Source organism: Gymnoscopelus microlampas (assembly GCF_963454915.1).
Source record: "Gymnoscopelus microlampas genome assembly, chromosome: 9".
In the NCBI taxonomy this organism is placed as follows: Eukaryota; Metazoa; Chordata; class Actinopteri; order Myctophiformes; family Myctophidae; genus Gymnoscopelus; species Gymnoscopelus microlampas.
In genome coordinates this window covers 27,402,745-27,474,833 of record NC_139946.1, presented here as the reverse complement: position 1 = coordinate 27,474,833, position 72,089 = coordinate 27,402,745, and the positions used below count along the sequence as shown (strand labels likewise).

The window sequence follows — 72,089 nt, the reverse complement described above, 5'->3', positions numbered from 1 at the left end:
ATTTTGTGGATGGAGAACGGCTTTATTTATTTTAAAGGCATACATTCTATGGCAGTGCCATGAGTTCACCTCGGATGAAGTCTGGCACTCAGAGTGTTTGTCTGTTTACCTCACAGAGGTTGTTCTCTCCCCTATTCTCTGCTTTCAGGGCAGTCCACCTGAGGGTGCTGGAGCAGCTCTGTGCGTGTGTGTGTGCACGTGTGTGTGTGTGTGTGTGTGTGTGTGTGTGTGTGTGTGTGTGTGTGTGTGTGTGTGTGTGTGTGTGCGTGCGTGCGCGTGCGTGCGTGCACTCGCTGTCATTTGGCTGGGACTGGGGCGGCGAAAGGTCTGGTGTTCAGAGCTGAACGGATGGGGCAGGGCTGACTGGGAGCAATCGCTGTCTTTTGGATTACATAGGGAAGTTGACTACAAAACTATTCGTCACATTTTCCACTGTTTTTTTTACTCTCACAAGAGAATTAGAGGGTGGCCAAATTGAAAACCCGTACACTCAAATCCAACAGCACATATTGTGGCTACATTTAGAACGACATTGAAATGCATCGTCTCTGCATACGTTGCAACTGAAGTTACCCATCAAACCAACATAATTTGTCATCGCCGCTTCAATGTGTTCCTCCCAAACTCTCTGGCTGACTTCCCTCAGAGGGACGTGGCTCTGACTTCCTTGGGGATCACTTACCCCGAGTTGTGTATGAGTGATTGTCAGGATAGTGAGTGTTTGAAATGTTCCTGTGACTTGCAAGTCGTCCTAGGGGTTCAGGAGTGGTGGTCTGGGGGGAGGGGGGTGGTTCTTCAGGAGTCTGGGAGGATCCACAGTTGCCTCGGGGCTCAACAAACCTGTCCTGCAACCTTCTCTGCCAGCCGAGTCTGCCGATTTGTTTTTCAGCCCTGTTATTTTCTGACTTGTTCAACGTCGATTTCTGCTTTGCCAAACAAACAATGGCAGTAGGACCAACACCCTGAGCGTTGTTTTTGTAACCAATCACAGATGTTATGACCAGAAAAGGCTTATTCAGAATATTATCAGAATATTATCAGAGTCCCTATTTTGGGCATGTCATAGTAAGCAAACATCCTGTAAAAATAGCAGATGTACAAGCTTATAACACGCTTGTGAGCTTGTAGATTGGCTATTTTTGGCAAAGAGATCTGGCATAAAGGGGGGGAAAGGAGCAGGCCAAGTACAGACCCCCGGCGTCTGAAAAGCTTGCTTTTTTTGGGTCTAATTTCCAAAAATCCTCAATGTTTTGATGCATGTAGGAAGTGACCAGGAGGCCCAAACATGCATTGCAGCTTTTTTTTCTTTTCGATTGATTGAATACTTTCTGAACAGTTTGCAAAAGGTACAGAGGTACAGTTATACAATAATGCTAAACGGATGACACAAAAAGCCCTGAGGGCGTGTTTCCGTGTGTTTAATTCATCAAGACATTTAAAGACATACAATACTATACAATAAATCATCAATACTAGGAGCAATAAAAGTATATTTTGTTGTGTGCTACAGTATCTGGGCATCATATAAGTCCAAATATTATTGATCATCTGCATTTGTTGCTTCTGTGCCCCTTGAGCAAAGAATTGGAATGATGAACCAGGTCTGAAAATCACTGTGAAGACAAACAAAGCAGAGTCTGCCACTATACAGTATAGTAAAAAGGAGTAGGTGCCATGACTCATTTTATTTTATTTACTTTTATTTGTTTCTGTGCTAAAAGTCTGATTCTGAGACCAGTTTCGCCAAACAGTGGCATCATCAAATCTTTTTTTTCGAAAGGAAAGCACATGCACGGCTTCTGTCTTTTAAGTCTGCATTCCAGTTCTTTAATTGGAGAATAATCTGTGGGCTGAAGAACAAAGCAGGCCAGGGTAAGTGAAAGTCTAAAGCCGGTTTAACTTTGTTATACTCTGTGTTGCTCTGTGCCAGGTGTCAATCAGCCCCAGTTTGCAGAGTGACTCAGACTCCATTACTGAGAGGATGATGTGGAGTCAGAGGTGACGTGGACCACCACAGTTACCCACCTCCACTTATGGAGTTTCCACGGACCTATATGCACCTTATTCATCACCAGTGCTCTGAGAGCACACAACATCACCTATGTAGTATGTGCCACTCATCACCCATACCCTTTGGCGCCGCTTCATGTCCAATAGGTCATGCAGACGGTGCCAGATAGAGGGATCATTGCCGGCCACCGTTCTACAACAGCGTAAAAAGAGTCGGGCCGTGCCGCGTTGCCATTTACACTTCGCACAACACACCTACGCAGTGACACCTAAACAGATGCATACGTACAAGCATAAACCCTTCTCACCAGCTGCTGACCTGACTGATTGACAAGTGACGTCATGCTGTAGAAACCTGGCCTACCTGACACTGCTAATACCCGCCTGTGTCCCCATTCCCATGCTGTGTAGTCATAGCAATGTAAATTGTCTAAGTCTGGCCAATTAGAACAAGTTAATAACATTTTAATTAAGCATCACCCCTGTAGTATGTACAAAAGGGTCGATGAAATGAGTTCGATGAAAACGAAGAGACCGTTGTTGGACTCTTGAGCGTCATGCTTTTGTACCGACTGTGACTCATGATAGGAATTTAATAGTGAAATCAGCACCAATAAAACCAAGCCTTTCCCCTGCTGTTAAGCCCACCACATGTTCTTTCTAGTAGATTCAGATCAGCAGGTGTGGGCAACTTTATATAAAGCTTACATGAACACTCTCAGTATGTGTTAAATAGGTGACCCACTTTATCTGTACACAATGTAAAGATAAGGAATTACGAGTTATTGATTATGTACTATGTAGCAGGATGAATTCCTCATGTATTTGTTTTGTATTGCTATGTATTGTGGTCTTGGATGCACATTTGTCTATTCATCAGAGAGTCCAAGAAATGTTTCTGAAATATCTGCTTTCATTCAAGCATCCAAGCAGATCAACGGCATGTTTTATTTTTGAAGCGTATCCAGTGACAAAGGACACTTCAGCCCCTCACTTAGATTACATGTAGACGGGTGTTAGCTCATGGATAGCGGATAGTGTGTCTTTGGCCTGCCTCTAGACATCATTATACTACACATACATGCTTTTTAATAGGTTGAGAGGCCGACCAATCACCCTTGTCACTCTGTTGCCAGGATACCGGCGGTGTGGTTGCTAAACACCAGTCCACAACTTCTACATCATAGACTATATTTCTGAAAGTTCGAAGATGAAAGATTGTATTACCACACAGAAGTGCTGAAGCAGAAGACTGGAGCACCTGCTCTAACCGTGTACCATATCATCACCCCACACTCCTCTGCTCTCTCCACCACTTCTTCATCTGATGCTCCGAGCATTCCTGTTGAGAAGGTTGATTAGTGCCGGAGCACAATTAAGATCTAGGCTATATCAAATGCATACAAATCCTTCAACTATTAATGATTGCTTGTGCAAACAAACACGTGTGTTCATCAACTTGGGGCTATTTTGTTATAAGTTGAAGACTCATCATTGGCTCTTAGGGTGACTTCTCTGGTCGTCTCGTGTTATCTTATTAGTTGCCAGTAATTAGGAGTCAAGAGTCACCTGCTTTGTTTACACTTGGAGTGCAGGGTGATTAGTGGGTCCATGGCTAGATCAATTAATAAACTAATTATTGTGTTGTCTTGAGGGCATCTTCAAAACAGAATGTGCTCTTTGGGTTTTCAAGCCATTTCAGTTTGTTTCCCCACGGTGCATATGAAATTACATCGTTTAATGCCAACACCGTGTGCCATAAGCAATGTCGACTGACATCAAAAGACGCCAAAGATGGGTTTTAGAGTTGGCTTAGCCGTGATTGATGGTTTGTGGTTCACTGGATGTCTGTGTCTCAGATCTGAGACTGGTTGCTGGAAAGCTTTGATTATGTTTACCAAAAGTACTCTGCTCCAGTCCACAGGTAGGGATTCTGTGCCCTTGGGAAGAAAAACAAAGCAAACCAGTCATACTCGTTTGAACCAGAACAGGTTTTGATCCAAGGTTTTATGTGTATTTGTTTATTCTGCGATACTCCATGTCCTTTGGGTTAATCACACTTACACACTCAACACAACGGTTTGTTCAAGGAATCACCACCAACAGTGGTCTTGTCTTTGTGATCATTTGCATTAAGTAACTCAGAGAAAAGTTAGTGGAGTAGTTAGAAACAGCATGAATGATTATCAACAATTGCTCAGCATGAAACATTTTGTAATCTTTCAACGACACTGACAACCTCTTTTTCACACTTCCCAACTATGGACTTCTTTGGAAAAAACACTTAAACCATATACTTAGTTGATTGGGGTCCCCCGGGGCTTTTTACTTGGTAACCTCATTTTTTCCCCCCTGTACAACAAATCTCTTTGTCAAAAATGTCAGCTCCACAAGCTCAAAATGTGACAGTTACATCTGCCATTTTTGCCAAATGTTTGCTCCTGATAGAGACGCTAGGATTCATGCTATAATTTATGCTATTTTTTACTAATACCTTATTTCTTACCTTTAGAGCCACCTTAAAAAATCCCTTGCCACCTTGATCCAACAAACAAATCTGGTTCCCACTGGAGCTTGTCATACAGGATGGTTTATTTCAACTCTGGCCCATTGCCTTTTTGTTCGCCTCTGGCAACAGGAGCTTTCCCATGGTGACACGTCTGATCTCAGGTGTAGAAGAGACTGTGACAAAAGGCAAAAAGAAAAAAATAAGTGTTGAATCACAGCGTGGGAAAGCATGCTTAATTGTCTTAGATTGACTGAATATCCCACAAAAATAATCATGCGGTTTATGGACAGACAGGTTATTCCGGTCACAATGTGAAAAAAGCTCAGCCTGGTTTATGACATTTCAAGATTCACGATTGTACGTCTTATGTAAAGTAGGCTACACCAGTAAAAGAAGAAAAATGGTTTTGGTTTCTCAACATAGAGCAACAATAAGAAAAAAATATAATTATAGTGGAAAGAATGAATAAGAAAAAGGAAAAAAAAGAAAACAGCTACATTTGTACAGTAATCATAGCACACTTTTGACATGCATGACTGGTCACAATGTTTTTTTTTCTGACTGTTCACTTAAGAAATTGCAATAGACCAATTATTATTCCTGATATTCCAAATAATTTAAACCAATATTTTTGGGTTATTAGTTTATTTTCTTGTCCTGTGAACTTCAGTCCACATATTCAGTTTCAGGTTTCACTATAGGCATGTTATAATAAACAATGCCATGTTGCTGGGCAGTTTAGTGCATTCAGAGTGCCCCCACCCCCTCCATAGGCCATAAATTGTCACCTCGCAGACACTGCACCGGACACTGGTAGTTTTGACTCATCTGGATTTCCCCCACATTAGTCACCAACTGGAATACACATGCACACAAGCATTGCCCACGCACCCCACTCTGACTGGCCAGAGTGCAGTGCGTACTTTGACTGACACTGATCATACTTGTCCATGGACGCGGCCAGCGGGGCCTCGCTCATCATCAGCTGCCTCGCCAACTGCTCCGTGGCATCCCATAAGTAAACTCTAGACATTAATAGGCCTGTTTGAACGGGGGGCCCATGATGCACCCAGGAAAATGAATGCATAAAGACGAATTAAGGGGATGTACATCTAGGGTTACACAGGATGTGTCCCGCGACCTCTGTGTGCCGTGAACGGCTCAGACTGCTGGTACGATCACAGATTAAAGCCAGCTTAGCACTGTGGCAGAACACATCTGAGCCTTGTGAGAATAATAAGCACATTAGAGATACGTGCCCCCCTACTGATGGCAGTAACAGAGATGTGACTGACGTAACCGACATGCCATAAACACACACATGCATCTGAAATGAAGTAATGGGGGGGTCTGGTGACAGGTTCCCATTGCCCCAGCCTTAGTGCAATTAATGATGTAATGGTTTCATATGTCCTTGCAAATATCATATTTAATCACGTGGAGGTCAGTTTGTCCTTGCTGCGTTGAGGAGAGGACTTAACTAAAGCACAGCGTTAACTATTCCATTTTACTAGAAAGAACTACTCATGAATCTCATGAGAACATAATCACTTCGAGATTTTACGAGTTGACAGGAGTCCCCCCGGGGTCTATACTAGGCCCCCTTCTTTTTTCCCACAACACAAAATAATTTCAACGAATGTTCGCCCCTGAATAAGGACGCTAGGTTCATGTGGTTAAGTGAAGTTTCTAGAATACCTTCTCATTTACAGCGGTGCTGTGGTGTACAGTAGTTCCTGAGAGGGAGACAGGCATTCACACACTCCCAGCAGGGAGTAACCCAGCACAATCAGCCCTGTGCGCAGTTGATCTCTGAGCAGCTCTGTTGAAGCAGGTGAGAGTTCAGTGCATTGGGCATTGCTCAAGGGCACTTTAACATTTGCCGAGAGTGTCACTCATTCACTTCCACACCTGAATTCATCATCATCAGCAACCAACTTAATTTCACCTCGAGAAACCATTGATGAATGACCCTCATTAGAGGGCAACCAGACTATAGTAATAGATGAACTTTATTTCTTTATTATAGATAAACTTTATTTTGGAACGGATCTCCTCCCACAGTTTTTTTCCCCCCAATTTTGTGCTATATGTCAAAATGACCGGCTTCACCGGGAATCGTGCGCTTGTACTTTGCTAAGACATTGGTTACATAGTTTAATTGATTGATTTATTAGTGCATTAAATGTCCCCATCCACTTTAATGGGAAAATGAAAAAACTCCCATTCAAGTATTTTTTTCTCAGAAACCGTAAGCGCTAGAGTTACAAGACTTGGAGGGGAGGTTCATAATTTAGTGCGAAATTATTTAAAAGAGAATTACACCAGTCGGCCTCATGGTGGCGCTATAACAGCCCACTTTACGTTTTGGCCTATAACTCTTGAACCGTAAGTCGTAGAATCAAAAGAGTTTTCCCCTGGATTCCTTGAGTCATGACGCAACTCCCCACATAGGCCACGCCCATTTGCGTTTGGATAGATTTTCCGCCGTTTTGAACAGAAATCAGTACACATGATCTCTAAACCCATGCGATAAACATATCCAAGCGGCATGTTGATAGTACATACCGTTCGTCCGTAATTGGCTTCCAAAGTTAGTGGAAGGGGCCTGTTTTACAAAAAAGGCCAGAAATCATAAACAAAACGTCCGGTCAATCCCAAATTTAAATCACATGTCAAGGGTGGTTTACTCAACGAATCCCCAAAACATTTCCACTTTGATCCATAGGGGGTGCCAAAAATGCACAAAATGTAACCGTTTGATGCAAAAACATGATTTTGGGGGGATCAGTTCTCTCAAAAAGCAAGTGATCTCAGGAGTTACATGATGATGTCATTGGCCTGCTACATTTGTGGGAGGGGCCTGTTTCTTTAGTGGGAGGGGCCTATTTCCTCAAATCAAAACGGCACGTGTCACGAATGCGGGATCCGATCGCCACCGAATTCGAATCACACGTCGCACGGCCTCCGACGATATTCCTTCAGGCGTATTCCTCGAGTCCCGGCGGCCGCGACCCGTGACCAGCGGCGGCGCAACCACACTTTGCAATTTCCCAGAATTGCGACGCGTCTAGTTTACAATGGTATTCAGTTACAAACGTTTTTTAAATAAAAAAAGCTATTTAGTAATAAATAAATATTTATAATAGGGGTCAATTTAGTAATGTATTTTTCATTAGCTTTTATTTGTATTGTGTTTTTGTAGTTTTTGTTCAGTTTAGTTTCATTTAATTTCAAGAGTAGGTTTGCTCGTTTCAGTTTCGTTTTTATTGTTAAAAATGTTTAGTTTTTGATACATTTTTAGTAGTTTTAGTATTAGCTGTATTCTATTTCAATCATTATACTAATTTGGGGGGTATTTTATCAGGTGCAAGATTAAAGACGTTCAGAATATAGGTATTACACTACAAACACAACACTTTGTGAAGGCAATTGAACTCGGTCATGTAGACATCCCAGAATCAATTAATTAAAAAGTGTGTTTAGTGTGTGAAGTGTGAAAATCTAGGTGGAGTTTCAAAGAATTTGGATTGTACAATCTAGTTAATGGCTCATATATTCTTTGTAAGACACATTTTTAAGGCAATTACAGGCAAACAGTTGGTTTTGGAATATCAAAACCCTGTTTGATGGTCATTGTCACGTGACTCCTGAGAACTTTTGCGCCTAATTTGGTGGGGAAAATGAAGTTTTAGCAACAAACTGTCATTTGTAGAATTTGTGGTACCTCCTGGGTGGAATTGAAATTACTTTTGGCTCTGGCTTGTTTAGAGGTCTCAATGTGTGATTAACACATTTGGGGCAGATCGAATCAGTTCATGATTTTTAGTATCATTTGCTAAACGGGCCCCGCACGCAAACAGTGTGTGCAAATGCAAAATGGTGGAAAATCCAGTTATAAATGGGCGGGCTCTGTATGCAGAGTTGTGTCATGATCTAAAGAATCAAAGGGGAAACCAAAAGTCTTTAATTGTACAACCGCTCAACAGCTATACAGGCTAAAACCTGAAGCAACCTGTTATAGCGCCACTATGAGGCCAATTGGAATAAATGGGGGTGGTGGTTCTTCCATGGCCTACTGGGAGTGTGCATGCAAAGTTTCACGGAAATCAGATACTACATTATTGTCTCCGCCAGGCCGAAAGGCATGGCGAGAGAGTATGTTTTGCCCCCTGTCCGTCCGTCCGTGTGTCCGTCCGTCCGTCCGTCCGTCCGTGTGTGTCCGTCCTTCTGTCTGTGGACAGCTAATCTCCGCCACCGTTGGCCCGGTCGCTGTGAAACTGCGCATACACACTCCCTGGATGCCACAGCAGAACCTCTGCCCCTCATTCTTCATATATATCATAGCGCCACCATGAGGCCGACTTTTGCTAAACATTTTTTTAATATCACTCCTACAGATTTTGTCCAAAAAACACGCAAATCGGTACACAGTATCTCCATAGTCATGTGATCAAGACGGATGTGTCCGATATTTCATATTCCATCCTACTTGGCTAACATTGCCTTCCAAAGTTTGCAGGATAGGTTCGTTTTGAACAAAATTCCTCAAATCATGAACGCAGTGTGCAATTTCCGTGAAATTTTGCACGCACATTCCCACTAGGCCAAGGAAGAAATGTCACCCTTTTCACATTGGCCTGTTATAGCGCCACTAGCAGGTCTAATTTAGCAAACCACATTTTTGGAACAAAATGCCTCAAATCATGAATGCAGTGTCCGATTGCCGTGCAAGGCCTAAGAAGTTTTTCTAGTTTTGTTTTTGTTATAACCTTTTGTTTATATTTTTATAAGAGACGAAAAAGGGATACAGACAAGCATTAATTGCAAATTAAATACAAAACCAATAGATCTCTATACTCACAAGCTGCCACTCGCCCGAGCATGACATATGTGACACATCACCCGCGTATATGATCACATACACTGCACATCCAAGTACACATGAATAAATGTGTGTGTGTGTGTGTGTGTGTGTGTGTGTGTGTGTGTGTGTGTGTGTGTGTGCGCGCGTGTGTGTGTGTGTGCGTATATATAGCGTGTATACGTGTTCACAGATACTACACACATAGACAGATACCCTTAGCAACTGCAGGGATACATACCCACCTACCCGTGCTCACCCAGAACCATCGGGTCTGAGTGGCACACCCCCTTCAATGGCTCTTCCACGAAAGACAGCCCCAAACCCTGCACCCCCACAACAACCACTACAAAAAAGATGAAATAAATTATAAATATGGCAATACTACCACAATAATCACTATATGATAATTCAAATAAACGTAATCAAACAAAGACCAAATTAACCAGAAAAGAAATATGTATCAAATTAAAATAAAATCAATTAAAATGTTAATTAACCCCTCCCAACACACCCTCTCGTAGGCTTATGGAAAAACGGCAAACAACAACAAATCCTGTAATAAGCAAAAGATGGGCATTTTATATATAACACATGCTATTCATAATCATGCAGTGCAGGTCCTAACTTGATGTAATTCTGTCTATTGTCTGCTGATTAGCACCATTTAATCTTGTTTTAAAGTTCCATTAAAACATCAAGTAATTACTGTTTCCATTGGTTAAAAGGAGATCAAGTGCCAATCTTTTTTTTTGCAGCTGTGCTTCCTAGTCCTACCCAGTGGCGTATTCACTGTAGAGGCAAGGGTGGCAGCCGCCACCCCAAGTGTGATCTTGCCTACCCTAGAAAAACACTGAAAAAACATTGTAACATTGCATTGGCTCCTCGCTTGCCTCCCCAAATTGTAATTCCTGGAAACGCCACTGGTCCTACCAACCAGAAACATCTTTGGACTGTGCTTAAAGTCCAGAGTCCGGTGTAGGAGTAATAGCAAAGTCTGTTTTGAAGAAAACGCAAAATGGTGGAAAACGTTGACAGGCAGAAATGGACATGGCCTGTATGTGGAGTTGGGTCATGAGCCAAGGAATCCAGATCGCTATACAACCTACAGTTCAAGAGTTATAAACCAGAAGGTGAAGCAGCCTCTTATAGCGCCACCATGATGCAGATAAAAACAACAAACAAATTACATAAATGTCAATTGTGACTGGGATAACAGTCTGAAAACAGGGCGGTCCTTCGACCGCCCAGGTCGGTCGGGGAGCAACAGACAGACTCGGGCCAGCCACCGTTGGATGCACTATCGCCGATTTAAGCCGAAAAGCAGAGATCTACAAGCACCGGCCAGCGAAAGTCGCCTGTATCCACTCTGAGGAGCGCTGTGGCCTTGGGATGTTATCCCAGTCCAAAAATAGGGGTCTAGGTTCTTCCTTGGCCTTCTGGGAGTGTGCATGCAAAAGTTTCATGCCGATCGACCCAGCGCCGTGGTGCCTCAGATTAGTTGTTCACAGACAGACAAGACAGACAGATGGACAGGGGCAAAAACATAGAATCCGGCCTTCGGCCGTCCGGCCAGGCGGAGACAGTCAGTGCAACGTGGACCATAAGACTATTTCGCAAGCTAATACCAAGACCGTTATTGTTCTGGATTAAAACTGAAGAAAAGTGTAAACAATATTGGCTAACGCGTGTATATGCAACTATGCGTGCCTCGTGTGATTGTCTGCTTGCCTGTGTGTATGTATTTGTGTGTGTCTGGGTGGGTGTTGCATTTCTATTCAACTGAGCATTGTCTCAGAAAGAGTGAGGATTTCAGCTGTAGTCTTAGCTCACCAGGCTGGTATACACTCTGCTGACATCATCACTATGTCCTGTCCCTCATAGGCCCATTGTGACATTGTGGGTAGCCAAACAGGAGAGAGGCTGCCTGTCTTTATTAGAAGTACAAGATCCAGCTTAGAAGCTTGTGTTCCCTTGGATACACCACATCTATTTATTATCATTCCCCCCTCTGTGACCCTGCCTTTTATTTTAGCATGCTGATTCATCTGCTATTCATTTCTGAAAACCACCGAACACCTCTAAGTTTACAGTGTCATACTACTTGGGTGAGAGAGAGTGTCTGAATGGAGGTATGTGCTAGGATGTGGTGAGCTTTCTGTGTGTGCTTAAATAAGATCAGGTTATGTCGACTACTGTAAAGACATCTCAAGTCTGAGACTCCTTTGTCTGTTGTCTTGTTAATGAAGGTTCCTCTTGACTGAGAACTTCAAGTGGGCCAGCCACAGCCAGTCTCAACGGACGATTCTCCTCCACCTCGACATGAAGTCTCTCATGTTCTGAACGTCCTGTTTCACTTCCTTAATCGATTAAGGTGTTGTCTTTTATATCAGCTAGTGAAATAGGGAGGGATTCTCCATACAACTGTATGGCTGTACGAATGTGCAGGTTTTCTGCTGAATCGGCAGGTGATCAACCGACGTGGGCACACAGAGGGTATTTATGGCAAACATTCTACCATGCAGGGAGAAGTTCCGGGGGTACATATTGGGCGGTGTGATGCAAGAGAGCGAGACGTGCCTGCAAGCCTGCAAAACCACTAGGGAATCTGGGTGGAAATATCAGAACAGGATCGCGGAACAAATGGAGTGAGCCTTTCAGGACTCAATACTGTATGTTAGAAGGGAGTAGGCAGGTCAGACGGGTGAAGGGTGTTGCTTGATATCTATATCCTAGCAACTCAGTGTGAGGGGTATCTTGTACAACTGTGGCAGGGGATTGGTCAGTGAGCTGGCACAAGCCCCTCCTATGTACAGGGCAGCCTAAGAAGAAATACCTATATTCAAAACATCCCTCCAGCTTCTATCCACTCTCTGCACTTCAGCCTCCAGCACTTTAATCCAGAACTGTTTGTTTATTTATTTTATTTATATCGATTTTGTTTGTATTTATCCATGTGGTTTATGCACAGTCATTATTGATACATGTGCCTATGTGACCTGCTGATTAGCTTTGAAGAGTTCGGCAAAGCGAAGTGAAGTTTGGCCTGTGACCATGAATTCACCACACACAGCTGTGCAGTACTGTCCAGAGTTCCCCTTTCACCGGTAAGTACTGTACCTACTGCAAACCTGCTTGTGTCTCTGTAGACTTTTTATTACAATACAATTAATGACATCGACTGTTTTTCGCTCAAGTTTGATTTCAAAATCAAGAATCAAGATGGATTTATTTGTCACTCATACAGGCAGCAGTGAATGTTGCAATATATAATAAAATGTAATATTCCGCTGAATTAACACAGGTAGCATGGTTTGACATGTGGTAGGCCTACTGATAGGACAAACGTTGTATTAATTCCATACAAAAACACAAGTCACACAATGACTGACGTATGACTTGAATTAATATTCAGGGTGTCTCATCAGTCCTATATTAATTAATAATTGATAAGACTATCGGTCATACTGAGGCTGTCTGGAGGTCCAAAAAGACTACTGACCACTTGTGTCTGCCTGGATCCTCAGCTGCCAGCCTGCCTGATATTTATAAGTGTGGCATACTTATGGCAACAATGCGTGTGTAGAGGGCCATCAGGGCTGAAGTAGCAGACAGATACATGACACCCTCCTCTCACCGGATCAGACTGCCCCTCATCCTTACAGTATGGGACTTTTGGCATGTGAATTGCAAGGGCCTTAGCAAGGGAATTGGGTTCTTAGCAGAGTGCTGGGGGTACTAACTGTACACCTTCTAATCATTAGAGCAGTGGCTCCCAAACAGTGTGCCATGAGACAAGTCCAGGTGTGCCTTGGGATTTAATTGATTATTTTTTACTGACAAAAATGCATACATGAACCTATATTTGTGCATATCTGTCAAAAGGATAAAACACCAAAAAGCTCAAATGTATCAGTACTATATGCTCTGCTCACTCATGAGGCAAGGCTTACACCCTACACATTTAGGCAGACATTTTAAATACATTTAGTTTTTTATAAATAAATTACTCATTAAACACATTTTTTAAATAGTTATTTTCACTATTTAAGAAAAAGTTGTGAAAATAGCCGATCTACAAGCTCACAACGAGTTGCACCCTGAGTTTCTAGATAGCTTATTTTTGCTATAATACCAGGTGTGCTCCTGGGTTTCGACTTGCCCATTGGTGTGAGCACGAAAAACTAAAAACAACTGGTCAACAACAGTAACTGATTGAACGTTACACGCTAATGCAATGTTGTTTGAGCAAAACACCTGTATTTCCTCATATAAATTGTACTAAAGCATCCTGCTGAGATGCTTCTATAAGCCATAGTCTCAGACCCACGAGAGCCAGCCTGCATAATGGACAGACAAGACATACCAGCAATAAAGCTTCTGTTAAATCCTCTGCACTGGTGTTTCTATCCAAAGACTAGATGGATTAGTGCTATGGCATTCCCATTTGCATTATACCATAAGTGCTGACAGATTTACGTAGCTGTTTTACTGTATTGTTGCTACCACCATGCCACAGAATGTTTGGGACCTCCTGGTTATGATCAGCATTTTCATATTTCACAGGTTGACACGACAACTGTCTTCTTGACTGTGCGTACATCTTGAGTTTTGTGTCTTGGTACTGTGTATGCCTTGAAACCCTCATTTGTACACACAGACAGTGTGCTGTTTTGCACTATTCACTGTCACTGCTGACAGACAGTTTAGCACTTTGCAGTCCAAAGTGTTGTTGACGGTTCTACACCTCATCATCATGTTGTATATTTTTGTTGTTGGGTTGGTTCATATTAGGTTGTCTTCTTTGATTGACAGTAATTATTCTTCTGTTGGGTTGTTTTTTGCAGTTCCCTGAGTTCATAATTTGCGCCTGGCTTGTTGCTTGATTGAAATTACAATGACTTAGTGTGAGGGCTCAGTTTATTCATGCGAGGAGGTTAAAATGGGTTCTTTCTGTGGTTGTGATGTAGGCGAGACAAAATTATTATTCACTCCTCTTTTATCATGATGGATATTTTGTGATATGTATATTTATACATATATTTGTATAAATGTTTTGATTGCATCAGTTTCCTTAACATACTTTTATTTTCTTTCTTATGCAATATTTATTCAAAGCAAAATTCCCAGTAAAGTTAGCAATCAAAATCTTATTTCATCTCCTGGTACCTTGTTTTCTTTTCAACTATCCAACCCCCTAAGGTAGTTTGTTTTTATCTGTCCTTTCGCCCAGAGGAATTGACTTCAAAATGTTTCACTTCCAACACCAAGCGAGGGGACGGAGAGACGAGGAGAAACTTTTGGGGGCTTTCTTTTGTTTAGCAGTCATGTCCCTCTTCCAGCCAGGGCTGACAGATGAGAGGGAGAAGGGCTTAGGCCTTTGAACGGATGATTAATAAGGACACTGGAGAAGCCCCCCGATCGGCTGGGCTGTTTGTTTTGATTGCATTTTCATCGGTCGGTGTGCCCAACCTGCCAAGAGACAATAGCCATCCCTGTTTAGTGGTGACCTCTGGCCCGGTCTCGTCTGGAGGGGCCTGCTCTGTCCTTAAGTGGATGCTGAACAGCCTTCGCCTCGGGCTAACTAAATAACTCTCTGGGTAACCAGACACCCAATAGCAGGCTAACAACAGTCAGAAGTGGGTTCAACTCATTTGACTGAGGTTTGGTAAAAAAAAAAAATGCTGCCCGAGGGACATGTATAATTAATGTATGAATTAAGAATGCTGAGACCAGGACTTTTGAGAGTAGAGGTGAATTTATTTACTAAACCAAAAGGCAAAAGGAAATGTGTAACGATCAATTAGAATCTCAGTCATCTTCTACACACTAAGAGACCGTCCTCTTTTGGACTCCTCACTAATTCTTTATATCCTCAACAAAACCTCCCATCAAATACACAACAGGGAAGAACAGCAGTGACGACACTGCTGGTATTGCAGATGTACAGTAGGGCTCCAGGGGCTAGACGCCTCATCAGCATCATGGATCGATAAAATGATAACAAAGATTTACTTATGGTAAAGAATTATCATTTGGAAAGGATTGTCCAGAAATATTATTTTGTAATTATTTGGGACATTCATTATCATTATTATTTTTTTTTTTTAAATAATCATAGGCCATTACATTTTACATTACTCAGATGAATACATTTGGGTTTAATGTCTATAACTATAATTCATTTTATTAATCATGGAAACGTAATTTAGATATGATTTGCCACTCCAGTTATGTACATTAGTTTATGTAGTTTAGTTTAGTGTAATTAATTGACTTTAGATTTAACCCCCCCAAAAAAGCCATTTGGATCAAATGCACAAGTGGGGGGGGTGCCTCTAGGGGGCGGTCTGGCGCTTTATTGCCACCCAATATATCAGGAGCACACTGTTGTTACTGGTGTCATTCGTGCGACCCAAGGGGTCAGGGGTCAAAATACTACATGATGTGAAACTTTCCATGGTGCAAATGAAGAGAATACACGCATAAACGGTGCGTGTGAACATACAGCTTAATATGATTATTGTTATGATTTGATTTTAGTTGGGTAATACAATTATGATTGGTTGTTTGACTGCGTCTGCGTGAGAAGCAGTGACGTGTGTGCGTCATAGAGTTATCTATCAGGTGTGCGTGCGTCAGTGTTGCCATGTCTGGTTACTATAAGCGACCTTGGGCTTGTTTTTCTGTAAAGTTGCTTGTAAATATTGGTGGTTGTGGATTTTTTTTATTTAAACCACTGGTTGAAGGACCCCCAAATTGATATATATTTGTCTGCAGACCCCTATCTGAAAATATTTTATATATTTTTTTTTAAAAAGCTCACAAATACAATGCGTCGCATCGCGAGCATGTAGATCTGTAAATAGCTGATGCCTATGATTTTAGGTTTAAAGGGCTCATATGGCCTCTTTTGGGCTTGTTTTCATAGACTTGGTTGTTTATTTCTCTCACTAGCTCTGGCAACACTGGCGTTCGTGTGGGAAGGTCATTTGCAGAATTGCAACACGTGGATCCCATTAAGTTAATTAAAGTCATTATATTAATATCAAACTCCAAGGCTCAGGTGAGGAAAGATTTGTTAATGTGACAGTGCAGTTGTAAATGTTTGGACTAAACTTCATTTCCAATAGTCATGATTAATTATCTGATGTGTGAATTAAGGGCAAATGACGCAGCTGGTAAACATTGCAAAGCGACATTTACTCCAACTGTACATAAATAACAGCATAACATTCCAGATATATAACGTGGAATAACGTTATGATTATGGTTAAGAGACTTAACAGAAAGGGTTTAACCATATTATGTCTTGGCTATTTTGTAACATGAACAGATCAAATATGCTTTGTTGTTGTAGATTGTTTTCTACTCGGGGATTCCCCTGCAGCGGCCATTTGTTTTCCAAAACACAAAGTTGAACAGTGTAGTAGGCTACTAGCCTACATGTGGTCAAGTGAAATGGTTCCTTTTCCCAGCAGACATGTTGACACAATTGGTAAACACAATTGAAGAGATACAGTAGTTGTGGCGGTGTTTCATTTAGGTGTTTTCTGTGTGGCAGCATGACATTAACATTACTTTCTGTTGTGTTTACCTGTCATAGTGTCTGCTGTGAGAAGGCTCCAAGCCATTTCCCACCATTAGACAGCAAGTAGAATGAGTTTATGAACAAAGCTGCATAAATCATAATTTGGTGTTCAGTGGCAAAGGGAAAATGTGGATGGCATCATCGATGCATTGACAACCTGGCTGTGGTCATGTATATTCGGTGGTGCCCTTTTGCCATAGGACATACTATAGCAGTCTTTACAGTATAATTGCTTCAAAAGAACAATTTCGCTGTATATGTTCTTTACATGCATGGATTTTCTCCTATCTGCTGTTAAGTTTTCACACTACACTGTGTTGTGTGTGTTCCTGGGCTCAAAAAGTAAACAGTGGACTTGACTGTGGTGCTGAAGGGTTTGGGATCAGCTGTGCTTCTCAATAATTTAACATTATGGGGCCAGTTACATAACATTCAATGTTATCAATATTACTTATGACACCTCATTCGGATTATGCTAGACGCCAAAATTGACTAGGTTTCCAAGGACTGGAACACTTGATCAAAATACGACAGTACAGTACCAATCTTTTCCTTAATGTGTATATATATGTATATATATATATATATTTTTTTAACACCCACTCTTTTATACCTGGTGTATACTTGTGATGTAAAGTTGAAGTTGGAATTATCAAAATGTGACTGTGGCGCATTTATAAATATATATTTCAGGCACCTCTTTCTTCATACAAACTTCACATTTCCAACTTCATACAATATCGTATGACTTGGTTTTGTCTATTGCACATTTTACAGTAGATTTTCATGGTGTGTTATGACCAAAACTGTACAATTCAAAAATATTATGGCCCCACGAGGAGGGTCTATTGTCAGGAATTCTCCCTCCCTGAAGTCCTTTTGCATAGCATCAAAAATGGCTGAATTATAATGTGTAATATCACCAGCAATTTACATTTTCCAGTGCTGTGTAGATATATATCAACCTCCTCTCTGGTTGTGTATTACACTTTAACCTGGACTGGACTGATTCCACTCAACACCTCCTTAGGACATACTGGCTTATTATTACTCTCCGCCAGGAGAGTATTGTTATTACTCTCCGCCAGGAGAGTATTGTTATCACTGCGTTTTCACTTTCTAAACATGACACACCGATTGGTCAAGCCTCACGTGACACGTGAAATACTGTGATCTGATTGGCTAGTGACGCCACCGGGCCTATATATACATGGCATCACTCTGACAGTGTCTCCGCCACTGTCAGAGTGAGGTAAGACGGGATAGGACACTCACACAGACAGAACGGAAGAGGACACTTACCCAGACAGGTTGGATAGGACACTTACATATACAAGAGGGATACCGACCTATAAATACATGTGTCACTGTGATAAGCCAGATTCCAATACCGAAAATCCGGCCACTAGCTCACTCTCTGACCTTCGAACCGGAAGTAGTCAAGTAGTCGCGGTCCAATTGTTCCTATCTGTCTTATTGGACAGATAGGACAGATAGGACACTTATATAGACAGGAGGGATATGACACTTACATAGACAGGACGGATAGGACAGGAGGGATAGGACACTTACACAGAATGAACGGAAGAGGACACTTACCCAGACAGGATGGATAGGACACTTACATATACAAGAGGGATAGCGACCTTCGCGACCTTCGAACCAACACAAGTCTTCTGGCGGAGAGTTGTGCTCCGAGGAGCACTTTTTCTAGTCCTATTGTTGATGTTGTGCCAAAATGTAGCCTATATTGTGTATCACGATAGGCCAGACGTCCATCAGCAGCAGCTGTAGTCTACAACTCCATTGTGTGACAGCCACAGTCCTCAACCACCTCACCTCCACCCTCTCCTATATTCTACTGTCTGCTCTCTTGGATATGTTGATTGGGGTCTAAAATCCAAGAGACCACAGATTTTCTCCTTCCAGGGGCCTTTTCTCCCCAATGTAGGCTTTTTTATTATGCAATATCCTCTTCCTCAACCTCAGCAAAAATAGCCGATGTATAAGCTCACAACACGTCACAATGTGACTCCTTGTGAGCTTGCAGATCAGCTATCTTTGAGAAATGTTTGCCTATAATGACCTGCCCAAAATAGGTGCCAGGTTGAAAATTGGTTTAAAAAGAAACCCCACATATAATCACCTGGAAAAAGAGACGTGACTGATGATTAATATTATACTACTGCCACAAACTGTAGATTTGAGCTTCATAAATCTATTTTTTTGCACAGTTTGGTACATTGCCAAGTTGCTCTGTCAGCGTAAAGCAAGGCTTGTCTAGGAAGGTATGCCTCCAGTGCTCTTAATGAAATCACGGACACGGTTTCACAGCCTGTCATTAAATCTGTACGCAGGGAACACGGTAGGATCAGTGACATTACAAGCCATCTCATTCATTTTGTATCACACACTCAGATCTTTCTTCTTTTTCTTCTTTTCCAACATTTGGGGCAGAAGTCCCTGTTTTGAAACATCATCTTAGATTATTTGCCTCATTAGAAATGCCCGTGTTTGTTAGTCGGGTATTAATATCATTCACCACATGGTGCCGGGGAATTCCGAAGCCTTAAATAGTGCCAGCTTCAGATTATGCACCCCTCCTCTCCTTCCCACCTCTCCTCCCCCCCAAGCCCCTGTCCAGCTGCACACATACCAGAAGTTGCAGCAGTGCTATCATATAGACGGAGGGGGGAATTCCGCCCCTGTCTCAGACTGCAGCGTGCGCCACTTCAGCAGGAACAATAGGAGGCTCAGCCCTGAGCAGGTGTCCTGTTTCAGGGGAGCAGGTCAAAGTGCCTCCTTCTGAATGGCGCATAATCACCATTATGGTGTAGTACAAATATTCGGCCCTACGCAGGCTGGCTTCTTCACAATGGACATGTTCTTCATGAGTGGCTGTAGCAGGACTCCCTCCCTCCCTTCTCCCAGCCCCCCACGGGCGATGTAGTTGAAGCGGTTCGTGTTAACCCAGCGGACCACAGTCTCTGTTTTTATGAACCGCCAATCCCGTCCTTTATGTACTTCTATGTGATAGGAGGGTCCTTTTTTTTACACTTTAACCACCTTCAACCTGGCATCCCTATTTTGAGGGTTAGGGTTTCATATAGGCATTGTGACGTAGAGCGGCTATTTTTGCAATGTGTTGTTCGATGAACTATATAGGGTTCAAATGGTTATTGGTTGGGAGTCGGGACTACTGAAAATATGTTCATACTGAACCTTTTGATGAAAAGTTGAATTAACATGATCTTTGGTAATTATTTTCCCCTGCAGACTTAGAGACCCACCACGTTTATCCTGGACAGATAATTCTTTCTTCGCCTCCATGTCCCAGCCGTCATCTCAAACATCTCAAACATCTGACATCATCAGTCAAGATGTGTTCAACCAGCTGCTTGAGATGCTGGACCAGTAAGACCATGCAAAATCACACAATGAAAAATACATTACGTTTCTCTTTCACTAATTATATCGATGTTGACCATCTCATCTGGGTTCTAGAAATGGCGTCCACTCTGTCCAGCCCATTGAGCTCAACTTCACTGATGGTCCGTCAGATGGGCCTGCAGGCAACACCATTCAGATCAGCATGGACTGCATTACCATGCATAGCCCGGAGGAAGCACCTTCTGTAAGTACAGTTGGCTCAACAGTTATGCCATGAGCATATACTGTGTGCTCTGCACTGATGATATAGAACTGCTTAAATCCTATTATGCTTCGTTGACCGGTCCCCCCCCAGGGGTCTACACTTGGTCCCCTCCGATAGCAAATCTGCAAGCTCACAACGTGTTGCGAGCTTGTAGATGAGCTATTTTGGACAAATGTTCGCCTATATTGCAGAATATTTGCCTATTATGATTATAATGGTTTTGTTTTACCGTTATTGTGTAACGATAAGTTATCTGAAGCCAGCCATACGGTGGAAAATGAGTGACAAACACTGTAAAACACTTATACTTTCCTTAGATATCCAGCCAAATAACAATAAAACATTTCTGTAATAACTATTTAACAACATGAACCCTAGCATCCCTATTCTGGGAAAACATTTGGCAAAAACATCTACACACCCACACAATGTGTGGCAACGCAGCACGTTGTGATCTTGTAGATGGGCTATTTTCGCAATTTTACGTTCAACAAAGTATATAGACTTTAAGTGGTTCAAGTCTAGCCTTAATAACAATATTTCTAGATAAGATTAATTTCACTCTGGATGGGACTTTCAGTGGTAAATCCCATACATTATACAGTACAGCATGTCGCTAAATCTGGGTATTTTGGTGTCAACATTACGGAAATTCCCCTTTACGAGTTGCATGGAGGATATGGTGCACGCAACACAGCAGTCAGTAATGATTAGAGTTTGGCCAGGCTGTTCACTAGTTTATCTAGTGTCATCTTCGTAAGGTGATGATGTTATCAGGTTAAGTCGAAGCCGTGCTTGACCTGGGTGGCCCCGTCGCTGAGACAGGTAGCTCCCAGTCTGGAGATGCAATCACATATCTGTTGATGTGCTGTAGGTAAGGTGGTATGTGGTTACATACATGGTGGTTACATAATTTTTTTTATTTCAAGGAGGACAAAGATTACTCATGGTGCGAATAGCAGGCCTGAATATTTTGCATGGCATTGTACCGAAAACAGCACTGTGTTAGTTGAGCTATTGTTACTTTCACAGCAAAATCCCAATGTAAACGCTTTCAACCTGCCATCCCTATTTTGGCCATGTCATTATAGGCAGAAATTGTAAAAGAACTCCAAAAATAGCTTATAGCTCACAGCGCATTGCATTGTAAGCTAAATTGTAAATAGGTTATTTTTGCCATGAGACACCCTACAACGAAGTATGAAAGCGCTTGATAGTGTAAGGATTAATTTGCCCTCCCTGTGTAGTAAGTATGCGGCATGGTTTTGATGGAGGTGGAGGTATAAAGTCAGTAGTATGTCTGACCTGTACGTGAGGACACATGATCCCAGTCATCCCAGTCATAGCAGAAGTTACTGGGGAACAGAAAGTGGGCGCTCCACTCCCAGTCCTGGAATGCTGTTGTCCAGCCAGCATGAGGGGGGAAAAAACACACACAAATAAAACTAAAATCTGTCGAAGGCGCTGAGTAACGCCGCCCTGCACATCCCCCAAGGGGGCCTATGCTCTCTTGAACTGGTGATTAATGTCTCCACGCCCCCCCCCCCCCAACCCCACCCCACCCCATCTCATCACCCACACCACCCACCTTCCACTACCAGGGAGGGGCGTGGCATTCGGCATGCCATGGGTGTGTGTGAGGAGGGCTCTCTGCCATGGCTGCTTGCCAATCACCGAGCCCGATCATTTTATTACGCAGTCAGATTGCGTGTTCTGATGAAAGCGCCACAGTGGGCAAAGCCCCCCCCCCCCCCACCACCACCACCACGACATCCCACCCTCGTCGAGGTTCACTTCTTTCATGACTCATTAGAATGTGACTCGTTGTTTTGTGCCCGGGGGAACTTATTTGTATTGTGTAGGTTTTATGTTTAATTTGAAATTCCCTTTTTCTCCAGTTTTTCTTTTTTTCCCCTCCTTCTCTTTCCCATAGCCGCAGGGCAACAATTTAACGCAGCACCTGCCTCTCTTGCAGAGGTCTCCAGCTCATCTATCAGTACGTGTCTCATCTATGCAACAGCTAGCACGGGAGGGGGGGTGGCAGAGGTAAGAGAGAGAGAGAGAGAGGCCTAGGGTAGAATAACTCAAAGGAATGTAGCAGAAACAGTGGCAGGAGAAACGCTATATCCTACCCCAAACAGCTGATTTTACACCCAGATAACGCTCTGATCAGCTGTGCGTGGAAGACGCAGTGTTGAGTTGGGGGACAGAGGCACCTTTTCAGACACAGGATGGAGGTTGAAAAACAACTTGTGCAGGAGAGTAGCTCAGTCGACACAGCTCTGTGGCATCTAATTGCATGTTTGTGTTTGGTTGCTTACACCTCTGGGGTCTTAAGCCTGAATTATACTTAGATGCGCGGCGGTGTCGCTCACCAAAATTTGCTGATTTACAAGCTCACAAGGCACTGTGTAGCGACGCGCTGTGAGCTTATAGATCGGCTGTGTTTGGTGTGCAACACGGCGAGCAAACCAAGTATAAATCAGGCATTATAGTGTGATTTGCCGTTGCAGCCTGGTGACGTGCTCCCAGCAGCTAAACGGTGTGTTTCTACCATTCACAGTGTAATCTGAGTTCTCACATTTTGCCGTCATTATGAGGATGAAGTGAAACATGATCTGCCATCAGTGTTGCAATAATTTCCTTTAGTGATTGATGGGATGTTTGAGATGTTTCTGCTCTGTAATTTTCAATTCTTTTTAATTAACAAGTCATGACATGGAGCAGGAAAACTGTGCCCATTAGCTTCTTTTATAAAGACAATTAGACCTCAGTTCGTATAATTTCTCAGTTTAGGTGAAAATCTAAACTTTTTATTACCTATAACCTATTATACAATTGTATTTTGCATAGACTTTCTACAAACACTTTGTTGTTAATAGGATTTCTGCAGGTCCTTAAGAAGTCTTAAAAAAGTATAAAATCCCAAAATCAGAAGTTTAGGTGTTTGTATTTTGTATTGCATTAGTACTTTATTTCTAAATTCTATAGTGTTGCATTTACTTACTGTATGGGTTTGAGAAAATGTACAGGCTGCAAAGTTGTACCATTATTATGGTCTATGTTGAGTCCATGTAAAAAATGTAAAAGAAACATGATGCTGTACACCAGTGGTTCTCAACCTTTTTACAACAAGTACCACCTCAGATTTTATCTGTCATTCCAAGTACCATTACCGCCAAAGGTGCACGCGCGCTACGTTTGGCATCGTGCGCGCGCGAAGCGCGCGTGCGATATTTTGCGCGCGCGCGATTTTTTGGGCGGTTATTAGCGGTTATTGATGCTTTTTGGGCGGGTTTAGGATGGATTTAGGGCAGTGGTTTTCAACCTTTATCATGCCAAGGACCCCTAAATTGATAAACATTCGGCCGTGGACCCCCATTTGAAAATGTTTTGTGCCAGGGACCCCCAGAAGCAAAGATATCAGTTCATTTTCGCTTTAAAAAAATATATATATTCAAAGATATGCAACACTTTTTCAAGGTTTTTCCAAAAATAGCAGATCTACAAGCTCATAGCGCGGTGCCTGCTATTTTTGAATAGCCAAAGCTAAGTGGTTAAAAATGATTGTGACGCTATTAACTCATGTCCAACTTGACCATACTGTACAATACCAAGTACATTTTCAAAAAGCCAAAGTTTAAATGGGGCTGAAGCGGTTTATGTATGTTTTGTCATAATAATTAAAATCCACAAAGTTACTAGTAGTAACTAAAGTTTTCAAATAATTGAGGTGGAGTAAAAGTATAATATTTGCCTCTGAGATGTATTGGAATAGAAATAAAAATATTGCAAATTGGAAATACTCCAGTCAAGTAAAATTACCTTAAAATTATACTCAAGTACAGTATTTGAGTACATGTACTTAGTTACTTTCCACCACTGTCAGCATTAGATAAGATGAATTACTCACCTTCTGAAAAGATGAAAGAAAACACACTTTTGTTCCATAGCCCCACATTGTCTTGGTTTCAGAGATCATGGTTGTAAATATGAACTTTTGCCACAAAGTCTTTATATTCCATAATGTCCCATGACCCACGTCCGTGTTATTGACATTTTGACGATGCACGTTAGTCAAGTGGAGCTGTGTTCCGTGAGCAGAAAGCTGTCAAGTGGCCTCCAGAAAATAAATCTGGTTTCCTTTCAAAACGATGTGCATTTCAGAATAAGAGTTTTTTTAAAACTCTATCCTTGTAATGTTACAATTCAACACACGTTTTATTTTGAAATCATACTACTGGAAGTAGAAGTACACTACCCAGGTAGCCTAGTTGAAACTACTTAACTTCACGCGAAAGCAGCTGTTTATGCGGAACGGGGGGAGAAAAAAAAAGTCAGACAAACAGTGGGGGGAAATCACGGATCTGTGAGAGTGTCCCGTCGTCCCGTTTGACTTTTTCTTAACGGAACGGCGTTCCGCCACCGAATCTTTTACCGGAACGCCGTTCCGGACCGTGCCGGCCCACTTTCACCCCTGCCCTTCACCGTGTTTGTTTGATCGTGGCTACCAGTACCGGCGCATTCAAAGTAACAGCCAGGAAATGCGCTGTTCCCACGCTGACAAAGTGTTCAACAAAACCTTTTTTAAATTAAATTTGAGTGATATTATGGTAATGTTATTTCCATTCAAAGTAGTATTTCGATAGTTTTATTATGTTTTCATATATATATATATATATTTTTTTTTCATTTCCCCCCCACTTTTTTCATTTTTGGGAAGATTCTTCCGCGTACCACCAGGGGGGGGCTCAAGTACCACCGGTGGTACGCGTACCACAGGTTGAGAACCACTGCTGTACACGATACCTAAAAACGAAACCAACATGGAAACATGTTTTTCCCCCTGTCCGTCCGTGTGTGTGTTTCCGTCCGTCTGTGAACAGCTAATCTCCGGCACCGTTGGCCCGATCAACGTGAAACAGTGCACACACACTCCCTGGATGCCAGAGCAGAACCTTTGCCCAAAATGTTTCATAGTTTTTTTTATAGTGACAGCAGGAGGTTGATTTTTGCAAAACACATCGACACACAGTATTTCTATAGTCATGTTTAATATTCCGTCCTGATTGGCTAAGATTGGCTTCTTAAGTTTGCAGGAGTGGCTCATTTTGAACAAAATGCCTCAAATCATGAACGCAGAGTCCAATTGCTGTGAAACTTTGCATGCACATTCCCACTAGGCAGAGGAAGAAATTACACCCTTCTCACTGTTATAGCGCCACCAGGAGGCCGATTTTTGCTCACCTTTTTTTTTATTATACTCTTACAGATTTTGTCCAAACATCACACAAATCCGTACACATTATCTCTATAGCAATGTGATCAAGACGGATCTGTCAGATTTTTCATATTCTATCCTGATTGACTGATTGCCATCTAAAGTTTGCAGGAGAGGCTTGTTTTGAACGAAATGCCTCAAATCATGAATGCACCTTCCGATTGCCGTGAAACTTTGCCCGCACATCCCACAAATCTACGTATTGTGTGCAATAACTTCATCAACATTAACCTCACCTCTATAATGAATGAATTCCAAACATTGCTGGCCCACAATAACCTACCTGACCTGGCGGAGGCCTGTGCATTGAGGAGCACTTTTTCTAGTAATTTATGTTGCTTCCATCTGCTATTAAGAAATGCAAGTTTACTGAGATCCAGTTAGACAACAGTGTGTTTAGTTGGTTGAAACCATTTGGGCAAATTAAATGTCAAGCCCGCTGCACCTTGTGCACAAAAATGCTAAAAGGATATGCATTTAATGTTTAATCAAGAGCTGGAGGGACGGGGAGACGCCTGTTACTGAACAAACACTCTATCAAATGAGTACTATCAGAATATAAAGCAATTTAACACTTAGTTTAACAAAAGAATATAACTTACCCCTTTAATCAAAGATATTAGTCGACATGTTCATTGAATGCACAGACCTGATAATGTTTGTGTGTGCTAAGCCAAGCCCCACCAGTTGGCCTCCGGCGTATTAAGAACTGTTGTTAGGTGTAGGAAAACATAACATTTTTCATGGTCCGCTTGATTAAAACGGTTGGAGTAATCAACTCCATGCTTTTGTGCATGTGGTGAAGGCTTGTATCTCTCTTAGCTACAGCTTAGTCTTCCATTGACATCAGCCTGATTCAGGAAAAGAGTTGCAGTAGATCCTTTCAAAGACAGCATAAAATGCCTTTAAAATTGTCTTTATTTGTCTCCATCTTTTTTTCTTCTTTTTTTTTTTTTACTATACAGTATATAACAATCCAAAATGTGTAGAACAGATGTGACAAAGAAAGTGATCACTCTTCTTTTTGTGTTTGTGACCTCAATGTTGGTGTTGGCTTTTTAAATGGTCGTTTGACCAATGTGCAGTGGTGAAGATCTTAAAGGCTGTTGCCTTTAGGCAGTATGTAGTGTTGTTAATTCAAAGTATGTTGCCTTTAGGCAGTATGCAGAGTTGTTAAAAGTAATCAGTCTAACACTGTGCTCACAACACAATGTATTACAATGCAATATAGGGCAGAAATGAAGATCAAATTAAAACCAAACATGGAACAAGTTTCCGCATTATTGCAATGAAATTGGAATATTGATTCATTGGTTGTGGTTGGTTCTCTGACTATAACTGATATCACCTTCCTCATTGGAAATTAAGATCAAGTTGAAATAGACCAAGATGGAACAAGTTGTGAAAAATGATAATCAAATATACCATACATAAGGTGTGTACTAAAGGCAGAGTGTGAAAGCAATAGAGTGTATTCACAGTCTTACATAAAGTAAAAGTGCGAGTGTGCTGGCCTGTGTCTCCAGGTGTACATGGCCACTGGGCTAAGCACCTGAGTCTGATTCTACAAATCCATTCTAAATCCTAACAGTTTTCTGAAAAACGTATGTTGCTATATATCGTTGCTGTCCTGTCGGCCAGAAATCTCTTATCTTTATGCCCTACTTGATCATACTACAGCAGCGTCACACAAAAGTATCAAAAGTAGCAGATCTTCAAGCTTGAAACGTGGCGAGAAGCAATGCGTTTTGAGCTTGTCGATGTGCTACTTTTGCTATCCTGAAAGTAACAGTTTTGTTTTGGACTGTGGTTTCCACCCGACAGATGATATAGCTAAAATCTAAAATGATACGGTGCTTTAACGGTTTTAATGGGTTAAGCAGTTTGTTATTCAGCTTCAGAGCACATATTTTTACTGTAGTGGACACTATATATTTACTATCGTGAGTGAGGATATACTCAATTATATATTGTTACAAAAATGGCATATAAAGTTGGGATATTGGATCCCAGTGGGATTTAATCCTTCAATCTTACTTACCACTTGAGAAAGTACCGAATGTGTGCTCCTCCTTGACCGGGACACAGTAAAAGCGACTCTTGTAGCTAAGAAATTATATTTCAGTGGTTAAACAAATGTTAGTTTAATGGACAAACATCTCTTCTTGCTAACACTTTGTGGACATTTGGTGACAGGTGTCTGAGCTGAGGTGTTAGAAAGCATCACTCAAGGATGTGTCCTGTGTTTCTGTTGGTGTGGATGGACGCTCGCACTCTGCTCAGGGCAGGTGTCTGTGTGTTGGAAGCCACAGCACCCTGACACTTGATACTGAGCTAATCTAGCTGACTTAAAGAACAGGCTCTTAAAAGGGAAAAAAACTGAGCAAAGCCTCTTTTGTCTGAGCCCCTGGATCGTCATTGTTTGAGCTGCTGCCAGACTCCACTGGGATCTGCCATCCTTTTAGGTCTAAACGGGCCTAGATTTTCCATGAAACTCACAACACTGATGGAAACCGTGATGTGACTCTGGCAGGTAGAGCATATAGCTTCTGGTTTTGGGCTGAATGCTGAAGAGAATTGGTGCGAATCATGAGCTGCAGTCTTAAGCTATCTTTGTAGCCGATTAATGATTTTATGCTTCAAACAAGTGTCAGGTTAAGTCTGATTTTGGCTTATTAGCCCATAACCATCTCCGGCAAATGGAGATCGCAAGATTTCAGCCTCGTACAAGCCTGGTGTTACTCATGCATTACTAATAATGGATAGCAGGATGACATCCTGGAAAGGTTTTTGTTTCATTTTGTGATTATTGCACAGACAATATAGGCAAGAAGTGGCGCTAAAAACGGTCTTGTTTGTACTTGACATCATCTGTGTGCACTTATGCATTTTTTAGAGCAATACGCAGATGACATGACTTTTTTTCTCCACATTATATAATCTCTTCACATCAGAACAGTGGGAACAAAATAAGTGAAGTTTCCCTTGAATTCTTGATGGCTACTAGTTTGGCTGTACCATAGCCATTATAGTGTGTTCATGTTGATCTAACTTGACATGATGAAGGACTGAGACCGTCCAAAATGAAGTTCCCCATTGTTTGGAAGATACTCTTCTTTTTAGCTCATACACAACATGGAATAAAGAGTACATACTGTAACACTATATTGTACATGTTAGGGCTACAGAATTAATTGAAAGTAATTGAAAATTATGATTTATGCTTCACAATATTTGAATCATGAAACTGATTAATTAAGACATCTTATTTGGTCAGCTGTTGCACCTTGCCTTCGTCTCCTCATCATCACTATTATACAAGGATTAATAACCGACACATTGTATAATCCATCAGGCTCAGAGGAACTGTAAAATCACGGAGAACATTACATACAATTTGGCCAAGGATATGACACAGCACAATGAGCAACAAAGGTATTAAATATATTATAAAACCATACCTCAGCACCTGCACTTTTTTTCAAGAAGAAAAAGCGAGTGCCAGTTTCATCCTCTGCCATTAGGCTCTTTAACAAATATAACCAGACATCCTGATTTTTAACTTTCACTACCAAATTGTTATTTATATTTATATAATAATATTTAAAATATTAACACTTGTAATAATAATAATAATAATCCATTTTCTATTTCTATTGCACTTTACATTTGAAACAAATCTCAACGTGCTACAGTAAAGAAAAAAAACATTTGCATAAAAACATCTGGGGAAAATAAAAAAGTACAAAAAAACTAAAGAATTAAAAACATGGGGGCAAAAAATCCTAGGGGGTAAAACCAGAATAGCTAACCGAATACTTTATTAAAAAGTAAAATCTTTAGTCCTCACTTGAAAGCTTCAACAGACTGTGGAGCTCTTGGCTGGTATAGGTCTATCCTTTGTGATGCTTGTTTGAATAATGCACCAATATATTCTAATACTGTACGAGTTCACCATAACAATGAGTGCTCTAACTTCATTTCGACGTGGCTGCCAGTGTTGTTTTTGCATAATGAGAAGTTTGTTTAGGTCGTCTAATTAGCACTTATAAAAGTCTACGCTAGGTTTTGTGTGGGGTCTGGGTTTCTTGGGGGGTCGTTAGCATAGGCTTTTGAAAGTGTTTCTTGCTTTTGTGAGCGGGCTGGCCTGCAGGCCCATATAGCCTCTGGCCCTGGCCAGGGTGTGGTCAGTGATTGGAGACTTTGGGTCAGAATTGTGCTCAGTTTAGTAACGGCTTTAAAATAATTCTGACCATAAGACAAAAGTGCAGGGCTGAGTGTTGTGTTGATATCATTATCATTTTTTTTTGTTTGTTTTTTTTTGTTTGTTTTTTTGTATTATTATTTGTTTACACTTATACTTTGAACCTAACAGAGCATAAACATCCATGTTTTTGTCTATTTTGTGGGAAATGGGTGTTGCTCATGAAGTTCTACTAGGGGGAGTGGAATAACACACTTAAGCAGTAAAGAAAATCCTGTCATAATCAAATCCAGTGAACCACTTGGCGCGCACACACACACACACACACACACACACACACACACACACACACACACACACACACACACACACACACACACACACACACACACACACACACACACACACACACACACACAGTATATATATGAATTAACAAAAATCACTTGCATAACTGGCCTACTCTGTTCCAAAGAGCACTGTCTGCACCATTACAGTATCTGAGATTTAATGCATGTTTCCAAAACAGATCTACACCAGTCATCTCTGATAGATACAAGCTATCTACAGGAGTCACTTTGTGTTACTGGGGGCTATGCATTGTGGTGGCTAGGGGTCAATTCGTATGCTAACTAACCTGGCATAATAGTTGATACTTTCCCAGGCCAGGTAATGACACCAGAATTCTCATTTTGCTAGAGTTTTCTTTTTTAAGTTTCCTTAGTTAAGTTACGTTATCTTACATCAGTATTATCTACTTTAATTTTCGGCTGCAGGTTTATTTATTTTTTGCATTATCAATTCATTTATTATGAAGGACACATTCTGTATCTTTCTAGATTACTTAAATGACTGTAAATTATCTCCAGGCTGCAAATGAAACGAAGCAACATTGTCATTATGATGAAATTGCTCTGTTATTACATTGTAGTTCATCACACTTGGTGCAGGTGGAGAGAAGTATGTTAAAGGTAAAGTGCAGACACTGGGCAGATGCATGCAAATGTTTTAAGTCTGCATCAAGCATCCCTCGCTACTAGGTAGCACGATAACTTACTATTTGGGTTGGCTATGGTCATTAGACCTCTGAGAAGCCCTGCAGAACTTCAAAGGAAAGGCTAAGGAGAGGGTGCTTCTTCAGCAAGATGGGTGTGGACTCAGGTACAGCATTCAAGGTAGCTCCTCAGTCCCCTCCCCTCTCCTCTCATCCTGGTATATATTCATTCCCATTGAATCCTATAGAGGCTTCTGCTTTTCCACCTCACATCTGTAGTCCACATCACTCGTTTTGAGTGAGGGAAAAGAGTTGTGGAATCCTGGAGCCAGTGGAGCAAACAGCAGCAGCTCTGCTCAACCTCAGTGCCAACATGTTGTACCTGGAGACGGGGACCACGCCATCGTACAGTGAGGTAAGGCCCATGGACGAGCTTCTAACGGGACATCAAACCAGCTCATCCGTTGCCCAGTTGCCCCGTTGCCTCCCAAAGGTTCTACAAGACAGAACAAATACAGTAACAAAGAATAGTACAGATACAGTAGGCCTTGAACAGGAACGTACCTTTGGGAATTTGGCCTATTTGCCGAAGTCTGTCTTACACAGTTTTGGTACGCAATGTTTGGTTTGAAGACTTGTTCGATGTCTAATGCTGGCAGTTTGAACGTCAACACATCAGAGTATTTTCAGATAGGTGAATAAATATGTGAATAATCAGGATTGTAGAGAGAAATTTCAACTTAAGTAACTTATAATAGCGGACCTTGTAGAGTTAAGTTGTTTGTGTGGTATATTCCTTTTTGTTTCGATTCAGTGGTATTGTATGTGTGTGTTTGTGCATGTCTGCATGTGTGTATGTGTGTGTATAGAGCGTAAGGGAATGTAAACACCTGGAGTGTCTCCTGACTGAGTGGTTGTGTTTTATGAAATGGCTGCTGCTGTTGTTGATCTCTAGATGATTGCTCCTGCTGTAATTTTGTTTGAAATACTGCTTAGTTCATCCTGCTTGGACCATTTCTGACCAGAGAACCTTGACTGGAATAGACTAAAAACATATTTCTATCCAATTATTATATATATTTTTAATAATTATATACGGCTTATATGTTAATCTGACCTCCTTGGAGGCTATAGTGGATTTTAATGAAAATTATTCTGATGTGTGATATTGTAATCTTAGTTTTAGATTGATCAGAAATGTATTCAAATTAATTTATTAAGTCTCCAACATTTGCTTCAGAGATCTGCATGGCTCAGTTTTATAAAAAAAAAAAGTTCAGAGGTTTGTCAGTTCTTACAATATGAAAAAGGTAGATTTAGCGTACTCTTAGACCCTAGAGTTATCTCTTAATTGTTCTAAAGAAGTCCTGTTAAATCAAAACGGGCGAGAAGGGTTCTCCAATGCATTAATCTGCTAATACAATTTTTGTTTTTTTGGTTATAAAACCCAAATCTCAAAAGGCATCCATTTTACAATTTTCAGTGTGATGGAGTCACAATTTGCAAATTAGACTGTCATTGTCATTTTTTCACAACTGAGTTGAGAACACTGGCTGCCTTTTTAAGGGGAATTAACCATGTTATTTTCTTAGATTTGGATGAAAACTTTATGCATTTGATGTATGTATGACAGTGCCATACGCAACTTGCTTGACACCTTATTTCTTAAATATATATTGCTTCCATCAAAAGATGGAAGCAACTTTAATGTTTTTCCCCCCAAACTATTCTGTTTGTCAAACCTGCACAAATCAAATTAATTTATCCCATTTACTTACTCCGCTACTTGTCTTTGAGGAGATAAGTTTCTTGCTGTCACCTAGCTTAAGCGGGCAGTCCATAACTTTGACATTTCAGCTTGCTTTCAGAGGTCATAGGTCAAAATACTGTAGCTTTGCTTGAGTGTTCACCAAAAGGCCAACTGTTCTGCTGTCAGTCACAAAGTCGAGGTTGTCTGCTGCTGCGTTCACAGCTCAGTTCAGTTCTGGGTTTGGGCTTTAGTGATCATTATGAGCCAAGTCATCTTCATGTGAGACAGATTTTCCCTACATACAGTATGGGTGTTATAGGTCTATCTCTATTTAGTATTAATAACAGATTCATCGACTTGTATTCATGTCTTAACCACTTTCATCCTGGCATCCCTATTTTGGGCATGTCGTACACAGAAACAATTTGTGTTGTGTGACGGTAGATCAACTATTTCCGGTATATGTTGTATGACAAAGTGTATAGGACTTAAGTGGTTAATACACCCAGAACCCTGCATTGTGTGTGGTTATGCAGGCATCTCCCTGCCGTCCCTCTTATTTGTGCTGTTGTTACCACATACCAGATGCTGCATCGAAACACAGTGAACTATGACAGATTTCCCAGATTGCAGGTTGCAGATAGCAGGTGTGTCAGGTCACTGTCTTTTAAGTTGTTGAGCCAGGGGGGGTGCAAGGGGGGTATCTTTAAGTGGTGTCCACCTCAATCCCTGCAGTGTGTGAGGTATCAGGTTCCCCTGCGTACCCCCCCAGCGTTGCGGCAGTGGCAGTGGCCATTAGAATGCGGCTGTCCAGGCGTTGCTGTTTTAGTCCAGGGTCGTAATTGCTTTAATGGTGTGTTGACGTAGATGCAATCACCTGGTCTGCCCACCCCAGCAGGTATGAGGTGTAGATAGACCCCCACCCGGCCACACCTCAACCCCCATCCCAAGTAGGGTCTTTTAATGACTCCCTCCCCTGTGGTCACTCATCACAGCCCCCCACCCCCCCCACCACCATCACCTCCAGACGCTCTTACGCCGACCCAGGGTACATAGAGCAGGTCACCAGAGAGCTTGGAATGGGAGCAATTTCACCCCTTAGGCCAGGTCTTTCTCTGGTTCTTGTCATTTATTGCCAGTTCAAAGTGCGGGCATGATTAATTGGGCCTGTATTGCTAGCACAGGTAAAATAAATGTGTTATTTGGTCAAATAATGAATGAATAGTCTAATGAGTAATCTAGTATTGTGTTTTTCTTGGCATTCATTTGAAAGCTTAGTAGGGCAAGACTGTCAAATGGTCATTACATCAATAAATGTAAAGCAATGGAGAAAGTGTGTGAATATACTACTTGTGCCAGTGTTCCCTGTCAAAATGATTCAGCAGTATGATGGCAATATTAAGAATTCCCATTTAATTGGAGCGACTGTTTGCATTTCAAATATCTGTGACATGTATTCTGCATAATCAGGATTCCTTCATTGGAATCAGCAGGATATCACTCTGAAGGTCAGCAGTGTCCCTTTCCTGTGGGCCTGAAATGCTTACTCCAGCATGTGTCCCGGACAAAGAAACCTTGCAGGCCGCGAACAGACTGTGCAAACCTTTCACCAGCTTTATTAAAGGCTGTCGTGGATGTCAAGGCTGCTGATTTACTGTGGTTCTGTTTAGCAGCCTGACGTCCCAAAGGCCTAAGCACAGAGTTGTCTATAAACAGAAGGAATTTTTAAGAGCGACTAAAGGGGTTATTAAATGGCTGCTATATTATAGTGGAATAAGATCTGATTTAAAGAATCTGAGAGAAGTCCTGAATCTCCCACATAACACTCTTTGTAAAAAGTAAATAGCCAGCTTCCAGTCAATTAAACATTCAGACGCTTTTAGCTGTTCATCCTTCATCTTTGATCTCTAAATTCATGTTGAACACTTGAAGAATGGGCCATGGTCTTACATTGACAATCATGTCACGCATTCAATTTATCTTTTTTGTGCTTGACACTTTGATCCATGATTTGTGGTCCCAGGTCGGCATCAGCCTTTTCATTATTAGATTAATAATTTCACAATGATAATTAATGCCCCTGTCACATCCCCCTTCCAAAATGTCAGCATCAGGTAGTAGGCAGTGTCTGCTGTGATTGGCTGAGAAGCTACCGTTAAGCTTCTCAGCCAATCCAATAGACAGCAGGAAGATCTTGCGCCACACAGTCCATGAGATCAGTCGCTGATATCACTGCCGCTGACTCACCACATACGGGAAAATATTCTCCAACCAGGAAATTGTGTCACATTGTAGTTTTTCCCGGGAATAGCGATGATTTAGTGTTGCGTACCTGATGAAAAAAGATGCCACTAATTATTATTATTATAGGCATAGGTAAACATGAAGCACAAAACACACACGTTTCTGAACCAGGAGGACTTTACCAAGACTCTCTGTATTGAGATCAGACACAGAGGGCAACTCGATAGTCTGTCCAGTGTAAAGCTCTCTATTATTCCTGTCTGTAATTACCCCATTGTAAGGGAGCGTGTGTTTGTGAAAGCTTCTCCCTTCTAGAGGCCAGAGAGTTAACACTGAGTAGAGTTACGTGTGTGTGTGTGTGTGTGTGTGTGTGTGTGTGCGCGTGTGTGCGTGCGCGCGTGTGTGTGTGTGCGTGTTCCATTCACAGAGCACTTGTCTCCCAACACCTGCATGCCCAGTATATTGTTCTCCAGACAAGCTCTTATAAGCTCTGGTGGCATTGTTTCCGGGGAGGTTAAGCAGACTTGTGGCACACACACACAGTGACCCTTATCCAACAGCAACACAGAGTAACGATGCGCCCTGTGGCACTGTTGCAGAGGTATGCTGTGGTTGACTTGAATGACCTCTCTCAGGTGCTGTGTGTGTGTGTGTGGGTGTGTCTCTGTATGTGTGGATTTGTGCCTGCGTGCGTCTGTGTCAATGTATGTCTGATGAAGGGAGGATTAGCGTTTCACATTTTACCAACTTGGGTAATAGGCACGCATGTAGCCTGCCTCCTTGCGTAGCTGTGTGTATTTTGTTGGTCACCTGGCACACAAGCAACACCTGGCAGTGTGAATGGGTGTGAGCCGGGCAGCTGTGGTCGGCTGTGCCTGAAATAAACAAGAGGCCCTCAAGAGATTAATGACCGTCTAAAGAGCGAGAGCCATGGCACCTAGTCCAGGAATGTGCCATTTATAAATGGAATGGAATGAGTTGAATGGACCAGCACAGCAAGCAGGAAGCGGTTGGCTAAAGCTCAGGCGAACTCCGCATCCTGTTTAATGACATTTTAATTCCATTCCTCCCGTCTGTGTACTTCGATAGTTTGGGTTTTGGGAACAAGCGCTAAGCTAAGACGTGTTTATGTTTGTATTTTGGTTTTGCTCCAAAAAAACAAATGGATCTAGACTGGTGAGTGATGGGGATTGACTGTAAAGCAGGGAATTTGATATATCTGCACCTACTTGGTTGAAAAGCTGGTTCCTCAAGTTCAATGCACGATTAATATGCAGCTGGATAAATCAATGCAAATCAGGTTGATCTCAGCAGGGTAGACACGCTTGGTTCAGGGTTGGCACCATGCCACAAAGTCTCTGCCACTGCCGAAAATGTTTAATTAGTTTTGATTTACAGAAAACACATTTTTTAAATTTACATTTCACCCTATTTGATGGCTGTGATAAATGCATGTTCCACCTTTCATCTATTTGACATCAAGTTTTTCCCCTATAATTAGCTCCTCTCATTTTGAGTCAATTTATACCACATTCAACTTAACATGGAGATGTGTTATGTGGTGGTAACTAATCACCTAGCATGAACCTTTACAAACAATGCAAAAAGCCTCAACGGTTGATAACATCTTCACCGCATATTTGGGATTGCTGATTCAGCTATTAGTCATTCTCATTCGTTATTGCTGATTGAGCCATCAGTCAAAGTAGATGAAATGCAAGCCTGTCGATAAGGAAAGTATCTCAAACGTTTGAAGGTCTTTCCGCTGAGTCTGCAGATGTGGAGTAACTTTCTGATCAATGTCCAATTATTCAATTAGTGTATCTTTCTTTGGCTCAGCTTAGCTAAATCGCTTAGTTAAATCATTTGACTAGCAAATGTGCCTACAAATCCATTTCCTAATCCTAGATTTAACTCTTTAGCGTCCACTTGTTGGCATGCTATGCTAGCTTGCTACTGAAATGTCCCTAAACTCATTGAGATTTAGGGTGAAAACACCCCTTAACTGTACATCCACTGTCTTTGAAAGTGTTACCAGGCTGCCCTTTACAGTAAAAGGAGAATGTAATAAAAAAAAATGCATGTTAGCCAATGGCTCACAATGTTCTGTCCAGACTACTGTAAAATGAATGCTCACTTGCCAGAATTTGAATGGCATCTATGGAGGTGGTATTATGATTTAAGCCAAATTGCTGTGCTGGGCCAGTGCCCAAAATCCTCAAGTTCCATTCCTGGCAATAACATCTCATCTTTCAGCCTCCCCATGTAACCACAACGTGTTTACTTTTTGATTGTTGAAGCAGAGTTATATTTACACACAGCGTAATTAACCTCATGCTAAACCCCCCCCTCTAAATGTCCAGTTTTGCTTCCGAAATTTAAAAAATAACCTAGTAGAGATAAATGTTGACCAACCTCTGTCAGCTTTGTACATTTATCCATCCAAGCTATGCCAGAATGGATTAACAATCTTAACCACTTAAGCCCTACACTTCATCGTACAACAAATATATATAGAAAATAGCTGATCTACAAGCTCACAATGCTTATGTCGTGGGCTTGTAGATTTTGCTATTTTGGAAAAAGTTAGAAAAATCCCCAAATAGGGACCCTGAAAGTGGTTTAAACATAAATCAAAACATTTGTATTGAGCCATGCTTCAGTCTCTGTGATGTTATGGGTTCATTTATGCCCTCTCTTATTTTTTTCTCCAGTCACAGTATACAAACCTGGGGCTCCTGAACAGCATGGACCAGAGCATCCAAAACGGGGGGTCCACCTCCACCAGCCCCTACAGCAACGACCATACACAGAACAACGTGGCTGCCCCATCGCCCTACGCCCAGCCCAGCTCCACCTTTGACGCCCTCTCTCCTTCACCAGCAATACCGTCAAACACAGACTATGCTGGGACGCACACATTTGATGTGTCATTCCAGCAGTCCAGCACTGCGAAGTCTGCCACCTGGACGGTAAGATGTATATTTATTCACTGAACCAATCCCAGTTTTACTGTAGGTTTTATATAAAGCTGCAATCCATAACTTTTATGTCATACCCGGGATTCGAGCCCGGTTTCTACTGCTGAGATACATAACGGAAAGCCCTTTTGGGTAGAGGATAATTTGCGTTTTGACCCTCATGCATTACCACTTGTCAACCAGTAGTAGTCCTACCCAACCACAGGATATAAATGTCTCAATAGAAGAGCAAGTTGATTAAATACAACTACTGCAGTTGTGGTAGTTAACATTGTTATTCACAAATAAATGTTATGGATTGCAGCTTTAATCAAGAAAGCCTATTGTTTAATTCCACAAGGATAATACTTAAGGGAATAAGGCACCTGTTGTCTTGTGCAAAGTGTAGGTTGTTCAGGTTGTGTATTGTGTTTATTGTTAGTTTTGTATTATTGTTATAGAATTAGACTACAACACAACCACACAACACTGACTCTGTCCTGCACCCTTTAGAAGCAACACTTTGATTTCACAAGCTGATTTCATTATGTTTGTTTTCTACTGATATATTCAAATATCATTGGAAAGTAATTCATGGCACTTTTTAAATTGTAGGGAGTACCATTTTGTTAACATTTCTTTGCTCTTGGACATTTGAAATAATTTCAGGTAAGTTGTCAATTATATAGATGACTTGACTTTGAAACCCTCCCATGCACTCTTATTTCTAGCACTTGCATGTAATAAACCAATCACCTAAGTAGGGCAAAACAACCATGAAGTATTGCCATGTCACCTAGGTCTGATTACATGCGTTTTCATTGAACTTTGGCCAAGCATATATGCACATACAGTTGCCCCTCAGGGTATATTGTTCATATTAATATGGAGCCATAGAATTTAAATTTATGGGCCAGCTGTATCATAACAGGTCATCGTTTAATGCTGTGATTTGCCAGGGCTAAGGTTAGAGCAACATACTACATCTCAGAACCATGAGATCCTTATCTAGGTGATCTATGCTTCAGGCATATTTGGGATGCACGCTGACTGTATGAAAAGACTAAAGTTGCACAATGACATCTGGTAAGGAAAAAATGGCACTTAAGATGTGAGACTTCAGATCAAGACAAAACCTCAGGCATTTCTCTTTACGCCCCACACATTACATCTGATATGCTGAAAGAAGATGGACATCACAGGATGATCTTGCTACAGTATCTGTCATTTTCAGCTATAGCCTACTAAATGTTCAAAAGTACAGATTTAAAAATAGAAATGGAGTCCACACACCGCTGTTTATTGTAGATCAACGTTTCGATCCCCAGGGATTCATATCCTGATGAAGATCCTTAGGGGATGGAGACGTTTATCTGCAATTAACAGTAGGAGCTAACAACAGTTTGTGGACTTTATTTGTATTTTTATGTTGAGCTTCTGTTTGTGCTGCACCTGATCACCAGACTTGATGTGCATGCTCTACATTCCTAACAAAAGTATAGGTTTCCCACGGTTTATTTGCAGAGAATTTAGTACAATCTTGGGTCTTTCTTTGCCACTGGGTTAACGGTCGAAAGTAATTTATGACATTTTAAATATACTGATATCCTGACTTTCTGGTATGACTACCATATGCTGGCCTTGTATCAGTTTACCAGCAACCTGCTGAGCAGAGTTCACTGGTGTCTTGTTGATGACAGAGGTAAACAGGCATAAACAGTTAGTCCAGGTGTTGTGAAGGCCTGTGCAGCTATATGTCACCATGTGATGGTTCAGTAAAACCTACACAACCGGCTCAGCTTGCTCTGTCATTAGGGATGATGGGGACTAAAGGACAGCTGTTGCGTCAGAGCCCCACCTGCTTGGTTTGTGTATTTGTGTACGCTGCACTGCTGTGAACAGACGCAGCACTGCAGATAGTCACAGTACAGCACTCAAACACGTTAATGACAGATGCCATTATTACCAGAAGCCAGTGCGCCCTAGCGGTCACCAAAGTTAATTGGCGGTGCATGTGTCACCGCCAGATGGAGTTGTAATTGACATTTTGACAATTTTTGTGATGAGTTGTTTTCTTTTTCTTAACTTTGCAGTAAATTCTCTGCCATTAAATATGGTCAAATGTCAGCTAGTGTTTAGAAATAATGTTGGGTTCCTGGTGGCTCAGCCAGTTGCTCTGACCGTATGCTCCTAGTGTTTCGTGAGAACCCGATTTCAAATCCAACTCCCGTCAAGTCTCGCGTGGCACCCCTCTTTTTCCTAGGCTTCCCATCTCTCTACAATGCTCTCTAAATAAAGCATACCCCTTCCCATATTTTTTTTAAATTGAAATAAATAAACCTTTTATTTAATAATGCCAATGTCATTCAAATCTGACTAGATGTCTCTCACATCAGGAGTTGCACATATATTTTTGACAATCCACATAAGCCTTGAATCTGAAATTTGGCAGAAAGGAGTGTTGAAAAACCTGTGGGCTTATTGCATCAATTTCAGCGCTAATGCACTGTGGCTCTTGAGTAAACAGGCGGAACTCTGAGTATTTCGGCGATCTCGCCATGTTCGCCATTGGCCACACTGACTGTGGGATTGTGACATTCACCCAATTCCCACACTGCGACGCTCATCCCTCTCATTTTCACGGTCTAAAAACAAAAGTGTCTGTCTGATGTGCAATTGTGTGGAGGTAGTAGAGTGTGGGGTGTGAGTGCCACTCCCCGTGGACAAGCCTCTGGTTCAAGGCTCATCATCATAAACACACGTAGCGTAACCGTCCAGCGTACGGCGCAGTCATAACACATGATGCAAGACTGCTTTGAATGGTCTGACATCACAAGGAAATTTGATTGATGCCTATTTTGTCATTATTGTGGAGTGTGTAAACTTTAAATCGCCCATTTAAACCCACAAAGAAAATATTGTTTGCATGGTATTTTTCAAAACTGAATCCCACTTCTAAAAGTAAAGCTGGCCAAGTTGTTTTTGTGATATTCAAAATGTGCACATGGCTCCAATGGTCTTGAATGACTTTTGAACCTGACCAAAGCTGAGCACTTACAACTGGGATACCTGTCTTTCATAATGCATAACAAGCATAATGTTTGTTATGATCATGATCTCCATAATGGTGCTCAGAGAGAGAGTTTTTTTTTAGTAGTCTCCGCAGTAGGTGCTTTAATTAGAGAGAATCATGATAATGGCGCTTTACCTCCAACTGACAGAGACTCCTTCGTCTGATCTCAGGAGATCTGCTGCAAATCTCCCCATAAGCTCAACAGAATAGCTCAACCGCTGGACTGATGGCCTGATGGCAGCGTGCCACAGAAGATGTCACCGCCACAGCTTTACTCTGCCAATAGATCTGCTAAAGCCCCCCCCTTTTGAAGGGCTGTGGGATCTTCCACTGGGACTTAGTGGACTGTGTACTGTGCTGTTTGATGACTGTTCTTGTGAAGACACACCTTAATCCCAAGCCCACACCTTAACCTCTTCCTGTCTAGGACGCCTGTGACACACACGCACACAGAAGCATAACGCGTCAACATTTCCCAGAATGGCCCCCGCAGTGTGTCTCTCATTCATGCGGTTGGCCATAGCACTCAAACCTTAATTGTTTGTTTAAAGTGCACAGCCCTAGCAAATGAATAGTGTCTGTGTGGGTTGGATGTGTTTTTTTTTCTTCTGCTTCTTTGCTTGACTAAATTGATGGTGTGTCGCAAATGAGGCAACTATTGTTGGCTACTGATGCTACCATTGTGAGGCTAAAAAGAGCTTGTGTTTGCCTTGTATATTAGCTGCCACCAGGTAGTGCTCAAAAGAGAGGAATGTCATGGTTTGGGCTATCGCTGGGACTCTGCAGAGCTAGGGGGATTACAGTAATGGATTGAGGGCCTGTAGATAATACTTGTGTAAATACTGTGTGCCTCTTTCCTGAACCCTGTGCTCTCGGGCGAGCTCTTGTCTTTTTTCCTTTTTTTTTGAGAGAGAGAGAGTTAAGCTCGATGGCTGCGTCTCACATTGCGCCGCGGGAGGAGGAGGTACCCTGCGAAACAGCTCAAAGAGAAGAGTGTTCCAGCGAAAGGCGGCAAGACGCAGCTTGCCCCTGGAACATCTGCGGGCCCGTCCCACGCCTCACAAGATGGAGCCGAGACTTGTTTGTGTCAAGAAGCTTGTCACGACACGCCCGTCTCAGAGACACAAGCCCTAAAACCTACAGCTGAGGGGAAAAAAATAGATGGGAGATTTTTCTGTAAAAAAAGAAAGAAACAAGGGTCAAAGATTTTGATGATACAGATGTGATTTCTCAATAATGGACCGAGACAAATCCATTCTCAAGATGTTTTTCCTTGTAATCAATTTTTTTTGCTTTTTACAAAAGAAAATCAGGCTTACCGTACTTACAGTCTGATATGCAACAGTACTGACACCAGTGACCCAAAAAATGAAATGATAATTAGTTGCATAAATACAAAAGAGAGTCATTAATCTGTCACCAGATCACCATTTCTTGGATCCTCACACTAACCAAAACAAAAAGTAATTTGTTGTGTGTTGTGTTGCGATTAAAAAGCCCAAACAGAGTTGTGGGAAGTGTATTTTTGAGTAAAAGAAAAAGGAAGATAAAAAACACAGTTTGGCACTGCTTAAGGCATTTGGGAAGAGTAGAGGGGAAAACCAGAATAATTACACAAAAGCTGTCAGCGAGGGATCCAATCTTCACATGTAATTTAATCCCAGTCTCCATCAGAAACAGAAAATAATACTATTTCACAGTTTATTTATGATTATGATCTAGAGCCCAACAAATATATCAGTTGGACATTATTTTACTTTTTTTGGCGGCAATTAAGAAGACGATATCATCTCTTTAATAATACAAAATAAAATAAGTAGTACATTATATATAGGACCACAATGGAAATAAGTCCCCAATACTTTTTTCTGTTAGATTTAGCTTTACTTTTTCTTTTAGCTTTAATGTTTTATCACGTGCTGTTTACATTTCTGACTACTAATGTATTCAATTAATCAATCAATGTAAGTTGTATAATGTACAATCAAATTGATTGCACAGAATTGTGCACTTTTTTTCTTTTTAAAATATTAGTTAAAACATCTGTTATCGGTGGTCTAGGAATCCAAAATCAGGATCAGCATCAGACCCATAAATGTGGCATCGGTCGGGCTCTACTTCTCATAACGTCAGGGATGAGACGGATTGATATCGATATCAGATAGCGTCCTATATGCTTCTGTGTTATACATCTTTAAGAAGCAGGTGTTTTTCCTCACTTCTGGAGAAAAAAGGTAGGGAGGGGAAGATGAAAAAAAAACTCCTTTGCATTTTTGTTGAATTAAACAGGTTGAGGAGAAGCTTGGGGCAAGATAGGACATGTCAGGTATGAAGAAGACAAGACCAGAGGCGCCAAACAGTGCTTGTTTAAGGGTCTGTGTTTGTCAGGACTTGACTCCTGCATGCGCCCGCAGCGCTTGTCAGGGAGAGAGGAACGCTACAGCTGTGGGCCTGTCTCGACCTGCATCGCTGTGGAAGTGTGTATTCCTCTGTTCAAAAGCGTCTTGTGTGGAAGAAAGTGAATGCACACACATGCAACACTGTGCATGACCCCCCGAACTGCACATGTATGTAATATGTGCAGTGTGATTATGGTTCCATCATACAGCATGCTTCCTAATTGTAAATCTGTGAAAATAGGCTGTGAGCGCTAATGAGTGCTAATTTAATTATTTTAAACAAGTGTAAAAATGTACACACTCGGACAGAGCTAAATAACAGCCTGGATTTTGCTTTATGTTTTGATTTTACTCTCAGTGAGAGTAGAGATACTGTAGGGGATTAAAACCCACATCTGGACCCGCATTTACAGCTAACCGACATATAGGGTTGAATTAGCTGTCTCTCAACTATCTAATTTTAAATAGGCGCAAAAACACATTGTTTTTTTAGGCTCTCTCCTTAGGCAAAGAAACAAACAAAACGAAAGAAAACAGCCTATATAGATCACTAGCTTCCTTCTTATTGCCACGTTTGGCTGTTGAAGAATGTGTCATGCTTGCAGTCTTCCAAACAGAAGCTTTTTTTTAAACAAATGTGATTAAGCAGCCCTGTAATGTGTGTGTGTGTGTACTCTCTGACTGTGTAATTCACATTGTGACCAATGAATGGCTCATAATTACATGTTAACACCTGAGCACCGCGCCCTGTGTGAGCCACTGAATCCCATCAGTCAACTGGCTGCCCCTCCACCCTGCACCGTGTTGGCTTTAGCCATGTGCCGCTTTCAGCAGTCGCCAAGCTCCAGCTCTCACTGCTGAGCAAACACACCACCACAAGCACATATTTGTGTTTTCCAAAGTTTGTAGCCCGAGGGCTAGAACAGGCTCCCTGGATTTTGTGTTTGAGTGCGTGCATGTTTACGTGTGTGTGTGTGTGTGTGTGTGTGTGTGTGTGTGTGTGTGTGTGTGTGTGTGTGTGTGTGTGTGTGTGTGTGTGTGTGTGTGTGTGTGTGTGTGTGTGTGAGAGCATGTATGCTTGCATATGTGAGAGCATGTATGCTTGCATACATGCATTTGTGTGTGCATTCATTGGAAGTGTTCAATCCCTGCAAACTGTATTTCTCTCCCTTTAACCTGTCTCACTTTATCTTGAAGTTGACACTGCTGTTCTGCTGCTTTGGCCTTCAGCTAAACAAAATATAGTCCTGCAATTATTCAAAACACTATACACACTCTTCATCTCTCTCTTCACTCTCTCTCTCTCTCTTCCATGTCTCTCTGCTTGGCTTCCCCACCTCATTTAGCTGATTGACAGGGGCGTACAGGGAGTATCAGGTTGGGAGCGAGGCGACAACTACGACCATTCATCTTGTGTGCTTTTTTAAATTTCGATAAAGGAGACCTTTTGACAAGCCACTTTGATTTGGAAGCGAGGTATTGTTCAGCCATCATGTTGACACACGTGTCCCCGAGCTGAATTTGACCTAATTTGTATATCGGCTTGTATGAGAGACTAGCGGGGATGGTAGGTTGGTAGGTAGAAAAATAGATGGATGGATAGATAGATAGACAGACATTTATTAGACCTTTATTGACCTTTATTGAAAGTAAGGTTTCATAGCAGCAAGCATTAAACACATGATGGGTACAGCCAGAGGCAATAAAAAAGACTTAGACTAAAGTAAACATCATAAAGCTATAACTGAACATTCAAAAGCTGGGATCTTTCTTTAATTTCCTCAATACTGTAAATTCATACAAAAGGTTTATGTCAGTTCCAGCACTCGAACGGTGCTGTGTCCCTGCTGTGCTCATACACTGTACATTTAGTAATGAGGTCACTTGAGGAAAGGATCCTACTTCAGGATTATTAATAACCAGACTTTTATTAATGGAACCCAACTTCTGGACGGTGAAACATGAACATAGAAACAGCAGGAGAATGTGTGTATATATATATATATATATATATATATATATATTTATATTTATATACAGGAGAGAGACATGAGAAGGCACTGTTTGGAGTTTGTCGTGATGAAAGGAAAGGTTTGTGCCTGGGGAATGGAGCGCTCGCGTCCCTGCCAAGCTTGTGTAATATTAAAAGTCAACACAGACAGGTGCTGGGATGTGCTCCCTTTCATTTGGAACAAAACTTAATAGAGATGGAATTTTATGTGCCATTGTTCTAGAACACCGCCCCGAGCGGCTTTCACAATGTTCTCAGAATACTTCTCTTCCCGCAGAAAATGAACCTGACAGGGAAAATTTTCCCTGTGTTGGTCCCCCCTGCCACCCACCCCGCCTCCTCCTCCTACTCCACCCCCATGTCCTCTCCGCACAGTGGATTTGAATCTGCTGCTTACACAGCACTGATTTGAATGGTTTGTTGACACAGTTGCGTCCTGCCTATTAGAAACAATTCTCTCCTTTATTTTGGCGGCTTTCTGGTTATCCAAGCTTACAGTGCCAGCAAAAAAAACACATCCATTATCAATAATGCCTTTGAAAGCTTGAATGCGAGCCAGGTTGTGTTAAGCAACCATCACTTTTGGCTATAAAGTGTGTGTGTGTGTGCGCAGGGGGGTAAGTGAATCTAGCCTGTCTTGCAATGATAATTCATGTTCTGTGATGGCTTTAAACCTGTCCTAAGAGGATTGACTCATTGCTGCGGTCAGTCCATTTCCACCCTGGCCCACAATGTAGTGAGAGCTCCATGTGACATATAATATTATCTTGATGATCTCAAGATAGCGGTCATCAAAACGTTGAACAGGGCGCTCCACCCCATGTAGATGAAACCCATGTCCCTGTTTTAATTGCTCCTTGAGGGGTGTTTTTTACGACTCTCCTCGGAAGTCCCAGAGGCTCACTATGCGAGAGAGGTTTGCCCAATACACAACCCTTCTCGTGTGTGTGTGTGTGTGTGTGTGTGTGTGTGTGTGTGTGTGTGTGTGTGTGTGTGTCTGTGTGTCTGTGTGTGTGTGTGTGTGTGTGTGTGTGTGTGTGTGTGGGTCATAATCACAGTCTTTCTTTTAACCCTTGCTTGCCTCAGGGAGAAAACAGAAGTGCATGGTCCAGGCAACAGGTGTTGCAAGGATCAATTGAGCCTCTTCTAAATGCAGGCTAACTTTGTTTTGATGGCTAGACTAATGCAGCGAGCTGTATTGATAAATATCAGTTCAGTTATTGTGGTACTTTCCTTGTGGTATTTTTTACCTTGTGGCGTTTTCCTTCCTTTTTAACCTTGATTTATTGTCTAAATCGAAACTGATCTATTCATGTAAAGGCTTTATCTAACGACTCTTCTGTTTTTCTCTTTGTCCACAGTACTCCACAGAGTTAAAGAAACTCTACTGTCAGATCGCCAAGACCTGTCCCATTCAGATCAAAGTCCAAACCAACCCGCCGGGGGGCGCTGTTATCCGGGCCATGCCTGTTTACAAGAAGGCAGAGCACGTCACAGAGGTGGTCAAACGCTGCCCAAACCATGAACTCAGTCGCGAGTTCAACGACGGTCAGTACTCGATACAAAAAAAGTAACTAAACATCAGTCATCGGTTGAACAATTGTTTTTGTTCACCACATAGCTTCTTATGCACTTTTTTATATGATATAATCTTGCTTGCAGGCCAAATCGCCCCTCCGAGCCATCTGATTCGTGTGGAGGGCAACAGCCACGCTCAGTATGTGGAGGACGCCATCACAGGCCGCCAGAGCGTCCTGGTGCCCTATGAGCCCCCCCAGGTGAGTGGCCCCCTCCCCACAGTGCCTGCAGAAAGCCTGTTTCCATCCCACTGTCAACGCCATCTCACCACCTCACCACTGACTGTGACAGACACAGCGTTAACAGGCTTCTTCTTGACTTCTCTGATCCTGCCTCCCCCCATACACACACACACACACAAACACACACCTCTCCCTCACTAACTCGATCCTCACAGCCAGCAAATGTTTCTCAATAGGATTACACCATGACACTGCCTCTAGCTACGTCTCTGTCAACCCTTAAAAGGAAATGGCCCTGACTTTTTCACTCACTTCAATTTTGCAGCTTCAGGTGTTGCTCCACCATGCGGGTCATACGGCAATTTGTGACATTGAATTTTAAGTGGTGTTGGGATTGAATTTGACATTTGAATGTCCCTCACCTGAACAGCAACGTTACGGTTGTGTGTAGAAAGTAAGATTTCTTAGCAAAACCAAATACCTGTTCATGTCTACAGTGATATCTGTAAACTTTTATTTCACATTCCGTTGTTTCACCTGCCTTCCAAAGCAGCCACACCCAGCTGGCCAAGATTGCCTCAAAAACACTATTACACAGTTGTACAGTGAGCAGTGAAGATGGTCCACTCATGATTTCTTGATGACTAAAACCCAAATGTGCATGAAATCATTACCACAAATCTATTTAATGATGATAAAGTAAATCATAGATACATTTCCGTACTGTTTTCTGTACCTAGATCTGATAAAATAATGTATATGATTTCTTCAATATGTATCCGTTGTCGCAGAGTGATGATGTCATACTCCTCTTTCAGGTGGGCACAGAGTTCACTACGATCTTGTACAACTTCATGTGCAACTCAAGCTGCGTGGGCGGAATGAACAGACGCCCCATCCTCATCATCGTCACTCTGGAAAACAGAGAGTAAGAAATGACTTCAGTCTTCAGTAGTAGCCTCTTGTCGCCTTCCTGTTAAGTGGAGAAGTTTGTTTCTGACCACTGTTCTTGCTCCTGTCTCTCTTGTCTCCCCTCCAGTGGCCAGGTGCTAGGTCGCCGCTGCTTCGAGGCCAGGATCTGCGCTTGTCCGGGGCGGGACCGCAAGGCCGACGAGGACAGCATCCGCAAGCAAAACGTAACAGACGTCACAAAGAGCACTGAGGGTACGAAACGCCGTAAGTAGCGCGGGGCTGGTGAAGGGCTGACATGCTCATGGGTCTCATCCAAGGCGCTTCTGATTACAAAGGACTAACACACTTGAGACACTTGCACACTGCTTGCACACCCTCCTCGCCTTCCTACACGCTATCGCCTATTCTGTGCTTTTTTTCCACCCCAGTTGCTCTCTTGCTGAGGCTACCTTCTTCTGAAGGCCGTCACAGGGTACTGATCGTACTTCTATCCTCCACAGCCTTTCGCCAGGTGTCCCATGGCATTCAGATGTCCTCCATCAAGAAGAGAAGATCCACAGACGAGGAAGTCTTTTGTTTGCCTGTAGGTTTACACCTATGTATCCCGGGGAGTTCGTCAGGGAATTGTTTGAACCCCATTACAGTTTCATAGTGCTTGAGCCACAGACTGACACTTCTCTCTCTTTAACCTCTTGTAGATTAAAGGTCGTGAAATATATGAGATTTTGGTGAAAATCAAGGAATCTCTGGAGCTCATGCAGTTTCTGCCCCAGCACACTATCGAGTCGTACAGGCAGCAGCAGCAGAATCTCCTACAAAAACAGTGAGTACCAGTGCTAGTAGCCTTGAGCAAGTGCACCTTTGTTCTGCCAGTCACAGCATGGAATATCTTCATTAAAATCCACCCTCACATTTGAATGCCATCAATTGTTGCTGTAACCACCTTACAGCTAATTTACTAACCGTTTCAATGTTTGCAATGTTGTTTGCATTCTGATTGGCGAAGTGAGCAATCAAACAAAATGTGCTTAATTAGATGTGTTTTGGAGTGTTGTAGCTCATAAGATGAAATTGTTGCTGGAAAGTTGTGTTGTGCTGGTAATGGTTATGCATTGCAAAACATGTCTCTGCATAATATGTCTTTGAATAAAGCTGCTGCTTTAGCAGTTTTGCATAGCAAGACTATAATTACACTCCAAGATTGAGATTTTTTTTTTTTTCAAGGATTTCTTGATTTAATATTTCACAAGTTGAATCTGGAATTTGCGTCACGCTTGTGCCTTAGAGGGTGAACTTTGCACAGTTTTTTCCCCTTCTGCTCTCTCATGGGATATGAGCCAAGTTTGATGAATCGTGACAAATGTACCTGGCTACGCTTTGTTTAGGAGAAGCTCCCAAAGATTGATGGTAACGCCTTTGGGTGCTTTGCCAGGTTTGCACAACAGCACCAGTCACAAAATCCCTGCCTCCGTCTCCTATTGGCTCGAGTGTAATTAAAACTGTCTCAGACACACACATTCACACACATTTTACCTTGTCCACGCCCATTCACCATGAGCCATGGAAAAGGGTAGATGCAAGTAAATGATAGTTTGACGGCCCCATGATGGCCCCATAATTATTGCTTATGTTATAGTTTCCCATTAAAAAACTGGCAGACCGCCAGACAGTGAGGTAATCCTTTTTGATTTTTATTTGAATGTACAGGCTATCTGTTGCTTTCTATCAGAACCTTAAGTATTTATCATACTTAATAAACAGCAACATTGCATCTCTTGGTTCACTGAATATTCTCTTCAGAATATCTTTATAACCTACAGCGCTACCCTACTCTACTCCAGCATTTGCTTTACTTAATTATTTTCACATCTTTTTTTATTCTCTACACTCTGCTTTATTTGCATGCTGTGTGCCCATCATATTGACCTCTGTATTCTTAATCTCTGCTTCTACTTCAGACTTTACCAACGTAATTACTACTTCATTAGACCCTAAACACTATGAAAGCATGCTGAACATTTCAATGTGATTCAACTATAATATTCAATTATATTAATATGTTGGCAAATAGTGCCATCTTCTGGTGAGTGATATTAGTGCAGGTTAGGATATAGGCTTGAGTCATCATATTTGGCTATTATCGTTTCACTTAGCGCTGAATTTGGCGATTAAAACCCCCTTACCCTGCCTCTCACACAGATCATTCTGCACAAACTCTTCTCCTTTCCCGTCACTTAAAGGGTGATTCTCTGCTCTGCCTGCCTCTTCTTTTCCACTGCTGCATGTGTCCTCTTTCTCCTTCAGTGAGCCCTTATTTCTGCTCTCTCTCTCTCTCTCTCTCTCTTCTTTCTGGTTCCTCTCTGCAGTCTGCTTAAAGCCCGTCTTGGTAGCCAGCTCCTGGAGCCTGCAGGAGAGCAGAGGCGGCGCTACAGTTCCTCCTGAACGTCTGCCTCACATTCCTCCTCCTCTTCCACCTCCTCTCCCAGTCACACGGACTTTCTCCTTCGCCTCCTCTTTTCCCTGCTCCTCCCCTTTTTCTCTTTCCCGGGGTGCTGGGACGGTGCACTGAGGATGTGCCTCTATTGACACTAGTAGAGTTCCATGAACAATGTTCAGTTGCTGCTACAAGATTGTGGACTCGAACCTCTGGTGCAAAGTGCATCTGGTCATGGTGCAACGTGTAGGTTACCAGCCGTACAGTACAGTACAAGGCTTCCCTTTGCACAGGCCTACTGTATGCTTATGCAGACCTACACTAGGGCCTAGAAGTGGAGGGTCCTTAAAGTTAACTGGTAATGCTTTTATCAGTGATGTTGTTTGTTTATTTTTTGCATGCAGATTCTCAGAAAATCATCTTCTGTTAAGGGTAGCCTATTTGCAATGACGTTACATTCTCGAGGAACCACAGAGAAGTGTACAGCGTCATGTGGGGAAATCCCCGTTTTATTTTTATGAACATGTCATTCGAGCATTGCATAAAGACTGTGTGTACAGTAACTGCATCTCAACTGACTTCTTCACCACTTGGTTGAAGTTGGTCAGGAACCAAGCTCTAGTGTTTCTATTTTATTTTCTGTTACTTGACTTACTAAGCTTATTCAAGTCTACGTATGCATTTAGCTTGGGCTATATTATCAGAGCTGGACTCAAATATTTGGTTATCTTGGGAGGGAGGATAAAGAGACTAAAATGAAGATAACTTTGCTAATGCTGGTCATGTTTTTTAAAGTCACTGCAGGACAGTTTTGAGTGTTGTTTTTTTGAATTACATGTAACTTCTCAATAAAAGTGTCTTTCAACAAAGGGTATTGCAGATATACAGTCCGTCAGATTATGTGTAAAGCAGAGTTCTGTCACTTTTCGCCCCTGTGACCATTCTGTTTGAAACAGATTACTTTATTTTCTGTGGCTGTTTTTTCCGTCTGTCAGAACCAATAAATGTTTTTGTTTCTGCTTGAACTTGAAACTCTGCTTTGCCTTCTCTCTTATTCTGTTTCATTGTCACTATACACAAACACACTCTGTACTTTCTTTGTTTTGTTTTTTACTTCCAAGGACCCTAAACTATAACCTACTTTTCTTATGGGCTTCCTGTACAAAGACAAGACCAACAAATGATATAGAGTGATGCCATGCAACACTACTCTCATTATGCTATCAGTATAATACTTTTTTTCCATGACAAGTCGACAGTGCGACTAACATGCCTGCTAAAATATTGTGATCAGATAGGGTCAGATGAACATAACGAGCCCCTTGTGTCATCCCCTCTCCCTTCCCCAGGAACTCCATGCCGTCTCAACCCTCCTACGGCTCCGTCTCTCCGACTCACGGAAAAGTCAACAAACTGCCCTCCGTCAGCCAGCTCATCAACCCCCAGCAGCGCAACACGCTGACTCCATCAGGCATGTCCGGCGGCCTGACTGACAGTAAGTGTGCCCCCCCTTTGTTTCGCTTTCCCAAATGTCTGTCCCAGGCCGTATTTACTATCAAACCCCTCTCTCAACCTCGCCACCAGCCTTTTCACCTCCCCCCGAGGGAGCTGTTGCATGATATCAGGAGGAGAGCCTGCCTGGGCAGGCACAAGGGACCTGTACACTTCTCTGCACTGTGACAGGCCGCTTCCTCTCCTTAAAAAAAAAAGAAAAAAGAAAACAACAGAATCTGATCCCTGTGAGACTTAACTCTTTTTGTGGGCCCGCAGGCCCCCTTTTATGATGCATTGATCTGTCATGTTGAGAGTATATAAGAGAGAGTATATGCCCCCTTCCCCCTCCCCGAATCCACCAGCCCCTAATGTTTGTGTTGGAGTTAACGTCATCTCCAGAGAAAATTAAAAACAAAAAACTAAATGCTCATGGTGGCTGCCTGTGTTTCCTCCAGTGACTCCCATGATGGGACACATCCCCATGAACGCCGACATGAGTTCACTGAGCCCCACACATGCACTGCAGCCCCAGCTTCCCATGGTACCTTCCCATTGCACTCCCCCTCCTCCATACCCCATGGACAGCAGCATCTCCAGGTACCTGACCACACCGGTGGGGAGGGGGGCTCTCCTGCTAGAAGTACATTTCCTTTTGCCACAGTTCACTGCTATAGCACAATGACTCTTAATTAGAAGTCTCCTTTCCTCACATTTAGTACATAGTATAAAAACAGCTTAATAATCTGCATATTTATACAATAATAGTTTTGGCACTTGCATCTGTTTTCAACTATTTTTCCCCCTAATTCCCTGTTGCAGCTTCCTTCTACGGCTGGGCTGTGCAGCCTGCTTGGACTACTTCACAGCACAGGGCATAACTAACATCTACCAGATTGAGAACTACAATTTGGAGGTGAGTTTTTTTTCATTTGAACAATTTCTTTCTAGGTTTAAGGCTGATTTATACTTGTCATGTCACACAGCAAATAAATGGTCACAACGCTTTAGATAGATTTGCAATGTTTGGTCCGCATCGCAGTCTTACGATGTAGCATACATTAGGCATTAGAAGGAGCTTATTGTTCTATATTCTGTCCCCTTATATTATTTTCCTAAACACACATTCCGTCCCGCAGGATCTGTCCCGTCTGAAGATCCCCATGGAGTTCCAGCACATCATCTGGAAGGGCATCATGGAGCATCGGCAGACTATGGACTTCTCCCCGCCCCCCCACATCCTGCGCACCACCAGCGGCGGCTCCTCTCTCAGCATGGGCTCCTCGGAGGCCCGTGGCGAGCGGGTCATCGACGCTGTGCGCTTCACGCTGCGCCAGACCATCTCCTTCCCGCCGCGCGACGACTGGTCTGACTTCTCCTTCGACCTCGACTCTCGACGCAACAAACAGCAACGCATCAAAGAGGAGGGGGAGTAGGACAATGGCAGGCATGACCCCCCCCCCCCCCCCCCCCACACACACCTTCTGTCCCTGACTCACCGGTGTCAAAAACATCTTCGCCAACATCCACAATGCCACGCCACTCCGTTGGAACATTACATAAAAATAAATAAAAGCAAAATACATTTTCCAAACAAATAAATGCACTTATTTTACAACCTTTCTGTTTTCGTCATGATAGCCACAAAGTAAATGGTGTTTGAGGAAAAAAAAGTGCCTTTTTTTATCATGTTCAAATTTCTTGAGAGCACTTAAGAAATGCAGAGATTTTTTTAAGTTCTCTTTGAGCTTTTTTTTGTTTTTTCCCCTTAAGTGTTCATGATCCATTCCAATGTTAAATCATGACTGGAAATGAAAACTTGTGTAAGAGGGGTTTATTTCTGCTACGGGCCATAGCAACGGTGTATTTCTGTTTTAAGACTGTGTACTGCCCACTTTTACGGCTGTACGATGTAGTCTTGTACACTGATTTTTATTTTTGTTTTTTGTTTTTGGCACAAGCCAAAATTGATTGTATAACTTTCATTTCAGAGAAAAGTGTTATTTTGGTTATTGTTGCTGTTCTGTGCAGAAACTTAAAGTTTCTAAATAGAAAAAAAAGAGAGAGAAAAGTGTTATGCCGATTGATGGGTGATGCTGTACTTTTCTGTTTACTTGTCTTTTGTATCTGCTGTTGTTGGCCAATCCATCACCAGACATTGGTATCACATCATGAGGTATTTTTGGCTTATCGTCTCTGTCGGGTGGAAACCTTTTATGTCCAAAACTGTTACTTTTCAGGATTCAAAAATAGCAAAAGTAGCAGATCTACAAGCTCTTCAACTAGCTTTTAGATCTGCTTTTGTGTGACGCTGTAGTATGACCACATTAATTTACGAAAAAACACAAAGTTAAAATATGGAGATAGGTTTCTGCCCGACAGCAACGTTATACTCTTCGTTCAGTGTTGTTACAGTGGTCATACAGCGACTGCCTGCCTCTCTGCTGTTCTTTTCACTGCCTGCTTGTTCTACCACTGTGCAAATATCACTGCTGCAATGGATGCCTGGCACAAGTTTTTATTTTATTTTTATGAACCACATTGTTTTGGTAATGGTTTGATTTTGATAATTTGATAGATCCTCAAATCCTTTGAGATGATTGTATATACAGTTGTATAGTTGCCTTTTTGAAGGTTTCCCAAAATAAATACTTGATTTTCAATACGAACAAAAACTATGTGAATATCGCCAGTTACTTATATTGGCACAAATACTTGTAATAATGGATATGATTAACAATGTATGTACCCTTTACTAGTCGATGTTCAACGAGTTTTAGTTCCACGTAGCCTGCATTGTTAAAAAGCAGAATGTATCTGCAGTTTCATATTTTTTGTACAATGTATTGTAAATATATGTTGCAATTGTACCTTGGCTATTTTTGATATAAATCAAAAATAAATATCCATACTTACAGTATTGCATGTTAACACTATTTGCCAACAGTTATTTTAAACACGTCTACATCCATCTTTTACACATTTCAAACTAACAGAAGTTGGAGTCTGTAATTACCAGATTTGTGTTTGTAAACACACCTTGACAGAAATGACCAAACGTTAATTTCATCCTGATCCTGATGAAAATAATTGGAATCTGTACATAGGCTACATACCAGATTTGTGTTTGTAACCACATCTTCACAGAAAATACCAAACATAAATGCTAAAAACCACATGTGTTTTTTTGGTAAGAAAAGGACGACAATACTATAGTAGTGCAGTGGTAAGATACGTAATGCCTCTCATAGCAGAGGTTGGGAGTTCAAACCTTGGACTATTTTTTTCCAAGTTTATAAAGTTTCGCTGAAGAGCATGCAAGACAATGGTCAAAATTACAACGACAGTGGTACGTTGGTAAGATGCATGTCTCTAATAGCAGAGGTTGTGAGCACTATTAGATCTGCATTTAAACTATACTTGAAATAGGTTAAAGTGGAATTCATAATGTACTTTTTTTTGTACATTATGTGATCCAAAGGTCGTGGGTTCAAATGTTCCTGCTACTTCACTCTGAAGCATGTTTTGAAGACTAAGAAACTACACTTTTACACACTAAAGAAAGGTGTATAAAAGTGGAGGTGGCGTGGGCAAGCGGGTCCAAGTCCAGCCAAGTACCAAAGCTAATACTCATCGATGTGCTCTGTTTGGAGGGTGGAGGCATCTCTGAGAGTTATGGGGAGTGCATTCCCAGGTAATTTACTGTTCACCAGCCATCGTATGCTCAACTGACCTTTTGTTGTTAATTCTCCTCTTGTCTCACACTGGTACTATACTTCTTTTTTTTCATATATATATTTTTTTTTAATTTGGAGCTGGTACAGCGTATGTTCAGGAAACAATAAGATGGTTATTTACTCTGCTTCTCCTCACTCAACTCCCATGCTCTATTCTCCATTCCTGGTTCCCTCCTCAGGTAACACACGCCATGGTAACCGAGGTAACTCCTCCTCCTCCTCATCAGTACTCTCTGATCTATCCTAGTTTTCAGGTTGCAGGCGGGGTCTGGGAGTGATTAGCGTTTCCAACAAACAACTGCCGAGATGGATGCCTCTCTCTTCAGGTTCATCGCCTTCTTTTCTAAATAAAAAACATCTTGAACGATGTTTGGTTGAAGGCGTGGTCTGTGCTAGTGAATAAGTGAATAAGTACATAAGGTACAACATGCTTCTTGACACTTCACAAAACCATAGGCACAGTCATCAGACAAACATCAAGGAGGGACAAGGTTTTCTTTTCTCAATGCAGTGCACAATTAGATTATAGCGGTGGTGACTCAACTGTGCCAAAGTAAATAATCTCTCAATATTCTCCCAAATCTTTCTAACTTTCTCACAATACCAGAAGGCATTGATGAGGGAGTCCCTTTGTGTGCAGCACTGCCTTGCATTCTGTCAGCTTCACAATGACATTGTGTTTGTTTCTTTACCCATTTTAAATGTGTAGTTTTTCTGAGTAAATGCAGTTGTTTAGTTGTTAGAGTTTAGTTTAGTCCCTGCTGTTGTGCAAGTGAAATGTTGAGCTGCATATTTAACCCCTTGTAGCCTCTAGTCTTAGTGAAACTGACCTTTTTGATTGATTGAATACGTTATCAGTCAGAAATGTAAAACAGCACGTGGTACAGTCAGACAGTAAGGCTAGAAGGATAACACAAACAAATCCTGGGGACTTGAGTTACAACTGTACTATAGGCCTACTAAACAGGAGGGGGGGGGGATAAAAATATTAAACAGTAAAAGAAAAACATGTCAAGGAGAGAAATTTAAAAAAAAAAAAGCCTGCTACCCTACTACACATGAGTGGTGTAAAGTAAGTACATTTACTTAAGTACTACTTAAGTACAATTTTGAGGTATTTGTACTTTATTTGAGTATTTCCAATTTCCAATACTTTTACTTCTACTCCACTACATCTCAGAGGCAAATATTGTACTTTTACTCCTCTACAATTATTTGAAAACTTTAGTTACTAGTTACTTTGCAGATATAAATATATTCCATTATAAAACACATTAACCACATCAGCCCTATTTTATACCTAGGCTATTTTCAAACATTTTAGTACTTTTACTTTTGGTACTTTATGTACATTTTGATGCCAACACTTTTGTACTTTTACTCAAGTAACATTTTGAACACAGGCCTTTTACTTGTAAGAGAGTATTTTTATATTGCGGTATTGCTACTTTTAAGTAAAATATCTGAGTACTTCTTCCACCACTGTCAGAGAATAGTTTGGGTAATATTTCATACATGTGAATCTAAATGTACTTTTTCTTTCTACCTTGACCATCTTAATGGAGATAAGATGCTGGTTTCCTTTTCCAGCAGCACTTAGCAAAACTGCTGTTCAGACGCCATCTAGTGTCCATCATCAGACACTACATGTGTTTGACTATGGCTGCTATAAACCAGTGGTTCTCACACTTTTTCATGTCAAGGACCCCCAAATTAATGTATGCATTTGGCCACGGACCCCCATCTGATATGATGTTGTGCCAGGGACCCCCAGGGACCCCCAGACAAGAAGAGAATGTTAAGAAGTTAAACATTATTAAACGTTTCCCACACATTTTCGAGATTTTTCAAAACATTTCTAAAATATCAGTGGTGCTGTGAGCTTGTATATCTGATATTTAATATGGATAAAGTGGTTAAAATGATTGTGATGCTGATGCTGTATTAAATAATTTTGCTGGGGACCCCCTGAGACCTCCCCAAGGACCCCTGGGGGTCCTCGGACCCCCAGGGGAGAAACAAAAGCTATAGATAAAACAAGTTCATATTGATGTGTGGTTTTAAATAGACAATTTATTCAAATATGTAAATTGTCTCATTAAATATGCACAATTTATACTACAAGAAGAATCACATATTAGCTGAATGTCCAACATGTTTTATTATTATTTTTACTCATGCAAATTGAGAATAGATGGACTTTACTTGTAACAGAGTAGCTATGTTTATATTATCACTACTTTTACTATAACAAGTTTAGCATTTGTTCATAATAATTTAAGTTAATATAAAAGTTTGAATATAAGCTACTTCTTCCACCACTCGCCTACTTTCCACTATCACAGGAAGAGTGTGTGTGTGTGTGTGTGTGTGTGTGTGTGTGTGTGTGTGTGTGTGTGTGTGTGTGTGTGTGTGTGTGTGTGTGTGTGTGTGTGTGTGTGTGTGTGTGTGTGTTTGTTTTTTTGACTCCATACCAACAGTGGTGGAAAAAGTACTCACATGTTTTCCTTATTAAGTATCAATACTGCAATGTAGAAATAATCTGTAAGTCCGGAATTCAACATTTACCAGTACAAAAGTATTCGTATTAAAATATACTTAAGTACTGAAAGTAATTAAGTTCTCATTTTGCAGAATGTCCCATTTCACAAGTTTCCAAAATGTATAAAAATGCTTTGAAAATAGCAGATCTACAAGCTCACAACACATTGCTTTGCTACTCGTTGTGAGCTTGTAGATCAGCTATTTTCATAGGGCTGAGGTGCTTAATGTATGTTTTGTAATAATAATAAAAATGTACAAAGTAACTAACTAATGTTTTCGAATAATTGTAGTGTAGTAAAAGTAGGCCTACAATATTTGCCTCTGAGATGTAGTGGAGTAGACGTAAAAGTATTGGAAATTGGAAATACTCAAGTAAAGCACAAACACCTCAAAATTGTACTTAAGTACAGTACTTGAGTAAATGTACTAAGTTACTTTACACCACTGCATCCTCCACACAGGAGTAGATGACTTAGTGTTGATGGCTTGAAATCAGTCTGGGCCTGGGATCAATTCACTCTGAAGAATGAAGATCCGGTTGGAAAACGGAAACTGAAATAATGCGTTCAACACACCGGATCCAGTAGGCGGGGCTCTAGACCGGATGTGTTTAAATTGGACGCAGGCGCATCACGGCTGGTTCCTCCAACAGTTTTGTTTGCAGCGCCACGCTGCTCTGTCGAAGGTAAAACTAATGTTTGATTTATATCAACATGACACGTTTTTATCCACCGATATCTAACACCATTATTATTTAAGCATTCGAGGTGTTCTAGGACTGTGAATTATTATGACACCAAACTGGACATAAATATGAAATATTGTGTTTTACAACCGAGGGAGAAAATGCATCAAACTAGTCATTTTATGTCGAGTCTGACTTTTACCTCATAGATATGCAAATAAGTGAACATTGATAAAATACATCTATTATAAGTCTTGATCCAAGGCTACTGCATCAAACAAACATTTGTTCCAAATGATCACAACTAAATTGTCACCCAAAGTTTAAACCTTAAACCACACTCACTGTGTGGGGGTTTGTAGATCTAACCCCGCCATACATGCAATACATTCATGTGGGTTTATAATCTAATTTAGGCCTTGGATCAAGATTGTGCAGGGATTTTATTTATGGTGATTGAGCTGATGTTTGTTGGTAGTTTTAAACGGCTCGTAAATCCCCATAAATGAACCCAATCCAACACATAAAGCGTTGAAACCCAAAGCCACGTATGTTACCCGTCCATATGGGTCAGGTTTGTTCCGTAATAATATTACTTAACGTTGATTATGCAACAGGTAGTTCCGACCAAGCAATCTGATTGGTTGAAATAGCTTTCTAGCCGTGCTTCAAACCAGCATCATAGCACGGGCCTAATCACATTAATAAATCACTCCACTGCAGTCCAGTCCGCACCTGATTTGACCATATATGGCACAGCTGTGCTGTGAAGTCACGCTGTCCCACGGTAGGAAAACAAACAGACAGTAGCCTGACCCACCGCCGCCACCGGAGAACAAACAGCTATGCAAAATGGACTATGTTGTTAAATTGGGGGATTTACGGTTGATCAATGGTTAGAAGGTTATAAATATCCTACTGTGTAAAGTAAAATTACTCCCATTTCGTTAACAGTCCAGTAGGCTATATGCTCCGTCGTACGACCGTGTCACGCGGCCAAAATAGCCGATCTACAAGTTCACAACGCGTCGCCATCGCGACGCCTTGTCAGCTTGTAGATCAGTTATTTTGGCCGCGTGACACGGTCGTACGACGGAGCATATAGCCTACTGGAATTCATTCCACTGCGCAAGCATTGATAGCTCAGCTGTGTTGATGAGACGGTGCCTCAAACTCAAAGCGCTGCTACAGGGACTATTTAATGTCTCTAAGTCAAAAACTCTTATCTTTACAGGGAAACGGACAATAGCGAAACATTTTTATTATTAATTGCCCCACAATATGAATACATTTGGATGTGTTTTGTTGGTAACTGTTGTATAATCGCAATATTACACTCGAGGGTGTGCTTTACCTTACATTATTGGCACTTCAGTGATGCTCGCTGAACTCTGCTTCGCCTCGTTCCTGACCGCATCACTGGCGTGCCAATAATGACGGTAAAGCACCCCCCCTCGTGTAATATTGCTTAAATCAATACCTGTTTTAATCACGCGTGTGTTTGAACGCCGTTCTATTTCCACATTAACTTGGAGTGTAATACCTGCGGTCACCTGCTGCAACAGCGCCACTTTCACAAATAGTGTGGTGTTCTGTGTTGTAAGGCTCGTGCGTCTACATGTCTGTATACATTGTAAATATAAAGTGATTATCTTAAAGCCGCAGATGTTATCCGTACATACGGGGTGTTGGTGTTCTCTTGATATTCAGTATAGTTTAATAAAGAAATGTTTTAATCCCGTTTGTGGATGAAGTGAACATCATTGTATTTCCTGGATTACATGGGGTGTAGGTAGCCCTGGTTCAGAGCGTTAGTGAGTTCCCCCTGGAAGACCCCTCGCTCTGCACTTGTACAAGGAATTCCACTGCCCTGCGAGCGCTCAAGAGTAGTGAAAATAAACAAAACCACTTCGCTACTCACCAAAACAAAGACTGTTTTGTGTTTCTGAAAGTCTATTCTCGGAGGTGGGAAGCCTCTCAGCGCCCCACCTTCTCTGTATAATACACTTTTTGACCAGAAAAGAAAATATTTCACCGAAGGCAAAATCTGGTCAATAGAAAAAATCCATTGACCAGATCTGTAGAGGGCGCAGTGGAGCAACCAAAAACATTATTTTCTTCCGGTGAAATATTTTCTTTTCTGGCCAAAAAGTGTATTTTACAGAGAAGGTGGGGTGCTGAGAGGCTTCCCACCTCCGAGAATAGACTTTAAACAACATAAAACAACCTGTTTTGGAGAGTAGTGAAGTGGTTTTGTTTATTTGTACTACAGTTGGAGCCCTCGCAGGGCAGTGGAATTCCTTGTCTATAAGCAGAGCAGAGCGCCTGGCAGAGCGTTAGAGAGAACTCACTGACGCTTTAGACCAGGGCTAATTATGATCCTATCTTAGATTATCTACTCATTGCTATAGAGTTTTTTCAGTAAAAGGAGTCTTCATGTCTCTCCAGCTCTTTTTTAAACGGAACATGCATTTTCAGTGCCCTCTCCTGATTGGCTTAAATGTTGTCACCTACCTGAACGTATGTACTTGGTACTATATTCTTTTTTTTTTAAAGAGCTGGAGAGACCCCTGTGACCGAACAAACGCTCTGTAGCAATGATTACTATCAGAATATAATACTTTAACCTTTTAACCAAAAAAAACTAAAAATACCAAAAATATAATACCATACCTTTAAGGAGTATATAATGTCTTTTGTTTGGTTCTTTTTTTATTTTACAATCTTAATATTATATTCTACAATATATTAAATGTAATATTGGTGTATATCTGTGTCTTGCAGGTTAATCATGTGGTGACCTTCTGCATAGTGGACTAAATCTACTTCATACAGTGAGTTAAAAACGCTGAGTCATGGCTTCTAGCTATGACTCAGCGTTTGACTCGCTGTATGAGTTCTTCAGTGAAGGTCCTGGATGGATGGAGTCATCAGGAGATAGCTGGTAATAGAGTGTCTGTAACTCAGGACAAGGGGCAGGAAGATGGAACTTCGACACAGCAACGAGCCCTGAGAGCTGAAACGTATAACGGTGCCAACGAACGTTCTCCGTTGGAGATACAAGGCGTACGGTGCTCGGGACGTGGTGCCATACAACCTACGCGGCTCTATTAATACCAGCTATCTTCAACCGAGCGGCGGGAGACCCCACACGGTACGTACCTGGATCACACCTGGCCAGCAGTGGTGGAAAGTAACTAGGTGCATTTACTTGAGTACTGTATAAAGTACAATTTCAAGGGATTTGTACTTTACTTAGTGAGTATTTCCAAATTTCAATACTTTTACTTTTACTCCACTACATCTCGGATCCAAATATTTTACTTTTTACTTCACTACGTTTATTTGAAAACTTTAGTTACTAGTTACTTTGTAGATTTTGATTATAATTACAAAAAAATGTATTAACCACTTCAGCCCTACATACATTTCGGCCATTTGAAAATAGCCGATCTACAAGCTCACAATGCGTTGCGATGCGACGCATTGTGAGCTTGTAGATCTGCTATTTTCAAAAGATTTTAATATATTTAGAAAAAATTGTGAAACGGGATATTCTACATAATGAGTACTTTTTATTTTTGGTACTTTAAGTACATTTTGATACCAGTACCTTTGTACTTTTACTCAAGTGAATTTTGAATTCCGGAGTTTTACTTGTAACAGAGTATTTCTACATGGCATTAGTGATACTTTTACTTAAGTAAAAACAAATCAGTATTTTTTCCACCACTACTGGCCATTATAAACCAGGGCTGTGTCACCATTACAAAATGGAAGTTGACGATTCATTGTCACATAAATGATTGCGATCAGATATTTAACTGTGTTAGTCGTTGAGCATTGGAACACTATGAATACAAATGTAATTTATTTTTGTCTTTTAGGGCTTCGTAAATAAAAGTTGCACAAGGCAGATATGACAAATAATATACATTATTTAATTACAAAAAACAATTCCACAAAATATTTGAACATTTTTAACATGGTAATGATTATGACGATTATGCAAAACATAATTGCAAATTCAAATAATTGCAATTAGGCTATTATGTAATAATTGTGACAGGATCCAGTATAAACCCTAGGGTATATACTCATGGTAACTGATGACTGGTATCAGACCACACTTTGAGAGCCACTGGTCTAGCGGCTGAGAGCTGAACCAAGACTGGTTTTATTTTCCAGCCGAATCCCAACCCTCAACATTCTGCCTCCACCAGTGTTATGGAGAAATTGGTGACCTGACAAAAGATGTGTCCATCCTGTGGACTTCACATGTCAAACATCCAAAGTCAATCGCTGTTAGTTTATGAACGGAGTTGCTCTGTTCATAAACAAACAAACGGTTGTTATTTACATTTGGACATGGTGATGTTTTTGTGAAGTCCACGAGATGGTCGCATGTTTTCTGAAGGTCACCAATTTCACCGTAACACAACACCTTGCTGGAGGTAGGAGGCACAAACTGGAGTTTTGGAATCAGCGGCCATATTGGAAATAAATTGGGCCTCTTCCTCACTTCCCTTCACAGGTGTTACCAATGAGGCTAATGAAGGCTCTGTCCAAACGGACCCTTACGGGTGTGTAACTCTTTAGTGTACAGATGGAAACAAATCACAGCTCCATTTGGTTCCATTTGTACACTCAGAGTTATGGGTGTCCTTTGAGAACCACTGTGCTACACTAAATAGAACAGAGCCTTCATTAGTATCATTGGTAACACATGTGAAGGAAGTAAGGAAGAGGCCCAATCCTTGGCCAAATGCATATTCATTTGGGGGCCCTTGATATGAAACTTTTGAGAGCCACCATCTTTAGTTGTTTCTGGAACTTGATGAAATGATAAGTATTGTAGACTTTACTTGAACATGGTGTTTGATACAGGAATAGACGGCACCTCTTTGCTAAATTGCCAATGTTTCTCCCAAAATGTAAAACAATAAAGAATTTGCAAAATGTTCTTAAAGCAGGGGTCTTCAACAGGGGGTCCGGGACCCAGAGTTACTACAGGGGGTCCGCCAAATCTTTTTTACATTAACCACTTGAACCCTAGCATACCTTTGCTGAGGAGAACTTAAGCCAAAAATAGCAGATCTTCAAGCTCACAACGCCTCGCGCTGCAAGGCGTAGTGAGCTTGTAGATCGGCTATTTTTTAGCAAAGAGTTATAGGTGTAGAGGGAAAAAAGAGCAGCAAAAGTTTATCTCAAACACAATTTTATACAATATAGAGGGGGTCCCTGCTTCATCTCTATCTCAGCTAGGGGGTCCTTGGCCTGAAAACGTTGAAGACCCCTGTCTTAAAGGGACAGTTTAAAACACCTTTTCCTATGGATTAGTCACCCCATGGAGACTTGAATTCATGGATATGTTTTTGTCTCATTCCTAAACCAATAATTTGATGACCGGCAGCGGTTCCGGGAGGAGACACAAAGAGTCTCCTTTGTGCCTACCGGTCCATAATTCAAGGCTCCGTGGGGTGACTAATCGATAGAAAAAAAGTACGTTTTTGGGTGAACTATCCCTTTTTAAGTAATGTAAAGTATACATGATGTGAACATGTACGGGTGGGTACATCATTATCAGACCTAAAACGTATTGTTTTATGCCCACAGTGGCTGTAGGCCAGTCAAGCATCTTCAAAGCATGTACTTAAAGGAGTAGTTCACCCAAAAAAATACTTATTTTCTATAAATTGCACGCCTTGAATTCATGATTTAGTTTTTGTCTCATTACTAAGCCAATCATTTGATGACCGGGTGTATTTCCGGTAGGAGACACAAATAATTTACTTTGTGTCTCCTACCGGATACATTAGCCGGTAGGAGACGGGAACTTAATTATTGGCATAGGAATGCGACAAAAACAAATCCATGAATTCAAGGCTTCATGGCGTGTGCAATTGATAGAAAATAAGTCATTTTGTGGGTGAACTACTCCTTTAAGTTACTTAATTACTTACTTTGAGGAATAGAAATGGCCAATTACACATTGAAGTGCCCACTTTTCCCGGGTGCCCACTCTTCTAGTTACAAAAATGTTGATTTATTTTCAAACATGTTCAATGTTCATGTACAATACAATTAAATCCTTAATCACAATTATGTGTGACAATTACTCAAGTAAAATGCCATAATGGTGACACAGCCCTGTCAGTGACCAGCTTATGGCTCTACAGACCATCTTGGCTTCCAAAATGTCACCCTGTAAGGCCTGCTCAACTCAACGTTTTTGTTTTCTTTTTTGTGTCTTTACAGAACACGAAGATGACAAGAAGAAGAAGTCCGTAAGTGAAGATGGCAGGAAGGTAGGAACCTTTTGATTGCAGCTGCTGCTTGTTAAGGGGGCTACATGGTCATTTGCGTCGTCTATCGTTTCACGTCATTTGCATCGCGTCATTTGTGGGTAAAGCTTCATCACGTCGGTCCACATCACATAGGACCATGTGCCTTTCTGTGATGTGGATTTATGTGATTTTATTTATTGTTTCACGTCATTTGCGCCCAAAGCTTTGATCACATCGGTCCACATCACATACGACCATATGTGGTCGTAACTTCTCCTCTTTTTCTCTATTCTTTGCTTTAATAAAGCAATAACAAAATTATTTGTTTTTATTTACTTTTGTCTGAGTTATTTGATCGATTTTTTGTTTTTGTCTATCTTTCTTTTCACAAACACATTTCTTTCTTCTTGCCTGTCTATTGCACTAGTTCTTCACTAGTAGTTTGTGTGTACAAATGTATGTGATGTGGAGCTATGTGATTTATATCTGGTATCATTATGGTAGCATGTAGCCCCATTAACACTGTGTTTACAGTCATCTATGCTGTAGGTCTGTGCAAACTAAAAGAGAAAGCAAATGATGTGCGATGTGTCATTTGCTTCTTTCTTAGTGTTTTTTTATTTCATTTGCTGTTGTCTGAGTCGTGGCTGCTGTTCAAGGTAAGTGATAGTAGTGACACGGTCTATCATTGGTTGTCGGGCAGAAACCTTGTGTATATATGTATGTATATGTATATATATATATGTGTGTGTGTGTATATATATATGTATATATATATATGTGTGTGTGTGTGTGTATATATATATATATATATATATATATATATATATATATATATATATATATATATATATATATATGTATATATATATATAATTTTATTTATTTTTTTGTCGTAAATACATTTCTTTACTTGGTCATACCGTGTGACGGTGTCACACACTAAAGCAGTGCAAACAGCCGATCTACAAGCTCACAACGCAAAGATCATTATAATTACATTGGATCCATTGGCACACAGGTTATTTTGTGTCTATTTTAAAAAGTAACAATTTTGGACATACAAGGTTTCTGCCTGACCTCCATACTTTAACTTCCCCTCTTTTCTCTTCATTATTTGCTTGAATAAAGTTATAACTTTTTTTCCTTCTAGTGTGTCTTTGAGTTTTTTACAAATGGAACCAAATGGACCCTTCACTGGTCCATTTGGTTCTATTTGTAGTACTGACAGTATACGTATCCAGGCTGTTTATGTAATGACAGGGTACAGTATATGTAGGCCTACGCTAAGCTGTATAATATAGTGACAGGGTACAGTATATGTATACTAGGTTGTATAATATAGTGACAGGGTATAGTATATGTGGCTCTTGGTCACATAGCAAACTCACATAGTTAAACCTATTTGTGCTTTATCTATTTTTGATGGAAGTTAAAAATATAGCTTTTTTTTTGCCCTGTCATAGTATCAACTAAACATTTTTTTAGCTTTAACTGTAAAATTTGCACTATCAGCGCCGCTTGCGTTGCGTCATTTAACGGGTGGCGGGCCAGCGGTTTGCGTCGTTTGCGTTCAATGCCCGTCATTCGTGAAGAATATGTAAGGGACTGGACCAGTGTTTTTTTATTATTGGGTCACGGCCAGCGTTTGTGTGATTTATGTCTCGTAGCATTTCGCGCCATTTGCGTTTTGATTTGATTTGCGTCGCGTCTCAGGATTTCACGTCATATCCGTGCAGGTAAGTCTTCATCACGTCAGCCCACATCACATAAGTCCATGGTGTAGTGTAGTGTAGTATGTGATGTGGATTGATGTGATGTATGTGTTGTCATTTCACAACACATGCGGGTAAAAATTACATTTGATTTCACGTCGCTTCCGTCATATGCAGGTAAGTCTTCATCACGTCAGCCCACATCACATATGACCGTACACGGGGGCCGTATGTGATGTGCATTGATGTGATGTATGTCTTGTGTTGTGTCATTTCACAACATATGCGGGTAAAACATCATCACGTTAGTCCACGTCACATATGAACATATGTGGAGGTATGTGATGCATGTCGTCCTTTACGTCGTGTGTCGTTTCGTGTAATTTTATTGCCGTTGTACCGTTTCAGGCTATTTGCGAGTAAAGCTTCATCACGTCAATCCACATCACATAATAATAATAATAATAATAATAATAAAAATAACATCACATTACTGGTCGTAGGGTTAGGGTTATATGTGATGTGGATTTATGTGATTTTGTGATTATTTCACGACATTTGCGGATAGCTCGTCATTCACATCGGTCGGCAATTTTTTCTTTTAGGCGAGGTACACGCCGTTGTTTACAGTAGGTCAGAACAGGGAGAGATGTAGGGCCATCATTCATATCATATGCATTTAACACATTAAGACCTGGAACTGTGTCATTTTTAGATTTGAGCTAAAAAGCTTTATTTTACACTTTGGCTATTCAAAAATAGCAGATATGCAAGCTCATAGCGCAGCACCGAGTGCCGCGCTATGAGCTTGTAGATCTGTTGTTTTTGAAAATTTGTGAAAATGTGTGCAAATTTTTGAATATATATATTTAAAGCAAATATTTTTTAACTCAAATCTTTGCTTCTGCGGGGGGGAGGGGGGTCCCTGGAACAAAATATTTTGATGGGTGTCCGCGGCCAAATACATATCATTTTGGGGGTCCTTGACATGAATAAGTTTGAGAACCACTGATATAGAAACTTATGTTTTTCAGAAAACTGTTGGGATTTAGGAGACATGTAGAATCGGCTTCAGGTCTTAAAGGGTTAATGACTTTGGTTATTCCTGTTGCTTGTGTTGTATGTTGTGTATTAATGTCATTCATAGTGTTGTATATTGTGTACTAATGTCATTCATAGTGTTGTGTACTAATGTCATTCATGCTGTTGCTGTATTGCTGACAAATATTGGCACAATTGATTTTGCGTTGCGTCATTTGCGGTAAAGCTTAATCACGCCAATCCACATCGCATATGACCAGTATGTGATGTGAAGGTGTTTGACGGATGTCTGCATGTGCATCACGTATAGTTACTCGTTATTTGTGCCGTCATTTGCGAGTAAAGCTTCATCACGTCAATCCACATCACATAATAATAATAATAATAATAATAATAATAATATAATATAATAATATAATATAAACGATACATACAACCATATGACCAGTATGTGATGTGGACTTCGTTTCACGTTGTTTGCGTACAATGCTCGTCATTTGGCCGGAGAATAATGAAGAAAATGGACTGATGCTGGACTGAGACTGATGCAGAGAACATGAAACAAAGAATGCTGCTGCCATTGCGTCATATGCGCCTCGTATGATTTATGTCAATCGTTCACAAATGATGTAAATTATACGAGTCTCTCTATCTATCCCTCTCTCTGTCTCTTCATCCCTCATCTCTCTATCTCTCCCCCTGCTAAGTATGTTGGTGAATGTAATGCACATTACAAAGTGCTTTGGTTAAAGGTACTATAGATAAATGCACCATTTAAATTGAAACTTTGAATTGAACTCATAGGCATCAGCTAGCAGCCACTGTGACACTGTGTAAGAGGCAGTTCAGTCACTGTAGACTGTATTACTTCTGGAAAATAAAATAAACATTAGTCATAACTGTGTGATTGCATTCTAAACATTACAGTCATAACTGATGTCATTCAAAATGTGTAAGCTCTATATTTAACAGCTACCAGGCATTGTGCCACTGCAGAGGTTCCCAAACCTTTTAGCTCAGGACCCAAACTAGTGAAGATGATAGATTTGCAAGCTCACAACGAGCGTGTAAATCTATTTTCACAACCTCTTTTTTTTTGTTTTGTTTCTAATTTATTGCTTAGATTTGTCGTTTTCACGAAATAGCACATGTTCTATTTTGCTTGCTTCTTATATGTGCTTTTAATTCATTTTCATTTTACTATTTGACCCCAGAAAAAATAGTCACTGTTTGAATCTGGATCTGAAATTATCAATAAACAAGCAATGGCAAAAACACACTGGAATGTAAACATTTCAGTGTAAAGATTTTCATAACGTTTTAGCTCGAGACCCAAAAGAGAAATGTGATGTCTCCCTGGGACCTAGTGAGAATAGCAGATCTGCTATTTTCATTACTCTTATTTTAATATTTTAAATTGAATGTCTTTGATTTTTGTTTTTAAATGTATCGGGTTCTTTTGAAACATAAGAACGTTTTACTACTCTAAATATTGTATTTTATTCATGTAAAACAAATGTAGGATGCTAAAAGGAAAGAGGAATATTCACTGACTGATCTCAAAAACAAATTAAAACTGGCAGAAATAAAGACTCACACCATAAAAACCTTAAGGAAAACTCCTCAGACAGAGACTAAGAACATATATTTTTATTTTATTTTTTCTATGTTCATAAAGTGCTCCAAGTGCTCAAAGTGAAAAGTGCAGCGACACACATTTAGGTCGTAGGACCATCGTCAGTGCAATTAAAGCTTCATCACGTCAGTCCACATCACATAATGACCGTAATGTAGTGTAGACTAGTGTAGTATGTGATGTGGATTTCTGTGTTGTCATTTGTGGGTAAAGCTTCATTATTCATGCCGGTCAATAGGCGAGGCACTGACGATGGTCCTTTGACCCAAACGTTTGCTGCTGCACTTTTCACTTTTAGCACTTGGAGCTCTTTATGAGCATAAAAAATTAAAACACTAATATATTTACTTAGTCTCTGTCTAAGGAGTTTTCCATAATGTTTTTGTGGAGTGAGTCTTTTCTTCAATCAGTTTTTATTTTTTTAAAAGATGTTAACATAGCTACCCATTTATGGTCTGTAAATGATTACATTATTACAAATTTTAAAAATATAAAATTGGTTGGAGGAGTCAAGATTTTATTTCACACTTGTAAGTTTTGTGGACATTTTTGTTTTTTGATAACAAATATGATCTATATGTCATTTACCCGATTAAAAGCATTATCAGGTTTTTATTAAAACAAAGTAAAACAATGTCCACAGAGCTTTAAAAAGTGTTAAATAAAATAAAGTTCCTCTAAAAATGTCAATCTTAATTGTGAAACTTAATTACATGTTGCTCATGTACTTAATCCATAGGGTTAGGTTTTCATCTGCCGTAGTTGTAGATCTTTAATTAAATGTTCATGTACAGAGTGTTAATCCATAGGGTTATGTTTTCATCTGCTGTAGTTGTAGATCTTTGAAATGTGTAAATCAGTGGTTCTCAACCTTATTCTGGATCTGACCACTTAACATGGCAGCCGTGTTAAGTGGACAGATGGGTGGGCCTTTTCAGATCATGCTTTAAAGACCAATCAATCCATTGGTACTAACTTAGTATAAATTATTTATTTAGTATAACTTTTTTATATTAAATCTTAATGTTTTTGCCAAATATTTAGGAGGAGAACCACTGGTTTAAATTTCAACTAAATGTAAGTTGTATGTTAAACAAATGATTCCCCTACTTTATGGAATTGCTTCTTTTTTAATTTACTTTATTAAATTAGTTTGAGCTTGTAGATCTTCACTCTTGTAGATTTTCATTATTTTCTTTTCTTTATGGAATTTCTTATTTAGCATTTTCCTAAATTACATTATTTTGAATGTTTTTCTTTATTTTTGTGACATTGATCTTGTAGATCGGCTATTTTCACATTGTATAATGTTTTTTGGACATCAACAATATTCCAATATGTCATATCTGCTCTATTCAGAACAAACCAATGTCATTTTCAAATGTATTTAATACATTACAATGTTCAATGAACCGTAATCCACAGGCCAATCACCTGCTGAAAGCTTTGATTGAATACTTTATTAACAGGTTCGGGGGAGTGGGGGGGGGTTATTTACTCATGACCCAAGAAAATGTGTCCACGACCCATTATTGAGTCCCGACCCATAACTTGGGAAACAGTGGACCAGGGTCCATTTGTTGCCTTAAATGTATGAGGTTCTTTTGAAATATGAGAACTTTTTATTTCTGTAAATGTTTTATTTAAAAAAAATGTAGGAAACTAAAAGGAAAAAGAGGAAGATTTATAGACGGAGATTAAGAAAATCTATTTTTGTTTTATTTGTTTCATGATCATAAAGTGATCCAAGTGCTCAAAGTGAAAAGTGCAGCAACACACATTTAGGTCATAGGACCATCGTCAGTGCTATATCATCAGATCTAATCATTTGCGGTTAAAGCTTCATTACATCAGTCCACATCACATAATGACCATAGTGTATGTCTGGTGTAGTGTAGTGAAGTGTAGTGTAGTATGTGATGTGGATTTATGTCTTGTATCATTTTGCGTAATTTGATTTGCGTCTCGTCATATCATTTCACGTCACTTATAATTCATTTGCAGGTAAGTCTTCATGTCAGTCCACATCACATATGACCATAGGCGCTGTATGTGATGTGGATTTATGTGTTGTCATTTGCGGGTAAAGCTTCATTATTCACAGCGGTCAGTAGGCGGTGCACTGACGATGGTCCTTTGACCCAAACGTTTGCTGCTGCACTTTTCACTTTTAGCACTTGGAGCTCTTTATGAGCATGAAAAATTAAAACACTAATATATTTACTTAGTCTTTGTCTAAGGAGTTTTCCATAAGGTTTTTGTGGAGTGAGTCTTTTCTTCAACCGTTTTTTATTTTTTATAA

At 40.9% G+C, this 72,089-nt stretch overlaps 1 protein-coding gene across 6 annotated transcripts; it reads left to right on the top strand.

The window, feature by feature from the left end:
- The first annotated feature begins 12,416 nt into the window (after positions 1–12,416).
- Positions 12,417–55,073, top strand: tp63 (tumor protein p63). Of its 6 annotated transcripts, none has more exons than XM_084065886.1 (14): positions 12,417–12,490; positions 20,251–20,388; positions 20,479–20,608; positions 37,817–38,074; positions 46,907–47,093; positions 47,208–47,323; positions 48,124–48,233; positions 48,345–48,481; positions 48,718–48,800; positions 48,916–49,040; positions 52,001–52,146; positions 52,601–52,742; positions 52,965–53,058; positions 53,282–55,073. In XM_084065886.1, exons 1-14 carry the CDS (start codon positions 12,438–12,440, stop codon positions 53,576–53,578), a joined length of 2,016 nt encoding a protein of 671 aa, XP_083922012.1. In that variant the 5' UTR covers positions 12,417–12,437; the 3' UTR covers positions 53,579–55,073. The 6 variants fall into 6 exon arrangements, with proteins under 6 accessions (XP_083922012.1, XP_083922013.1, XP_083922010.1 ...); XM_084065887.1 differs by having other exon boundaries at positions 12,418–12,490; positions 48,345–48,469; XM_084065883.1 differs by lacking the exons at positions 12,417–12,490; positions 20,251–20,388; positions 20,479–20,608 and adding an exon at positions 31,333–31,523 and having other exon boundaries at positions 48,345–48,469.
- The last annotated feature ends 17,016 nt before the right edge of the window (positions 55,074–72,089 follow it).

Bases quoted from the DNA above. Each gene is read 5' to 3' on its own strand.
- tp63 (XM_084065886.1), top strand. From the start codon at position 12,438: ATGAATTCACCACACACAGCTGTGCAGTACTGTCCAGAGTTCCCCTTT. The intron at 48,234-48,344 runs GTAAGAAATGAC...TCTCCCCTCCAG, and splicing joins GTCACTCTGGAAAACAGAGA to TGGCCAGGTGCTAGGTCGCC. The intron at 52,147-52,600 runs GTAAGTGTGCCC...TGTTTCCTCCAG, and splicing joins GTCCGGCGGCCTGACTGACA to TGACTCCCATGATGGGACAC.